General features: G+C 38.3%; 1 protein-coding gene across 1 annotated transcript; it reads left to right on the top strand.

Annotated features, from left to right (window-relative positions):
- Positions 1-18,854: 18,854 nt before the first annotated feature.
- Positions 18,855-33,130, top strand: LOC143885303 (glycosylinositol phosphorylceramide mannosyl transferase 1-like). Its single transcript, XM_077389410.1, has 5 exons — positions 18,855-19,344; positions 27,768-28,164; positions 32,025-32,188; positions 32,285-32,355; positions 32,640-33,130. Exons 1-5 carry the CDS (start codon positions 19,121-19,123, stop codon positions 32,798-32,800), a joined length of 1,017 nt encoding a protein of 338 aa, XP_077245525.1. The 5' UTR covers positions 18,855-19,120; the 3' UTR covers positions 32,801-33,130.
- The last annotated feature ends 38,959 nt before the right edge of the window (positions 33,131-72,089 follow it).

Here is a 72,089-nt window from a genome sequence, read left to right on the forward strand (position 1 = left end):
GAAATAACTCAAAAAAAAGAAATTTCTTAGGTAATCCTTCCCTCCTCTCTCTCTCACTCTCTCTCTCTCTCTCTCTCTCTCTCTCTCTCTCTAACTCTCTCTCTCCCTATTAACATGCATCAAAATAGAATAAAGCACTCGAATGGCTCTACCAAGGGTTTAATTGCATAGAAAATCCCACCCCCTCCATGGACTTTACTTGCTCAGAGAATGCTGAAGCATTTTTGGGAAAGCCTTAACGTAAAGCGTAGGAAGTATCGCTAAAGGGGTCAATTTATACTTTAGGGGGGACGATTTATCACCGTCCTTACATACATGCCTTGGGGTAGTGTTAGAAAGGTTGAAAAATCCCGAGCAAAATCGCTACACGTAGTGGAAGAATAAACCGTGTAGAACAAAAATTTTGCTCTAACCCAGGATTCCTAGGGACAATTGATTTTATTGTGATTTAATAAACACAAATATAAATACCTTTAGTTGATGTAGAAAATAACACGTCCACTTGATCTACTCCTCGAAAATCCGCCGGCGACCTAATCGAAGTAAAACCGCAAGTTGAATCGATGGATTCCTTTTGTTGCGCAAAGGATCTTGTGTACAACTCTTTGTTCACATTATAATATGATCTAAATCAGATTATAATATGAGAATATATGTTTAGATCAATGGAGCTTAGTTGGATGATTGTCTTTGACTTTCAAAAGATAAAACTAGTTGATGGAATTGAGAGAGAAGAAGAAGATAAAGACTTGAGTGTCTCTACCAATTTCTAGCACATGGAATTATGGAAGAGCTGTAGAAATATCTAGCAATATGCTTTATATTTATAGAGTTTTCAATTTCCATATGCACAATCCAAAGTTTCTAGAGAAATCCTAAAAAAGAAGGAAACTAGTCACGATTGGAAGCTCCAATTGGGGAAACAAGCCACCCCACAATTGGAAACCCACATGGGGCATCCCAAGGGGGATTGCTTGCTGCCCAAGTAACTTTGGGTTGCCTTCTGTGGTGTTCTTTGTTTCCAATTTTGTTTATTCAATGTTTCCTACTCTCTTTCATTCCTATTCCATCACATGTGTTGCTTTAATTAGTCAAAACAAATCAAGCAATAAGAATTTAAAGATTATTTGAATTCCAAATTGATAATGGCACACCACATGGGGCGTGTGGGCATGGGTCCCACCCAAATTGGTCTCATATGGTCCACTTATCCAATTCAATATTCCTATTGCATTCTTTATTTAATTCCCAATTAAATTAATGCAATCCAATCATATCCAATAGGATTAAAGCTCCAATATAATTTATGATATTCTCAAAATACCCCTTATGGTTAATACTTAACCATTTTGGTAATCCCAATGTATCCCATAGTTCATATACACTATATACATTGTGTATATCATTTCAATGCATTCAATGCCACGAAACTAATTCGTATAAGCAACTAAATAAATGCGGGACCTAATAGATTATAATAGGTCAATCGAGTAGTGAGTGGGATCGTAGCAGGGATTTAACGGTAGATCATGCAGAACTCACAAGAGGGCCCCACTACGATTATTGCTCCGTAGCTAATGCTACAATTGCATTGAGTTAGTGGCCTCCGTCGAGACGTAAACCTGAAGATAACTATCAAATCATCATACCCCTAATCACATCAAATGTGCAAGTCCTTTCTCCAAGTCCACATCTACCGAGTTGAGTCCTACAGGGGGTGGACATTAATTACCCCTGGGCTACTCATGGTGTACCTTTCAGTCAAGCAGTATTCGCAAATGCATTTGCTAAAACCATTTCAAAACTTATTTTGTGAAATCCTTTTGATTAACATCTTATCAAATCCACCTCGCTAGGTATTTTTCTAGGCCTACTGCTCTGACCAAAACCGTAGAGGTTATCCTATAAAATAGGCAGAGAATTCCATGTCGGGTATCACTATTGACCTCGTAGGTTTGTCCAACACTCCAGTACTACCCTCTGGTGACTCCAAGAGAATCAAGGTTAGATAGACAAAAAATGAGACTCGCCAATAGACCAATATGACCCCTCAGGTCAAATGACATGTAAAGGGCCCTGTCTGGTAGAATAGCTCAATTGTCTTCTGTCAACAAGCTATTCTAATGTGATCGTGTTCAGTACGCAATCTCATTGCCGTACTCATTCTATCTTGCTTAGGGTCCACTACCCAAGTGATTGAGATAAGTCACTCCACATCTCGTGCATGTAGGCAAGATAGATGCTGGTTGTGTATAAGAAGAGGAGGTGTCCAACCTCAACCCCAACTAGGAACTAAGGTCTGTAAAGAACCGGAATTCCATATCTCCTTGCTACCTAGGATCTGTGAATCCATAAGCATAGGTTTCCTACTTCGCTACCTAAGGACAAATACATGTCAGTAACAAGTAACATATCACACATATTTAACTTTTAGTACCCATTAATTGTCATAAAAAGAAACTTTTATTAATTAACATGCGAAATATACTCGGTTTTACGGCACCAACTCTAACAGGTAGGACCACATTGAGCAAACACTATGTGGGATAGTATTTTTGTCAGAAAAATGATAAAATAGCAATATCTCATGGGAAATGGTAAAAGTACCTACCCGTATCTTATCGAAAATGGCCACAGTATCCCCACAGCTCGTAGAAAATAGACAAAACACCCTTCTCATGGAAAATAACAAAAATACTCATTACAGAAAATGATAAAAATACCCCTATCTCATGATAAATGACCAAAATAGTCCTATCTGATAGAAAATAATAAAATATCTTTCATCACATGTTAAATGATAAAAATACTCGTCTATCATGAAAAATGACAAGCACCCACATCTCATGAAAAGTAAAATAAGTACCCATAGAAAATAACCAAAATTCTCCTATCTCATTATCATTTTCTATAAGGGTATTTTGTCCATTTTTATGAGATAAGGATACTTTTTTTCATTTTTATGAAGTATGAGTATTTTGGCATTTTCCATGAAAAATAATATTTTGGTCATTTTTTCATGAGATATGAGCATTTTTGTGCATTTTCTCATGATAGTGGTAATTTTGTCATTTTCATGGGACATAATTTGTCATTTTTTATGAAATACGGATATTTTGGTAATTTTCTATGAGATAGGTGTATTTTTATACTTTTCTATAAATAGGGATATTTTGATTATTTTCTATGAGATAAGAGCACTTTTCTTATTTTGAATGAATATATTATTTTTGTCATTTTTATGTGGTATGGGTACATAGGTCATTTTATTGAAATATTTATCATTTTACATGAGATATGGGTATTTTTATATTTTCTATAAAATATTGGCATTCGAGATACGGGTACTTTGATAATTTATTGAAATATGAGATTTTTGTTAGTTTTTATGAGATGCATGTATTTTTGGCTTTTTTCATGAGATATGGCTATTTTATTTTTTTCGTATTTTGGTGATTTTCTATGACATATGGGTACTTTTGTCATTTTTATGAGATAGTGGTACTTTGGTCATTTTTTTCCGATTGGGTACTTTTGCTATTTTTTATGAAATACGAGTATTCTTGACATTTTCTACCATGTGGAATATTTTTATCAAATCAAGCCCATCTTCTGTGAAATGGGGTATGAATTTCGTTGTTTGACTTAGGACTAGTTTGGATTACAAGAATTTTGTAGAAATGTTTGGAAAGGAAAACAAATTCTAAAATTTCCTACTTTTTTTAACACAAAAGGTAATTGAAACTAGTCCTATTCATATTTTTTTATGTATATATTGGGACGGAACCTAGAATTTACGATGGCATCCCTCTAAATTAACCTAATCATATCACTTCTCTCTAAATCATGAAAAGAAAAAATTCATAAGAAAATTTTTCATCAGAAATGTTTTTCTCTGAAAATTTTGAGATCAAATACATAAATCAATCTAGTTCTATTAAAAAATCTTCGTTCTAATTATTATTTATAATCTACTTCGATTAGATTTAAGATATTATTGATCTTAAACCCACATAAATTCTTGGATACAAACAATAGAAATTGAAATCTAAAACTAAAATCATTTGATCAGCCATTGCTCGAGACTTCTAATCTGCACCATCGTGTTAGTTCTTGCACTACCACTCTTCAAGATCTGATCTCCAATGATCACCTTCAATCAGTGGATAGTAGTAGGGACCAATCCATATCTATCTATATCTATAAACCTGAATGTCGTAATGTGGGGTGTCGCCACGTGGCATCCCCACTTCATCCCGAAATTTAAAAACGCTTGATAATTTAAAGGAAATGTGGGACTCTGAGGTTGTGCCACGTGGCAACCCCTCTCTCCACGGAATTTCAAAAGGTTTTTTTATTTTTGCGTGTATCTATTCTCTTCACTAAATAATCTCCATAAATCTAGCACCAAATGAGACGATATGAATTTCTATATCTGCCAATATCGTTTCATATTCTCATTTTTATTTGTGCCAAATCACATCTCTTCCCTAAATAAATGCGAGGAAATAAATAATCTCCATAAATATAGTAGAATTCCAAGAGTCAGTATTCTAAAAACTCTTCGTATGTAAGTAAAACGGAATGTCGCACAACGTGGTTGTGACATGTGGCACCCCTCTTATATACTCAACTTCTGTGTATAGCTCCTTTTAAGAGAAAATAAAATATACACGCAACTTTTGTGTATAGTATTTCAGAATTCTTTTTACTTTCGTATGCATCATATCCCTCTAATGCTTAGATGCTATTCCATGATTTATTGCCTATTTTTAATGGCACTAAATCCAATCAAATCGTTTCCTCTTCCAATTTAATTTCCTAAGTTATTGCAATCCTTATCATATATCTCTTCTCTCTAAAAACTCATCTTTCCTCAACCAATCACTTCCTAAAGATTAGGCAAAGACCCCATATAATCTCCCTAAAACCGCCTATCTCTCTCCATCTCTCTCTAATTTTAACGAATTTAGAAGGGGAAGATCCCACCAAAACTAATCAAGAACAAGGCTTTTCTATAATTTGCTCTAGGTATGTCTATTATATCTTTTCGTCTTTGCACATGATGTTGAGTGGCTCTTCGGTAAAATTTTAATGACCTCTTCCTCTTTTTGGAATTTTGTTTTTGAAAGTAGAACCAAGGAAAAGATAGTGAGAAGAAGATCAACTAGATAACAAACCATCGCAGCAGCCATAATTCTTCAAAGAGGTGAAATTGTGGATTTATCGGTGATCTTCTCATCCTAGCTGTTGTATTTTAATGGGGTGAGCTAATCGCTTGAAAAGCATGCTTAATCAATATTTTTATAGTTTAATTTATGTGATCTCTCCATTATTTAAATGCTCGCTACAGTTCTTTGCACAGGAGCAAATAAAAATCTTCTCTAATCAAGGTTCTAGGTTGTTATTTATGCTTCTTCTTTTTCTAATACCTAACCACAGTCTATTATAGTTTTGAATAGATTGCTTCTATTCTGTCTATGATTACCTATTGCTTTTCAGGAGCATTGATTTAAGTTTCAACGTGATTTGCTATCATTGGTATTCTTTGACGAGCCAATATTCCACTCGGAAACTTGGGTTTGATGCTGAACATCTCTCATTACTTTTTTCGGTTCTCAAATTTTTTTAATAGCCAATTGTACTCCTCTTTACTCAAGCACATGAAAAGCATGTTTAATCAAGGTTCTAAAAACTCTCATACTATCCCGTTTTCCTCCCTATCTAATCTTAAATGGGATTATCTTTATCCCAATTTTTATATTGTATTTATTTTTTCTCTGTTATCATCCAACGCCAAAACAATGTTCCAAGCATGGGATTAAATTGCAATAGGTGGGGGCAATGTTTTATTTTTGATGCACTATGACATTTTCAATTCCCTAAATTTACTGTCATATTTTATTCTTTCACATTTTATGCTCTCTTAGTAGGGGATGAGCTGACATGCATGAATCGACCCGATCACTATTGCTAAAATATGAGTTGGAATAAAAAAGAACGAAGCATGGTGCCGCAGTGCTCGCCCGATCGTATGAGGGAGTTCATGCTCCTTATGATAAAATGAAGAGGATGGTCATTTTGGCTACATTTGCTCCTTTATTTACGGCATTGATTGTTTGTTTCTCTACCTTTGCTTTTATTTTTAAATTTAGGATTATCTTCTTTTTCTTGCAATACAAGTTTTAGGTGTGTAATTTATTTATTTTTTATTTAATTTCTTTCTATTTTAGGCTTCAAGTTTGGTTGTATTTTTATTTATTTCATTTTGGCTTTATTTTTATTGTTTATTTTATTTCCTAATTTGGGTTTTCTTTATGTTTTTAATCTCTTGCTATTTTGGGCTTTAAGTTTTGGCTATATTTTTATTAATTTTATTTTGGCTTTATATTTATATTGTTAATTTTTTTCTAATTTGGGCTTTATTTTTTAATTTTAAATTTCTTTCTATTTTGGGCTTTAAGATTTTGCTTTATTCTTATTGATTTCATTTTGGCTTTATTTTTATTATTAATTTCTTCCTAATTTGGCTGTTATTTTTATGTTTATGATTTCTTTCTATTTTGGGCTTTAAGTTTTGGCTGCATTTTTTTTATTTTAGTTTGGCTTTATATTTATTGTTAATTGTTAATTTCTTCCTAATTTGGGCAGTATCTTCTACTGAACTATGTAATACTGATATAAACAAATATATCTTCCTTATGATTGTTTCTTCTTTCTTTCCTTTTTTTTTTTTTTTTAAAAAGAAGAAGTTATAAGGCATTTTTTGGGCTGCCCCGTGCATCGCATGGGTATGCAACTAGTATTTATAAATAATCCCATGTTAGAGTTCTTCCAATTGTAAAACTCAACGGTTAGACTATTTTGATCTAATCTCATCAAAACTAATCAACCACCTTATATTTCTTAATGTGATGGGGCTACATTAAGTCTTCTATATCCAATGAAATTACAGAGCCATACTAATTACGCAATTAGCTTTATAATCACATGTGGATAATGGATATTACAGATAATCTCACTTTCAATCATCTCCTTCAATCTGGACTGTTGATGTGTCTATGATTAATGATGGCCCAGGCTAGGTCTTACAGTCTCCCACTTGGACAATCATTAATCATGGGACTAAACTTTAGCAAAGAAGATTAATGTGAATAACATTTGGGAAATGATTCCCCCCCTCTCTCTCTCCTTTAACGTTATTGGTTAAGTTTTAAGGGCAAAGAAAACCGTTAAAAGGGGTGAATTTATCCTCAAGCAGTGAACTATTCTCACAGAAACCGTTAAGGGTGAGGGGGGCATATCATTTCCCTAGCATTTTAATATCATGATCCTGTCTAATAAGATTCTAGTAACGAATCATAGAAATCAATGCACCTTGGGAAACACACACCAGATAGTTTTATGATTTCAATAGCCAATCACAAAGATCAAATTCTCCCTCAACATAGAAATTATATGGTGGCCGGCTGCGCATGCATGTGCAGCCCAAAAATACAGTGGCCCCCATATTATTTGGGCGATCCAAACCGTTCATTTGTTGGGCCGTAATGGGGGTTGTGCCCCCAAAATCTTTTCCATAGGATGATCCTAACCTTCAATCTGTGGAGGTTTAAAATTGATGTTACACTATAGAAACCTCCACAGATCAGGTGGTTAGGATCATCCTATGGAGGAGATTTTGGGGGCCCACCCTATCCACGTCAAGGCACAGTTTGGATCTCCCAAAAAAAAATGTGGGGCCCACTTTTTTCTTTTTTTTTGGGCTGCACGTGCATTAATCTCTCCAACCAACCTACCACTCTTGATGGGTCCACTGTATGGTTGGCAAATGTTTTTGTTCTTCCGCTCTCAACACCATCAAACACCGAGAACATGGGTATTGTTCATTTTCTTGCCCGAGGATTTCAAAGGTTTGAAAACGTGAGTGATCGTGCATTAGATGATGAGAAGGACTTTAGACCATCATTTAAGTGTAGATTAAAACAAGAGCGCGCAGTTAAGTAGTAGAATTCCTTCAAGTAAAAATTAAAAACATTAGTAGAATACTAGAACACTCTCAAGGATTGAAACCATCGCTCGTATTTAAACTAGAAGACGCACATAGAAAGAAATTCACTATTCTGCACGAGCACATGCAAAACATAACCAGGAGTCCCATCCATACAGAATCCAAGATATACTTAATGCCACACAAAAGAAGCAGTTTCTAAGGGTTGGAATTAGTGTAGATGTAATCCCCCATGTCAAATACTCTCTCTTCAACGTCACCATTTCCTTTCTTTTTGCACTGCATCCCAGTCTTGTTGCAATCTAGTCCTCCCTTCTCAAAACCCATTAATCAAAGATCATCAAAACAAATATCAGTACTCACCCCATTTTGAAAAGTACTAGTACCCACTTGGCCCACCACAAGTTGGTTATTTTCTGCACAGTTACAAAAAGGAAAACGAGTTGAAGTCCATCTTTAATGGTGTTTTAATTATGAAGTATATGTAAAAACTAATGGAAAAGGCTGAGGTTAAAGACAACCCACCTTCTTGTATGGCTGGAGGCTCTGCCCATAAGAAGAAAAAACAGAGAAAAGAGATGAAGGGAAGTGAAGAGAAACGAGTCGTCATGTCTTGAATGGCCAAAAGGGTGGCCATAGAAAGGGGCTTATAGTTTAATAAATATAAGTCCCATGGGAAACTGTGTAGGAAAACAGCAAACACCAATCACATGGAGAGAGAGAGAGAGTGTGTGTGACGTTTCGAGACTTCATTGGAAAATAGAAATCTAATACAATAAGCTGGAATGAAAACAAGAGAGTTTTTTCCATTTTTTCACATGAGAATTACACGTCACAATTTTTGACTTTTTTGAACAAATGCACCCATTCAACTCATATAATTTCAATCCTACCCCCTTTATGCTTTTAACAAAGGCACCCATTAAATCATATAATTTCAATCCTACCCCCTCCTTTATGCTTTTAACAAAGGCACCCATTAAAGCAGTATAATTTTGATCTTACTCCCCTCCTTTATGGTCTTTTAATTAAAAAATTATAGGGTGATCTTGACCATCCGATTTAAGATAAGAGGAATTATGGAAACATCTATAGATTGGAGGGCTAGGATCGGCCTATGGAAATAATTTTTGGGGCACAACCTATTTATGTTGTGTTCCATCACATGAACGGTTTGGATCAACCTATGACGTGGTCCGTATAGTTCTTTGTCGGCCCGTGCATCGCACGGGTTTTTTACTAGTGTCAAATGAGTGAGAGAGAGTTTGGTTTTTCGATCTATCAATGTGAATGGTCTCCGTGGTTCTGCAACGGGCAGGGCACGTGTTTTGAGACAGTTGGTTGGCTATTTTGGTGTTTTCTCATTAAAATAAGCAACAAGTGGTCGTGCTGTCACTCGCACCTTCCTAACACGGGAGAAGGGAAATGATATATTCGCCCCCCTCTACATCCGCAGACCACCCCTTGTAGTGTACAGGTAGTGTTCATAATTCATTTATACACTTCCCTATCTTAAACACTCGGGTTTCCTTGTGGTCCCCGCGTCTCCACCTTTTTTTATAATTCTGAAACATGTGATGTGATCTGAATTGTTAAAAATGTGAACTTGTTGTGGATAGGACTCATTGTAGATGTTTTTAAGCCTAATAAACATCTTATAATGATCTTTAAGTTGTAACTATAAAAAATTATCCGTTTTGCATGGAAATTACATCTTGATTTTTCCATCACTTATCTACATTTTGGAAAACATTAGTATTAGTTTTCTAATAAAGTTGGGGACGACACTATCGTGTTATACTTGTAATCATGAGCGTCCCTCGAGGGGCCAGCCTCACGCAATTCGAGATCGAGAGAATCATCCGCGCAATACGCAGTGGGATTATGTCAGATAAAGGAAGTCGAAAATAACAAATATACATAAAAGTCAAAAGAGGTACAAATCGATAAAGATAAACCAAAAACAAACAAACAAGATATTTTGCCGTCGACTTATTGGGAAAAAGGAGGAAAATCACTTTGATCTCTGGTTTCGGAGAAATAAGTGGCTCTGATTGCCCCACTCGAGACCGTTGGATTAGCTGTTAGGTGGAGTGAGGTTCCTCGTTAGAGGAACCAAACGGAACGCTTCGTACCAACAAGCACCCTTACTAGTAAAGGGAGCGCACCTAGCGCGAAACTTGAGTTCTCAATAGCCCTGCTCATGTTTTTTGGCTTCCTGTTACAACTATAGCACTCCCAATTTTGTCTCGTTCTATAACCAGCTATCTATCTCGAGAATGCGGTTTGAAACCTCCTGTAATGTGTGGGTGGGGGTGTTCTTCAGAAGGAAAGAGGCCTCACCGTCAATTTAATAGCTGCGGTTTAGAACATGTAGTAATTACATTTGATTGCAAAAATGAGCCAACAATCGACAAGACTACTTGCCCTCTATTCTACTTGGCAGTTCCTTTTCTGTTGAGCTGCTACCCTTAAACTTTGCTACTACATTACTTTTAAAAATGTAATTTTTAGCAGTAGAGTTGTGGGACTCTCTCTCTCTCTCTCTCTCTCTCTCTCTAGAAGGAGGCTACTAGATACTGCTAATCCACCTTTAACAGTCAAGCACAACATGGGGTTCACCACTACTCCACTAGTTTGACTACTACTCTACTAGGACATGGTGGTGCATTCAAATCGATCCTAAGTGTATGGTTGTTTAAATCCTTGGATAGGTAGTTTTCAGGAAGGGGACAGGAATTGAAAAATCCCCGCCTCTTACCTAGGGTTTTCATTGTTTGTTTATGGGTAAGGGGAGGTGATAAGAGTAAAAAAAAGAAAAAAGACAACAGTAATTAAAACAAATTGTTAAATGACATTTCCCATTTATGATTTCCTACATTAATTACCACTCTTCATCTTCTTCGCACAGCGAGCATCTTCCACCTGAAGGGATGGCAGGGACGGTGGTAGTGGGTGAAAGGAATGATACGGAACGAAGAGGTGGCCTGGGCCGCAGGGTTTGCAACGACGGTGAGAGTGGGCGGAAGGGACGACAGGGACAGTGGGAGCGTACGGCCTGGGCTAGAGGGTTAGCAATGATGGTGGGAATGAAAGAGGGTTTGCAAGGACGGTGGAGAGTAAGTACTCTCTCTCTCTCTCTCTCTCTCTCTCTCTCTCTCTCTCTATTCAAAATTCACACTTCCAATTGTCACTTTTGAGAGTAAGTATTCTCAATAAGCTGTTTGGATCATACTGAGGCTTGTTTCCTTAGATTCAATGCTCCCAATCATACTTTGTAAACCTGCTTGATTGCCAATCGCCGAGGAGGAGATGATTAATATCATGCAGTTTTCCATGAGTAAAAAATGGGAGAATATATTAAGTGTTGGTGTAGTTTGTAACACAGTGTAAACTATAATGTGGGGATTCAATCCCACATCAAAAAGGAAAAGATTTTAGAACATGTTAGAAGAGTCATATCTTATTGTAGAGACATGACTCTTCAAATTAGAAACCAGTTAGAATAGTCATACCTTCTCGTAGAGACCCGACTCTTCAAATTAGAAACCCGTTAAAAGAGTTATATCTTCTTGTAGAGACACGACTCTTCAAATTAGAAACCGGTTAGAAGAGTCATATCTTTTTTTAGAGACATGACTCTTGAAATTAGAAACCGGTTAGAAGAGTCATGTCTATTGGATGATGACCATTGGTTTATTATAAATAGGAAACTGTTAAGTGTAAAAATATATCTTATCTTTTCCTTCCTTCTCCCTATTCTTGTAGTTTCATACAGAAGTTGAGAGTGCTTTGTTGTATCCTGGAGGAGAATTGCCCAAGCAATATCTTCTTTAGGATAGTGGTCAATCACGCCTGAAAGCCTTCATTTTGTTTCTATTTAATTTTATTCTAACAATTTGAAGAAGATATTCACATGGAAACAGAAACAAATTCGGGTTTGAAGGTGATGAACCAGGACTTCATCAAACTTGATAGTTTAGATGGAACCAGTTATTCAAGATGGAAGGACATGCAAGATGGTTTTCTTGCTTTTTGTGCTGAACATATACTATGTACTTGATCCTGATCTGCCACCAATACCAGCGCCAAAAACAGATGAAAGGAAGAAATGTGTTCAAGACGAACTAGTATGCCGAGGACATATCCTAAATGTTGTCACTGATCGATTGTATGATCTCCTCTCACCTATGCAATCACCAAGAGAGAAGTTTGGACTGCTTTGGCGACAAAATACAGAAATGGGAAAAAAGGTACGGACAAATTTTTGGTGTTGAAATATTTTGAGTTTAAAATGTTTGATAATCTGCTAGTACTTGATCAAGTTCAAGATTTACAAATTCTGGTAACAAAACTGAATGAACTTGAAATTAAGATTCCTGATGCTCTTCAAATAGGAGCGATTATGTCAAAGCTTCCTTCATCTTATAGTGATCATAGGAAGAAAATTTTACATTCTCCTCATAGTTTCACAATAGAACAGTTTCTGATGCATGTGCAAATAGAGGCTGATTCTCGTGCTCGTGATGCATTATTAATGAATCCTAAAATGAATGTAAACTATGTGAGTGAGAATGGTACTAGTAGTAATTCTGGCAAGAATAATAGCAATTTGAAAGTCAACAAAAAAAAGAAAATCTTGTAAGAAGTCTCAGAATAACATGAAAAAGAATAGGCCTTGCTTTCACCTTGGAAAGAAAGGGCATTATATTAAAGAATGCAGATTCAGAAATGCTACAAAGAAAGAAGGTTTCGCTTCTGGTGATAATGCAAACAAAGCGAACATGGTTGAAAGTGAAGTCAAGGAACTTGTTGCCATGGTATCAGAGATGCATATTGGCATGGTTATTGAATTGCACATGGCTACTGTCACAAAGTCAACAGAATGGTGGATTGACTCTGGTGCAACCATACATGTTTGCAACAATAAGACACAATTCAAGACCTATGAAGAATTGATAGAAAATAAAGAAGTTCTTATGGGAAACCACAATTCTGCCAAGGTTCTAGGAAAGGGTTCAATTGAACTCAATTTCACTTCTGGGCAGAAATTGACTTTGATAAATGTATTTCATGTTCGAGAGATTAGAAAAAATCTTGTATATGGTAGTTTGTTATGTAAGAAGGGCTTTAAGATTGTGTTAGAGGCAGATAAAATTATTGCCTCTAAGAATGGGATATTTGTGGGAAAGGGATACTCCTGTGATGGCATGTTTAACCTCAGTATTAATGAAATAAATTATCTATTTACTTATCTTGCTGAGTGTTCTTCTAATTTATGGCATGCTAGATTAGGACATTTAAATTTTAAGTCTTTAAAATATATGTCAAAGCATGGTTATATTTCATGTCACCAAGTTAACAATAATACATGTGAAATATGCATTCAAGCAAAAATGACAAAAAATGCCTTTTCCTAAAGCTGAACGAAATCCACTATTATTAGAACTTGTACATTCTGATATATGTGAATTAAACGGTATTTTGACCAAGGGAGGAAAAAGATATTTCATAACCTTCATTGATGATTATTCACGTTATACATATGTGTACTTGATAAGAACCAAAGATGAAGCGTTTGATAAATTTAAAGAATACAAATCTGTTGTGGAAAATCAAAAGGAAAGAAAAATTAAAATGCTTTGAAGTGATAGGGAAGGAGAGTACTTTCCAGATGAGTTCTCGCAATTTTGTGAAGAACATGGAATAATACATAAGAAATTTGCCCCCTATACTCCACAACAGAATGATTTAGCTAAAAGAAAAAATAGGACTTTAGTTGATATGGTGAATGCTATGATTTTAAATGCAAAATTACCTTTTAACTTATTGGGTGAGGCTTTATTAACAGCATGCCACATTCATAACAGAATTCCTCCTAAGAAAAACACATATTGCTCCATATGAACTATGGAACGGTAGGAAACCTAGTCTGAACTATTTCAAAGTGTGGGGGTGTATTGCATTTTATAAAGTTCCTGATCCACAGAAAACAAAATTGGGACCAAGAGGAATAAAAAGTGTATTTGCAGGTTATGCACAAAATTCTAAAGCATATAGGCTTTTGGATTTAGAATCAAATGTAATAGTTGAATCTATACATCTTGAATTTATTGAAAATACGTTCATTGCTGATTTATTTTGTATGAATCTGATAAAGAAAAACATGATGCAAATACATCAAGAAGAGAGAAAATAAAAGAGAATGATAGTTCCATTGAACCAAGAAGGGGTCAAAGAGCAAGGAAAGAAAAATTCTTAGATACTGATTTTATTTCCTCACAAGCAATAGCCTTCCTAGTTGATGGAAATAGAACTAATGTACTTCATAAAATACCTACTTTACTAAATGTGGAGGATGATCAAAAAACATTCGAATAAGCAATGTTATCTAGAGATGCAGTTTTTTGGAAAGAAGTCGTAAATGATGAAATGGACTCAATATTGTCTAACAATACTTGGGTTCTAATGGACTTACCTCCAGGATCTATACCTATAAGGTGTAAGTGGGTATTTAGGAGAAAGTACAATACAGATGGTTCAATACAAACTTTCAAGGCAAGATTAGTTGCCAAAGGATTTACACAAAAGGAAGGAATAGATTATTTTGATACATATTCTCCGGTAGCAAGAATAACATCCATTAGAGTTTTATTTGCATTAGCATCCATCTATCATTTACATGTGCATCAAATGGATGTTAAAATAACATTCTTAAATGGTGACCTCATTGAGGAAGTTTATATGGAACAACCTGAAGGTTTCATACTTCCTGGAAATGAAAGAAAGTGTGCAGACTGGTCAAATCATTGTATGGTTTAAAGTAAGATCCAAAGCAGTGGCATGAGAAATTTGATAATGCAATTTTATCAAATGGGTTCAAACATAATAGTGAGACAAGTGCATTTATTCTAAGTTTACTAAAGATTATGATGTAATAATATCTCTCTGTAGATGATCTGTTAATCTTTGGAACTAATATGCTTGGAGTAAATGAAGCCAAGAAGTATCTTACTTCACAGTTTAAGATGAAAGATCTTAATGAAGTAGATACTAACTTAGGTATTAAAGTTAAAAAACATAGTGGAGGTTATGTGTTGAACTAGTCTCATTGCATAGAGAAATTGATTCAGAAATTTAAACATCTTGGAATAAAGGAAGCAAATACTCCCTATGATTCTAGTGTGAAATTAACTAAAAATTCTGAGACGGCAATAGCGCAACTAGAATATGCTAGTGCTATAGGTAGCATAATTTATGCTATGCACTGTACAAGACCAAACATTGCATTTGTTGTGTGCAAACTTTCAAGATATACAAGTAAACCTGGTACAGATCATTAGAAAGTTATTGCCAGAATTTTGGGGTATCTTAAAAAGACTATTGGGCTAGGTTTGGTCTATTCCGATTACCCAAGTGTACTAGAAAGTTTTTCTGATGCAAGTTGGATAACAAGTGTTGGTAATAATAAATCCATAATAGGATGGATTTTTACACTTGGAGGTGGTGCAATATCTTGGGCTTCTAAAAAGCAAACTTGCATTGGTCATTCAACTATGGAATCAGAATTTATAGCCCTAGCAGCAGCAGGCAAGGAAGCAGAATGGCTGAGGAATTTATTATTGGATATAAAGTTGTGGCCACAACCAATGCCAGCTATTTCCTTGTACTGGATAGTGAGGCTACTATGTGTAGTGCATATAATAATGTCTATAATGGAAAATCTAGACATATTAGTTTGAGACATGATTATATTCGAGAATTAATCACTAGTGGAGTAATTACCATTGTTTATGTAAAATCCAGTAACATTTTGTCAGATCCTCTAACAAAATGATTATCAAGAGACATGGTTGAAGTAACTACTGGTGGAATGGGGTTGAAACCCAGATGAAAACACACCAGTAATGGTAACAAAACTTTGACTTAGCAAAACTATCTTCAAAGTTTAAAGGGTAACAACGAATTACTGATATGTGTCTTGTTGGCACTGAAAGTAAGAATAAGGTCCCTTTAAAAGAAGTTCAGTGCGTACTGTTATGAAAAGTAAAGGTTGAGTAAAAGACTCTTAATGGAGTTGTTTGATATTAAATATCTTAGTAACAAAGACATAAGGAAACTCCACCTATATGAATATAGAAGTGGTGGCGCTTCAATCAAGAGCTTTGGGTTACTCTTGTAAATATTCATGAAACCAGGATTAGCACATGGCCAAAATAGTGCTATGGCTGTTTTTAGAAAACCTTTGATGAAACTGGATAATTTTATGTGTGTAGTATTTTCAGTTTTAATAAAAAAAGGAGTCTTGGTTTAATCTAAGGACAACAATTACTTCATTAGAACTTTAAAGTACTTACACTAATTGAAGGTTTAAATCGAAAGATACCTTCTTATATGCATAATATTATCAGTTGAATAGACTATAACACTATGTCAAAATGTAGTGAGGGATTGTTGGTGTAGTTTGTAACATAGTGTAAACTATAATGTGGGAACCAATCCCACATCGAAAAGGAAAAGATTTTAGAACATGTTAGAAGAGTCATATCTTATTGTAGAGACATGACTCTTCAAATAATTAGAAACCAGTTCGAAGAGTCATATCTTCCCGTAGAGACACGAGGTTAGAAGAGTCATATCTTCTCGTAGAGACACGACTCTTCAAATTAGAAACTGTTAGAAGAGTCTTATCTTTTTGTAGAGACATGACTCTTGAAATTAGAAACCGGTTAGAAGACTCATGTCTGTTGGATTATGACCATTGGTTTATTATAAATAGGAAACTGTTAAGTGTAAGAATATATCTTTTCCTTTCTTCTCCCTTTTCTTGTAGTTTCATACAGAGAGTTGAGAGTGCTTTATTGTATCCTAGAGGAGAATTGCCCAAGCAATATCTTCTTTAAGATAGTGATCAATCACACCTCAAAGCATTTATTTTGTTTCTATTTAATTTTATTCTACCATTAAGGCTAGTGATATTCCCACTAGCCTTAATATATTCACCCACACTTTCAAGACGTGGCTCCAGTTGAGGCGCCATTGCTGTTGGTTTTTGGTAGGGCGCCCTTCGGTTTAGCATTACACTTTTGATTTATCCTCGAAGGGTATTTATAGTGGCACTGAAAATTGCAAAAGCAAAGGAATAATAAATGCAACTGGATGGGGCACCTTGTGGCTAGTTTTTTTAAGGGCACCCTTACTTTAGCATTTCCCATATAGAGAATGCTAAAAAGCAACACGTGTCACCTAAACTTGGTCAGATCTGTTGATCCGACTAAAGATCTGAAGTTCATCCAAATTCTATTGAGAATACCTTGATTGGATGAGCTTAGTGGTTTTTTGTAAGGGCAGCCTTCAGCTTAGCTTCTCCCATATAGAAAATGCTAAAAAGTCATACCTGTCACGTAAACTAGGTCAGATCCGTTGATCGGACTAAAGACCACAAGTTCATCCAAAATTCTATTGAGACCACCTTGATTGGATGATCTTAGGCCTTCGATATCAATGTCGGGAAAACTAACTTGTCGATTTTTAAGTCCTTTGACAGGTCTTGGTTGCACATATACATTCCCACCTGACCATCTGAATTTAATAAAATAATGGGAAACACTTCTAGAATTGAAGTCCATTTTGGTGAAGAAATACTGCCAGGAATGACATATGGAGAGATTATATGATGCCCGACTGTCAAGTCACGTGAAGATGGTACTTCAAAAGTACCACCCTTGATATTTGATCCAACAGCAACATCTTAAAAAGTGAGCTGCTGTTGGATCAAATATCAAGGTGGTACCGTTTTGACGGTACTTAATGGTTGGACCCCATATAAAAAATCTATGTACCTGGCTGATTTTTCAAACAAATGACATTGTCACTAAAGCCCTCTCCAACACTGAATATTACTGGTGGGCAGCGAAGTTAATCTATGGTGAAAGGTGCTTCACTAGTTGAGGAAAATGAAGGAAAATGCTAGGTAGCTAACCAATATGTCAAAAGTTCAGGGCTAATGGAATATATTAGGCTAGGCTCTTCATACCTGTCGAGATAAAGAGTCCAACTTTCTTTCCCTAGTAGATTAAAAAAAAACTCTATCTCTCAGGGCAGGCGTATATAAATCTTTTTTTTTAAGAGGAAATGGAGGATACAAAAAAGTAATAAGAGAGGCACACGATTTTTATTGACATTACTATAGTGGGATTTCAAAAAAATGGGCTTCATATTTTAAGCTTCTCATTATGTGCTGGAGTCCCACTGCCGTTAGCACCTTTGTAGTACTCCTTGAGGTAATCCCTCATTGTTTTTGCATATTAAGGGTCATCAAGACCATTGAGAGTTTCCACCAAAACAAGCACCATGGGGTTCTTCTCAGGCAGGGTCCTACCTAGTCCCGTACCTAGGCGGGCCTCTACTCGGGCGGTGACAGAAAAATCTGCTGAAAAGGATTTGCTCGGCAATTTCGCAGAAGGCCATTCCACAGCTGACTTTTGCATGACATAACAAAACCACCTTAGATGAATTAGATGAATAAGACAAACATCTGCTGAAAAGTGAGTATATGTGGTAGTTCTCTCCCAAAAGTTATACCCAAAATGGCTTTCTGCAAAATTGCCTTAGAAATAGGTAATTGAAAATTTACATCTAGTTTAAGGGTATTTTGGTCATTTCAAATGCGAGGTCGGCCCTTCTACCCATGTCCACCTCAGCTGTCCCTGTTTTTGTACGAAAAAACAGTGTATCTGGCGTGCGGGAAAAGCTCTATTGGATTTGGAGTCTTTCGTGACGGCACAAATCTTCTTTAGTCGTATTTCAACGGAAATAACCATTCTTCTTCCTCTCTCTTATTCAAAATTTCAAACCCAATAAAAGTCTATATTGACCGTCGATATTTTTCTGTTTCCATCTTAATCAAGCAGATTGTAGACTTTTCCTGCCTGAACAGTATGATTTGTCCCCACCATTCCAAACCCTACATGCAAACCCTCACGCGAAGAAGAATTCTGTTCAAGAGATCAGTCCCAAGGGTTTCGATTCTCTCAAAATCTCCCAATTCGGTTCATTTCTCTTTGTTTCATTTGGTTTGGTGTGAGATCAGATCTGCACCGTTGATTGATGGAGATGAGCATGAACAGTCTGTATTCTCCGGCGAAGGAGAAGGCTGCCGCGCGAGGATTGTACCGGTCGCCGGTGCTGATTCACAGGTGCCGGAAGGTTTTGAAGGTGAAGCTTTTATTAGCAATTTGTGTGATATTTGCTGTGTTTGTGATTGCGGGTAGGACGGGTTCTTTGATGGGATGGAACCCTCATCCCTCTTCCTCTGTTTCTTCTCCTTCTAGGTGCGAATTCTCTCCTTTAAACCTTCTCTTTTCTTTTCTCTTTTTTTGCTACTTCTTTGCATTTTTATTGTTTTGTAAAGTTGGATTCTAAAGTATTGAGATTGGACGGTTTTTCAGTAGATTTTTGTTGCTCCTAAAGGGTTATAGATTCTTATTTATCATTTTTGAGGTTTGAGTCGCGGTACAGCTTCTTAAATCTGTAGATGAAATCCTACTCCTTTGATTGAGCTAGAACTTGTGTATTATTGTTGTGGTCACTGAATGATGAGTCAAGTTTCCTAATTCAACTAGGATATCATAGTTGTGGTGGGGAAAAAAAAATCATAGTTGTCCCCTTGGTTTTAATGAAATTTATTCTTAATCAATTCGCCTTTAGGGTTTTACTTCAGAGTCAACCTTTGAAGAATTTTCATCAATGATCTTAAATCTGTCTAAGCATGAAATTTTCCGTAACAAGTCACACCGGAAGAGATCAATATAAATATAGGCAACAATAAATATAGGGAAATGATATCAGCACTGCAATGTTTTCATATCTTGCAGAACTTCTTGTCTTTTAGTATTTAAAGGGCAGTCAAAAGGCTTATTACAGTTTCCAAAAAGCTATCACAAGCCCTTTAAATACTAAAGACAAGAAGCTTCTGTGGAAATATCAAAACAATGCGGCGCTGATATCATTTCCCTAACTATCTGGCATGGATATAATCTCAAAATAAAGAAAAGGAGAAAACTAGGGCCCAATGTAATCACCAAAAGTAGAGAAAATAGGGCTCAAGGATAAGGAGTATGCAAAGATAATAGTCATAAGGGTATCAGTGGCTCAAAATGGGTCTAGTATGGCTCAAATGGTGGTTGGAAGGATCTCACCCTGAAAAATCAGTATATAGGCCTCAAGTCTTGTATGCTAGAAGTCCAAAAGGGTGGTGGAGAAGCCGAGAAGGTCCGAAAACAGTGCAAGATAACCGCAGCCCGCTATGGATTGAACCAGAGTGGAGAAAATGTCCTCGTGTGCAGCCCGAACAACGAAATCAATGGGGAAATATGTATAACGCATCAAGGAAAGAGATCAAGATCAAGATCAAGAAGAGGGACCTAGATCAAGAAGAGAGATCAAGATCAAGAAGAGGGATCTAGATCAAGATCCAGAAAAGACCAGTTAAGAGAATAAAGGGAAAGAAGATCAGGTAGAAGAAGAAGAGAATGGTTTATAAACCCAAACGAGAAGGGTGAAGAAGAAAGGAGGGAATAGAGATGTAGTATATAAGAAGGGAGAAGATGAGACATGAAATAATAAAAGATGGCAATGAGAAGGGGAAAGAAAAGAAAGAAGAAGACAGGAAAAGCAAGAAAAGATAGAAGGAGACAATGAAAGAGAAAGAAAGAGGAGGGATGAAGGGAAGAGGAGAAGAGAAAGGAGAAAGATAGGAGGGAGGAGGAAGAAACTCTAACCTTACGCTGCTATTCACATTTTTCTCTGATAATACTTCAATTAGGTATGCAAACAGACATATATAGGTGAGATTTGCCTTAAGTGAGGGGCCCTCTCAATAATCAATAGGATATAAGAGTTTTTAAGTCATAATTATTGATAAATGACTTAAATACCCTTACTTAAGTAAAAACTAAATACTACTCACTTAGGGTTAATATGGTCCATGTATGCAATGAAGTGGTGAAGTGAGGTGTGAGATGGTGTGGGCCCTAGGTGATGTGGACAACCCCCACATCTAGGCTCCAAAATCACAAAAATACCAAAATAGAAATCGTCTACCAAAGAAAATAGAAAATAGAAAATATAAATAAAATGTTCCTAAATATATGAAGTCATCAAGCCTGGATCGCATCACTAAAGATGGCTCTTTTTAGGTTTCTTTTAAGAGAAAAAAACCACATGTTCAGCTGTGGTGGGGCGAGAGAGAGAGAGAGAGAGAGAGAGAGAGAGAGAGAGAGAGAGAGAGAGAGAGAGAGAGAGAGAGAGAGAGAGAGAGTTTCCTCTCGGGCTTTTTCTTGGGTTTCTTCTCTTGTTGTGCTCTTGTTCTTAGTGAAAAGCAAGGGAAAGGGTTGCAGGTTTGTTGGTTTCGGATTAATCCATTGTATTCCTTGTAATTTTACTTTCTCATAGTGGAAGATTGTGTTTTCGCCCGTGGACGTAGGCATCTTGGTCGAACCACGTAAAATCTCAGTGTTCTTCTTGTGGCTTGTTTACTTTTTACTTTCTCATTTTTTTGTGCATGATCGGATCGGATTTTGCCAGACAGATTTTCTCAACAAGTGGTATCAAAACGATAGTTGTTAGGCCGTAGTTAGAGTGATCGTCTTTGCACCGTGGTTGGAGCGATCATGAGTGTCATTATTAGATCAGATTGATCGTCAGAGGTAGAAAGATTGTTCAAGAGATTCTCCTTTGAGGTAGATTTTCACATCGAAGGTAATCTGAGATTGCGGTAAGGTCAATTTGAAATCCCAATAGGCAACACAAGAGGGGGGGGGGGGGGGGTGAATTGAGTAATTAAAAATTTTGCCCTAAATGAGTGTGAAGTTAAAAGTAATTTTACAATTTAGTATTTATAAATCTAACTCTTGTTCAAATAACTATGATAATGAAAATACGCTTTAGTTTTTACCAATCACCACAAGAAGGAGGAAGAATATAGGAGACGACGCAATCATGTATAGTGGTTCGGTCACAACCGGACCTACTCCACTACGCAAGTACTTGGTCTTTCCTTGGGATTTTCTTTCACTATATAAGATTCCGCACGCTGAATCTCCGGGCTTTACAACTTGACTCATTCAAGGGACAAACCCCCTTGATACAAACCGCCTCCAAGGAATAATACCTCTTTTGCAAACCGCCACAAGGTGATTGCTCCTCTTCGCAAGACGCCTCCAAGAAGATGAACCATTTTTGCAAATCGCCTCAAAGGGAACTGCTTCTCTTCGCGAGTACAATGAAGATAAATAAGTTTTAAGCACTCTCAAGCCTCTAAATAGGCAAATAATATATCAAGCTCACTACAAACTCTCTCTCAAAGATATAAATAAAGATCATAAATCCAACACTTTGAATGTGATCAAAATCAAGGCATAAGTGTTTGGTGAGAGGTTTGAAAACCTAAAAAGATAAACCAATAGGTTAATGGGTGTTAGGCTATTTTAGAATGATTTCATCAAGTTAAAATGGAGCTAGGATCTCCTTTTTATAGCCATTGAAAGGATATAGCCATTGGAGGGCAAAAGAGTAACAACTGTCATTTGGAAAACAGTACACGAAGTCCCAACGGATCTATTTTCGTGTGGTCACGGTCGATCGGGGTGTGGCGGTCGCCCGCGGTCCATGCACTGGTCAGAATTTAAAAACGAGTTTCAAAGCGGCTCGGTTGACCGAGGTGTCGCGGACGACCCGGTCGGTCGCCCGTGAGAGGGTCGGTCACCCGCCGAATGCTTTCTGACCATTTTTAGTTCCACCTCTTTAAAAGGGCCAGTCGACAGGGGTGGTAGGGTCGGTTGACCGCCGATTGCAAAAATAGTGTTTTCCATTTATTTTTAAGGGTTTCTTTTGCAGTCCTTTTGGGCTCTCTTTTGGACATTAAAAACATAATTTTGGAGGGTCCAAGAGAGTGTGCCTTGATAGAGAAAACATCAAGAGTGTTAGAGATACAACCTATGATCGGATTTTGCATCTCTTGAGTCTTCTCTTAAACATGATCTTCAATGAGCTCCATTCGATGCTTGACTTGATTGAGATCTTCAAATCTGCACTCCATTTTGTAGGATCATCCATCAAATGTCATTTTAAGCTTGCTCCCATCAAGATTGAGTTGCTTCATGTATTATCCACATGGATCGCCAAGTCATGCATTGTGTTGTGCTATGTATGCTAGTCTTTTCCTATTTCAATATAACACTCAAGGCAACTTATTAGTCCTTAAAATCTAATCAATTTGTGTTTGTTAATCATCAAAACATGGGTGAAAGGTTGAGGAGCCCTTGGGAGAACCCTTGGGCTTACACAATTTCTACCCAAGTCAACAACTACAACTTTGACGGAAATGGCAGTTTCACCCTACGACAGATGAAGGTGAAGGAGATCTTTGTTCAACAGGGCTGTCTAAGGCGTTGAGGAGAAAGGATGAGAAGCCGGAGACGATGAGAGATGCCGAGTAGGTAGATATTGAGTCGAAGTCGACCAACACAATTTGACTAGGCTTGGCGGATAATGTTATGTTTAATATTACGAAAGAAGAATGTAATTACCAAATATTCCATTAAAAACGTTATGGAACGCCTAAATTATGAGAGAAGTTGGAAAAAACTTTACATGTCAAAAAGCTTAGCTAACCGACTGTATCTGGAACTGCAGTTGTACAAGAAGAAGATACAAGAGGGTGGGAATCTTTTGGAACACATGACTGTGTTCAATGGGCTTGCGGATCAACTCCACAAAGTTGATGAAAACTTAAAAGGAAGAAGACAAGACCCTTATACTTCTTACCTCGCTTCCAGGTTCATATGGAAACCTACTAACAAATTTATTGTATGGTAAAGTTAATGTGAAGTTAGAGGAGGTCACGACATCGCTCTTATCGAATGAGATGCAGAAGAAACCTGTTCTTGAGGAGAGTTAAGAGCATGAATTGGTTGTTCATAGGGAGAATCAACGAAGAAGGTCATTTGACAGAAAATTAGGAAAAGATAGGTCAAGATCTACGGTCAGCAGAAACAGCGTGCAATGTTATCATTGAAAGAAATGTGGTCACATCAAGCGGGGTTGTTCGAAGCGAGCTGACAAGTTGGACAATGATGCTATGAATATGGTGGATGAAGTAATAGATGAGCAAAACAAAAATGTTAGAGACGTTCTCATAGTCTCAACGAGTATTCACACTTCTCCTTATGATGAGTGGATTATAGATTTAGGGTCCTCTGTTCATGTATGCTCTAAGAGGGAATATTTTGATACCTTCCAGGGGATAATGGCAGGTGTAGTGTCATTGGGTGACGGGTCAACTTGTGATGTCACGGGAGTTTGGACAGGGAAGATCAAAATGTTTGACGGAGTGGTTCATACTTTGAGTGGTGTTGGCTTATGTCCCAAAGATATGAAAGAATCTAGTATTGCTTGGCAGGTTGGATTCCAGGGGTTGCAGGTATTCTGCTGCTAGGTGGGGCTATGAAAATCACACATGGCTGTATGGTTCTAATGAAAGGAGAGAAGTGTGGAGAATTGTATTGTTTGGTTGGGGGCACGATGACTTGTCCGTTTGTGCACGATTGGATCGGATTTTGCCCAGATTTTCTCAACACTGATTCTTCTTCTTTGTTGATGAATATGGAGGATTTATTATAGGGCCATACTTTTCTATCAGACCATCCTAGATAAATATCTGAGTAACATCGCAAGAATGAAACTCAAAGGAATTGACGGGGCCTGCACAAGCGGTGGAGCATGTGGTTTAATTCGATGCAAAGCGAAGAACCGCCACACCTTCGTAACTTCAAACACCCGGATTCGTTACAGTTCCTCCTGTGATACTCCAACCACCCCATGAATTGGTTATCCCTAAACTGGTATCTTAGCAATTCTTCCTGTTGCTTTTACAGAATTTCCCTCTTGTATCTTCAAACCGTCACCTATGCATTCTGTTATCATTTCCAATTGGACGATCCATTAATCCAATTGGAGGAGGATTATAAATGGATACATATTTTGGATTTCATTGGAGACTAACAGTTGGTCGTTAAAGTCATTGAGATCTACTTTGCTGTTGTTTCTTGTTGAATCTTTCTTCTGATATATGATGAGAACCTTATTATAAATGAAAAATCTTATAAGAGAAGGAAGAGAAGGATTAATGGTGGCTCAAAATTCATCGGGTTTTGTCGAAGTTCTGTTTTAACTTGTATTGCGAGCTTGTTGTAGCTTTGCCTTGACCGTCTCAGTCGAAGTTTATTGATCTCTGTTTTTGTTGTTTTCTTTGCTTCTTTTAATAAACTTTGATCCACCATTCGGATAAAAGATAGTGGGGAGGATGTCCATTTCCTAAGAAGCATTGATGTTGACGATGAGATGATAACTACCATCTAGCTTTTCTTTCCCTCTCTCTTTGAGTTTATTACTTGTTTTCTGGGCTGTGGACTATGTAATTAACTAAAAAGTGAGATTTAGTTATTGATAAACTAGAGCCATTCGAAAAAAAAGGAAAAAAGAAAAAAATAGTTGAATTGACAAAATTGTTGCCTATTACTTTTAGGAACTTTGGTAATACATGAACAGATTGCAGTTCAAACTTTATTCAATTAATTTTACATTTAGAGCCATAATTTGTCACAACAAAAGTATCATGTGTTATCTATAAGCTCAAACTGATAAAAATTAAGCAATGTAGCATTAGAATGCATTATTTAGTTTTTGGTACCAAATTGTCTTGTTTCTTCTGTAATATTTCCCCCTTTTTTCAAATATGTTTCATTTAATACAAAAAATAGTGCCATTTTTACAGTTGTTCCTAGTTTTTGCTTAATTTCATGTAGAGTAGTCATTCAGTATCTGCAACTATTTTTATAAGGAAAATACTGGTGGAATAGTATACTTGGGTCCAGTTGTTTGGTGATCCAAACCAGTCATATGCTAGGCCCCTAAATTGATGGGCCACATACAAAAAATCTCCGGTGCTAAACGATTGTTACTCTCTGATTTGTGGAGATTTTGGCCTGTTACCTTTTTTGGCTTTTGAACCATCCATATTACAAACCACAGGTTCAAGAGTTAGAATGATATACTTGGGAAGATATTCGTGGCATTCCTTATCCATGGTGCATACCAAGTACCAACAAATGAATGATTTAGATCATTCAACAAGTTGGCCTTACCTGTAGTTTTGTCAGCGCTTATGATTATTATTATTATTTTTTTAAAACTAGGGATGATCACCCTATTATTTCTTTTCCATTTTTAACAACAATGTCAGACATACAATTTCTAAACTGCACCCTTGTGCAGAAATCCTCTGATTGTGACAAATGCTTAACACTAGTAACACAAACAATACGAATAGACTAGTGCATCCATAGACTTGTTTGCATGTGTATGCACATATTACCATCAATGGATTCAAAATTGAAAATCCCATTTATGGGCTGTGTGAATGACTACCACTTGGTGAAATTTGTTTTTGATGGCTTTAAAATGTAAACTCCATGGATGCCAAATACTGGTAGAGAACTAACATTAACATTTCATCATTGAAGGATGGGAGCCCATAGTTGTGTATGTATGAGTCTCTTTGTGGGAATGGACTGTTGGAGTACTACTCTGCTAGGATAGTCTGTGTTCTTGTGACGTCACTGTCCTGGATTCACTGTATTATTTAGTTGATTTGTTTATTGTCTCCAGAGACACTAACAAAGCCATGGTTTAAAATTTCGGCCGAAATACCGAACTTTTGGATTTTTGCCAGGGCCGACATCGAAAGTACATGAATTCAGTGTCGGCCTAGATTTCGGCCGAAATTTCTGAAATTTTGGAACTTGGATGGTTTTTTTTATTATCAAATTTCGGAGGCACCAAAACCGAAATTTTAAACCTTGAACAAAGCTTGCACATCTGGTTCACAATGGGCTCTAAAAGAGCTATGGGGTCTTCTTGTTTAGTCTTTGAAAGGTCATATTTGATGCAGGAGCACAAGCTTGCATAACCAATATATGGATGGCGATGATGGGTCACCCAAAATGGACGGACCAGATGAATCCATAATGACACGATTTGCTTGAATTTCTCGCGTGAAGTCTTTGGGTGCTTGCATAGATAATTCTATCATTAGATAATCTCTCATTAGAAATTGCATTCACGTGAAGTCATCATTAGAAAGTCTAACAGTAGACATTTCCTTGTTTCTTCATAGTTAGGTACCAGTAAGTCTATTTCATATTTAGTTAGTGAATATTTCTCTTTTGGTAAATGCTATAGTGGAAGTAGATTTGGGATTTTATTGCATGGATGCTTCTAATTCCACCGTGTAGTTGTTTAAATAACAACTATACGAAAATATTGATTTCCTTTCTTAGATTAGGAATTCATGTCATTTGTTGCATGTTTCTTTTCTAGCATTCTTTACTTAGAATGTACTGACATTTTATAAAAGATGGTAATAGAAAAGAGAAGGGGGATTTTTGGCATTGAAAAAAAAGAATTGTTTTGTGAACAGAGTTCACTTCTCTTTAGTTATTGAAGTTCTCTCCAAAACGTGGCTTGGCTCTTAAGCCCAGCGATTGATTCTTCATATTCTTTTGCTCTGATTTTCTCTATTTGTTGGTTGTGCTCGTTTCCGACGCCAATATTAATTAATAAACATTGTCAAATACATTCTTGAAACTTAAATTGTATGGAACCATGATATTTGAGATTTCATTGTTTCTTACAGGGGTGGCTACACTGTGCTGATAAATACATGGAAGCGCAATTCTCTTCTCAAGCAAGCTGTGGCTCATTATTCATCATGTAGCAGAGCTGATGCAATACATGTAGTCTGGAGTGAACACGATCCCCCATCAGACCGTCTGAAAGCCTACCTTAGAAAGATTGTACTGTCAAAGTCTCAGAGTGCTCACAAACCTAACTTCAGGTTTGACCTAAACAAGGAGGACAATCTGAATAATAGATTTAAGCCAATTAAGGACCTCAGAACAGATGCAATATTTTCAGTTGATGATGATGTAGTGGTTCCTTGCCCTACTTTGGATTTCGCATTCACAGTATGGCAGAGTGCACCCGACACTATGGTGGGATTTGTTCCACGTATGCATTGGTTGGATGAGGAGGTGCGTTATTTCCTGCAAGCTAATGAGATATTATAATTGATGTTGTGATTGTTGATTGATCTGGTGGCTGGAATTTTCATTAAAAAAATTTACATTTTATTGTTAACGTGTTGCCTCATTCCAGTTCAAATATATTTTTGACAATTGAAAGCTGCGAGATATATTTATTCCTTTACTTTTAAATGGATATCTGCTGTGCTGTTATGCAATATATCCATTCCATCCACTTGACATGAGAGACATGTAGATCCCTAAAACTTCATTTGTTTGGCATTGTATTTTCTTAAAGACAGAATATCACTGTATGGCTTTACCGTGTGTCATCTTAAGGAAACCATAGTTTCAAATATGAACAACATTAATTATATTTCTGTTAAAGAGAAGGAAGAACAAAAGAGAAAGAAGAAAACACTAACCGTGTTGCTTGCATAATAGTCGCTAGCTATTCTGGTTAGTGAAAAATCGTTCAAGGGCATTGTTTTTTCAAATGTTTTTATTTAGCACCCTGATCTTAATTTGGCTTGGTAAGCTGGGATTGAATGCTTCACCTCACGGTTATGACATTGAGCACCTTTAGCTACGGTTTCAAACCCAAAGCCTACTGCTCATGAGTTTAAAAGCCCATGCTCCATATAATAATAGTTAATCCCAAGAGTATAATGCCATCCAACATGTATCAGTTTTTCAGAATGGAGACAAGAAACTACCATATCACCTTGCACAGTATCATTTGATATGAACCAGTATGAGTATAATGCCATCCAACATGTATCATTTTTCTTTTAACGGTTACACTCCTTCAACATTATAAAAAAGAGAAAACCACTATTAGGGAAAAAAAGGTTAGCTTAATAGGAATTGTACTCTTAATTAAGAGAAAACAAGTAGGATGCAGGTGGGAAGCGCATTTCCCCTGAATTTGGGAATCAAGAAGAACTTAGCTTCCACAGCGACGTTCCCATCCAACTAGGAAGTTTCATGTAACTATGGCATAACTGTACGAGTACTCTCCTATAATGACAGCTGGATAGATGGCACTCCTACCACATTAGAGCACATACCTCTTTTAAGAGAAGAGAATGGATGAAATAGTTACATAACTACCTAGGTGCTCTCCTTTAATGAGTGTTGGACACATGATACTCATACCACATTACAACACATTCTTTTAAGAGAAGAGGAGAGATGGGTATAACTACCTGGGTACTCTCCTTTAATTAAAGTGTCTACGAGAGAAGATGAGAGATGGGTATAACTCCTCGGTACTCTCTTTTAATGAGTTGGACACATGACACTCTTACCACATTACAACAAATAATTACAAGATTACATACACAATAAAATTAAAATACACAAGATTAGAGAAAAAAAAAAGCTATCTTTCTCCCTTTCGTTTTTCATGAACGTTGTTCCCCATAGTCTATATTCCTGTATCAATTTTTAGGGAGAGATAGAGAAATGCGTGGAGAGAGAGTGACGACTCTGAGAGAGAGAGAGAGAGAGAGAGAGAGAGAGAGAGAGAGAGAGAGAGAGAGAGAGAGAGAGAGAGAGAGAGAGAGAACCTCCTCTCTTCTGGCGGACGGCTGATCTAACCGTCCACCGGGCCTCCATCTGTCTTGAAATTCTGCTTTCACTCCTCCTTTTTCACGTGTTTCTTCCTTCTAGGGTTCTTCTCTTCTAACCCCACAAACCCTAAATCGGATTTTCCTTTTGCAAACCTTTAGATCCCAAGAGGAAAACCTCCTCTCTCTTGCACAGAGATTAAGCGTAGGGGGTGGAGGCTGGGTGGGTGAGTGGGTGGATAATGGGTAAAAAGAACAGATCCGGTTCTGAGTGAAAAGCAGAGAAGAATGTTGGGGTCTTGGATGCGTGGTGGTTGCAGAGAGGGTTGCGGCGGCAGCTAAGGAGACCGCGGCTTGCGAAGGTCACCTGACTATGGCCAAATGTCGGATCTTCCCTTGCTTCTTTCATTCTTTCTCTGTTTTTCTCCTCTTGAAACCCTCCTTAAAACTTTTTAAGCTCTAAACCCTAATAGATCTTCCTCGGATAGATCTGGGTTTAATGGTGGAGGTTAGGCCGGCCGGTGGTTATGGGGGGTTATCGGATTCTAGTGGACATATTTGGCCGTCGGGAGGCTGGATCTGACTGGAGGCCGGATCTGGTAGGAGGTCATGTTTGGTCCAAAGCCATGACTCAAAATCTTTGGCTTTTGGCCGAAGGACGGACCTGGAGGTCGTGGGGCCGTCGGGAGGCCGTAGCTGGAAGGACGTTGAAGCCGTAGAGGCTGGGGGAGACCGTGGGAGGCCCGTGGGTTGCCAAATGTGGAGGTCGTGGAAGGCCGGGGGAGGCCGTGAGAGGCCAGTCGGATGCCAAATGAGGAGGTCGTGGGAGGCCGTGGGTTGCTAGATATAACAACGGAGAGGAGGGTGGAAGAAACAGATTTGGTGCCGGATTTAATGGGGGTCCGCCGGAGCTTGGCGGTGGTGCAAGATGGAGGCCGCCGGAGATCGGGTGGTGAAGATGGCTATCCTGCACGATTAGGGGCATACAATAGCTCTAGGTCTTCGAGCAGGATTCTTGAAAATCAAAATCTCCAGTTGGATTGAGGTGGAGAAGTCTGTGTGGCATGGTGGACATGTATCATGACTTGGTGGGGCCCACACTTTTTGTTGGATTCGATATAAGTAGCCTATTGGCTAATGTAATGGGTATGGGTATGGATAGCATATAATGGATATGTAAGCTACTTGTACTGTATGTAGGGGGTGATATTATTGTAAACCAAGTCCTAGACGGTGCGTTTGTGCTACAACCAAAACCCTAACTAATGTCGACAACTCCGTTGTTAGATGTTTGGAGGATAATAGCACTGTTATTTATCAATTACTTGTCCTTCAATAATTTAGTATATATAAGCATTTTAATCTGTTTCTCTGTAAAGCCATTTCGACTGATCTATAGGAAACGCGGGCTTTTTATATTGTGCTTGCTAGTGTTGACTGAATTGTCAAACCTGATCTTTTCTGTTTCCTTGTTTTGGTAACCACAGAGAGACAATGGAGAATCTACCATTTAACTTATTTATTCTCTCACTTATGAACTGTGAAACTGCTTGCATATAAAATTTGTGTAACCTCTCTGTGTTGTGCCATTTCATTCTCTTGCTCAGATTACCTTGTGAATGTCAGAATTGAGTTCCTGATTTGAGTAATAGTGAATTAAGAAGACTCTTGTCAATATCTTCTTTTGTATCAATTCAATAACATTGGCTAAACTCAGTGAGCGAGGCCCAGGAGTTTAGCACTACTGATGATATTTATCTATATCTAGCTATCCGCTCAGATTGATTAGTTATGCAGTGCTCAATTTTTTTTTTTTTTTTTTTGAAAGATAATGATTTCATTCCTTTTGAAAGATAATGATTTCATTCCAATAAATCACAAAAGTACAAGGGGACGAGACGCCCCCAATACAAAGGATAATCAGAACAAACCACTGTAACCAAAATCTAAGATATTTACATATCTTATGAATTGATATCCTCCTCAGCGGGCAAAATAAGGAGACAGGCGTGGTGACGAGGCTTGTCCCATCTTCAGCCAATCCATCCGCCAACACATTAGCCGAGTGTCTCCTATGGCATATCTGCAGATTAGTTATGCAGTGTTAATTTTTCTTGTGTATGAATATAAAATGAGTATCTAAGTGGAATCATTTAAAAGTTCTTCATCCCTAACCATTATCTGAATCCATGAATTCAAGGTTGTAAAGCGCTCTCACAATATGGTTTCTCGCAAGGAACTCTGGGTGTTCCCAAATGTAGATGCTATCTTTTTAATTAGTTTCTTCATTTTCTACAGAACGATGCTGTGACATATTACAACTATGGAGGTTGGTGGTCGGTTTGGTGGATGGGTACTTACAGTATGGTTCTCTCTAAAGCAGCATTTTTTCACAGAAAGTACTTGGATTTGTACACTTACCAGATGCCTTCATCTATTCATGATTATGTAAACAAAGAAAGGTATGTTCTGAACATCATTTCCATAGATATTTTTGTTTGACATGTTATTGTGTAATGTTGTTTATATATGTGAATTTCTTCCCTGTTTTCTTACAGAAACTGTGAAGATATTGCAATGTCTCTGCTTGTTGCTAATGCCACTGGTGCTCCTCCAATCTGGGTAAAAGGTAAATGATGCTATTGATGTATACTCTTGAAGGCTTATCTGAATGATTGAATTCTTAACTTGGGTTATATTCCCCATTAAGTGGCACTAAGAATATCATCTACTAAAGGAATATGAATCAAAGTATCAACAATCATACCTTGTGAAAATCTTAGTACGATAATCAGAATGGCAAAACTAAATTCATATCTTTGTTATTTAAGTTATATATTTTTGTGTGTGCACTTTGGAGAAGTTAAGGTATCTATTAGTGGATAAATAATTATCATTACACGTTTATAACAGGAAAGATTTATGAGATTGGAGCCACTGGAATCAGTAGTTTGGAAGGGCATAGCAATAGAAGGAATAAATGCCTCAATGATTTCGTTTCCCTCTATGGGTCCATGCCTCTAGTTTCAACCAACCTGAAAGCGGTAGATGCGCAGCATGAATGGTTCTGGTAGTCTACTAGTCTTGAAATTCATCTGTTTTTACCATTTGTCCGTGATTTCGGAGCACACATGGGAACACTTAGAACTTGATATTAGCCGTGACTGAACGACCGTCACTTAGTTCAGAATGGTGCCAGTGCTCAGAATCATAGCGTCTCAAGGAAAAGCTCTGCATCTGTAGCTAACTTCATCATCAACTGCTTTTGCAATCCCAGGTAATACTATTCCTAGGAGAGCTTGTATCTGTTTAATTCTCCTATTTGTTGAAATGTTGGATATGGATACAATATTATTTTTTTATGTGTTTTTATATTATTTTTATATAGGGGTTTCTATTTACTATCAGAATCTTGTTAAATAGTGGCAAATAAGTGAAGAAACATAAAATGGGAGGAGTTCAAGGCCATGTTTGGCTGCCATGAAAATTTTAGTTTATCAAGTGGTAAGAGAGGGCTAGGGAGGGTGGGAGGAGGAGAGACTAGAGAGGGCATGTGTGAGGAGTGGGTGAGAAAAGGGCTGAAAAACAAGGAAAATAAGAGCTCTAATCGAATATAATTTATTTTCCCTGATTTTTAGCCACTTCTTACCTCAGTAAAGGGATCTCAAAGTCTCTTCATCTCCCACCCTCCGTGGTCCTCAATCGCCACCTGATAAACTAATATTTCATGGGGAAAAATTCATGGCTGCCAAACATGGCCTAAATGTACAAACATTGCCTTGAAAAAAAATTCTCAAAATTGTACACGCTTAACTGATTGAAAACTTCTAATGGTCCTATTCACCTTAGAAGAACTTTAAAAATTGGCAATGGTAATCCCCCAGTACATAGCTGGTACAACACTACTCCAACCACTCTCTCTCTCTCTCTCTCTCTCTCCAACATGAACGGTTGGTTGGCCCGATAATTAATTTGTTTAAATCTTTTAGCAAGGTGGGCTCCACCCATATTTTTCAAAACGAACCGTACGACCCACATCATAGGATGATCCAAACTGTCTCCACACCATAGGGTGATCCACTCTCCATTTGATGGGCCACATCGTAAATAGGTTGTGTCCCAAAAAATCATTTCCACATGATGATCCTGAGGAAAACACCAAAGAAGGTCAGTTTATTTTCTGAACTCCCATAGGTGGCGATTTTTCAACTTTACGCTCTGACACGTTCAAAGTACATGTGTCAGACCAAAATAAGACCATTTTACTATTCATTATTCTGCAAGTGGTACACATCACAATCAACATTTTTCCTACTGATTGCGTCTCTTTTTCTACCTGCATTAAATATACCTCGAAATCCGCAAAATGGAATTCATGTCATGTGATTTGAAAAATCCTACTTAAAATCGGGAATAATCTTTGCCGTAGAGGCGGAGGTCGACGGCTACCAGGTAAGGTGCGATCGGAATGCAGCTAGGTGCGATCGGAAAATACATGGGTGCGAGTGCATTAAAGAAATCCGATTAATATTTTGTGATCTCGAGGCCCACACATTCGAAGTTGGGAAAGGAAAGTTTAATCTACGCCGTTGAACGTTTCGAAATAACTGTGGTTCGATATAGTTTCGAAAGGTTCATTCTCAACGTCACCGTAGCTACTAGCTTCTCCCTCCATCTTCCTGAGAAATCTCTTTTTTCTCTGCCTCTCCTTGTTGTTCTTTCGGCTTCTGCATCTTCTCCCTTGCTTTTCCTACGTCTTCTGCATCTTCAGCCACTGCCCGGTTTACAATCCTTGTACAACTATTAACTTTGACATTAATGTTGAAGTTAACAATCCTCGTACAACTGTTAACTTTGACATTAACGTCGAACCACAATTAATTCGAAACGAACCCTATCATTCAACAGTGTAGATTAAAACTTTTCTTTCCCAACTTCGGAAGCGCGGGCCTCGAGATCACAAAATATTAATCAGATTTCTCTAATGCACTCTCACCCATTTATTTTCCGATCACACCCATCTGCATTTCAGTCGCACCATACCTTGTAGTCGTCGACGTCCGCCTCTACGGCAAAGATTATTCCTAATTTTAAATAGAGACGTAGGTAGAAAAAGAGATGTCGAGATATATTTAATGCGGATAGAAAAAGAGACACACGGAAGGGCAACATGGTCTTAATTCTGTCTGAGACATGTACTTTGAGCGTGTTATGTGTAAAGTTGAAAACTCACCGCCTATGGGAGTTCAGAAAATAAACTAGCATTCTTTGGTATTTTCCTCAGAGAAACTGCATATTATGGAAACCTCTATAGATTGAAGGTTGCGATCACCCTATGGAATTGATCTTGGAGGCACAACCTATTTACATTGTGGCCTATCAAATGGATGGCTTGGATCATATATCCTATGGTGTGGACCGTATACTTGATTTTGAAAAATATGGGTGGGGCCTACAATTTGGGCCCGGCTTGGGTTTGGTTAGGGTTGAGGGAATGCTATCTCGGGTTGGGCTAAGGTTGCCTCAACCCGGCCCTAATTGCACCCCTATGAAGGATCCCAAGTTATCATATTAGTATTTACAAACAAATCTTTATTTGATAAAATCTCTTGTATTTTTTAGATCGTAAAGTTGGGTTCAAACACACGACATAAACGATGTCCAAACGGCTGATCTAAATGTTTCTTATGGACAGCTCAAGTGGGGCCCAACACTTGAGACTTTCCTAGCTTAGAAAAAGAACAAAAAGAGGGGTCTCTTTGAGGCCTACACTTCTAGATTTTGGCATGCAACTCACGTGGTCGAACCTACTCGACATGTATTTAATATTACGTTCTTAATTAGCATGTGAGAATGCAAATGCATCTAGTACATATTTTGGGGTGGTTGGACATTGGTTGAACCAGAAAATGAACCTTTACCTTCAAATCGTTGAGATAGAAAGAACATACGACATCCGTATCAATTGGGCCCTAGGGGTGTAAGCCGAGCCAAGCTTGGCCAGGCTCGGCTCGGCTCGTTAAGCTCTCAGGCTCGGCTCGGGCTCGAACCAGGCTCGGGCTCAGCTCGGCTCGGTCAGGCTCGCGAGCCTTAACGAGCTTTTGTTGTATTAAGTTCACACCCCTCATCTTCCCTGGACAGCCCTATCTAGTGTAATTCGACTACTCTTTTTACACTACAGAGGGTGGTCCAAGTAACAAATGGGGTTCCAAAAAAGAAGTGACATATTTTGCCTCTCCCTTTCACTCCCTGGACAACCCTTTTAGTGTATATATTAATATATAACATATATATTAAATGCTTAACGAGCCTTAACGAGCCGAGCCGAGCCGAGCCGAGCCTGGCCTATCTTGGGCTCGGCTCGTTAAGCTTAACGAGCCTGGACAGCCGGCTCGGCTTGGCTCGTTAAGGATTCGAGCCGAGCTCGAGCCGAGCTTTTTCCGAGCCGAGTTCGAGCGAGCTTCCGAGCCCGAGCCAAAATTGACACCCTTATTGGGCCCTGTTGAGTCGCGTTCAGATGTGTCCAAAAAAAGCCTTTGGAAAAATATTGCCCAGAAGAAAAGGAAAAATTTGAGAGCTGATATCTTCTCCCCTTTCCATTTCATCGGACACCCCAGTTTATCTCCTTGAACCGGCTAAGGTAGATAGCCCGTAGTACCTTTTGAAATTACAAATATAGCCACGTAAGACGGCCCCTATCCATCTCCCTTTACCATAGAACCTCTTGTTCTCTACCCCTGACATTCTACAAGCAGAAAAACCCTAAAAACCGTAAAATAGAACAATGAAAGAAATGGGCTTCGGAAACAACGGTTTTAGATTATTATCTAGAAAAAAATAAGAAAACCCTAGTACGAGAGAAGGAGATTTTGGGTAAAAAGATGCCGGAAAAGACCATTTTCTTCTCCATTTTCATTCTCCACCAGCCCTTTACTTTCCAAAACATTAGGAAAAAGATGGTTTCCTTCTCAATTTTCATTATCGACCGACACTTGATTCTTCCTTATTGAAGATCCAACAAGAACACAAAGAGAAGAAGAGGGGGAGAGAGCGAGAGAGATGGATTTGGACGTTTGAAGAACAACAAATATAGCAGCTGTCTTACATGGCTATTTTCGTAATTTCAGAGTAGCAACTTTTGTAATTTCAGAAAATACTACTGTCTACCTGCCTTGGCCGGTTCAAGGACCCCCCCAGTTTACCTCTTTGAACTGGCTAAGGTAGCTAGCCCGTAGTACCTTTTGAAATTACAAAGATAGCCACACAAGACGCCCCCCTACCCATCTCCCTTTACGCTAGAAGCTCTTGTTCTCTACCCCAGACATTTTACAAGCCCTGATCTAGAAAAACCGTAAAACAGAATAATGAAAGAAACAGGCTTCGGAAAAAAGGGTTTTAGATTATTATCTACAAGAAATAAGAAAACCCAAATACGAGAGAAGGGGGTTCTGGGTAAAAACATGTCGGAAAAGACGAATATCTTCTCAATTTCCATTTTCCACTAACCCTTTACATTGGGAAAAGATGGTTTCCTTCTCAGTTTCCATTATCGACCAGCACTTTATTCTTCTTTTAGAAAGGGGGGGGGGGGGGGGGGCGCTAATTTTGTGTTAGGGGTATTTCATGTAGAACAAGAGAGAAAGAGAGGGAGTGGAAAAAAAATTTATGCCTCCATTTCAGGCATAATTGAGTAGCCTATCACCGTGTTATAGGATACTCAATTATGCCGAAAGGTCACCGATCGGTCGTCCATATTACCAGCAGTGGCCGAAATTCTGCACTGCCCGGAAAACACCTTAAAACCTAAAAATTTCACAACTTGTAATGTCTCTTCGCTGGAAACCATAGTGTAGACACCTAATTTTGTCTAGGCGGTACTAATGATAGGTGTCACGAGGAAAAACCTTATGACGAGTCCTAGAGCACCAGTTCGGTTTCTCTCAATCTCTCTTTAGAGTATTTGCAGAAGAAAATGATTTTCAAAAACCATTTTTACAACCAGAAAGCATGTTTTTACACAACACTTGCCTTTTCAGTAAACTAAAAGCCTGTTTTTACACAGCACCCGCCTTTTACGGCATAAACCGGTAAGCCCGTTTTCACACGGTATTTGAATTGGTAAGTTAACTGAGTTAAAAAGTTCCATTTTTACCCAAAGGACACTTCCTTTTCCGAAAGCAAGCGATATTAGATTTATTGGAATGTGAGAATGCAAATGCATCTAGTACATATTTTGGGGTGGTTGGACATTGGTTGAACCAGAAAATGCCACGCTGTGGGTCAACCTTTACCTTCAAATCGTTGAGATAGAAAGAACATACGACATCCGTATCAATTGGGCCCTAGGGGTGTAAGCCGAGCCAAGCTTGGCCAGGCTCGGCTCGGCTCGTTAAGCTCTCAGGCTCGGCTCGGGCTCGAACCAGGCTCGGGCTCAGCTCGGCTCGGTCAGGCTCGGCCAGGCTCGCGAGCCTTAACGAGCTTTTGTTGTATTAAGTTCACACCCCTCATCTTCCCTGGACAGCCCTATCTAGTGTAATTCGACTACTCTTTTTACACTACAGAGGGTGGTCCAAGTAACAAATGGGGTTCCAAAAAAGAAGTGACATATTTTGCCTCTCCCTTTCACTCCCTGGACAACCCTTTTAGTGTATATATTAATATATAACATATATATTAAATGCTTAACGAGCCTTAACGAGCCGAGCCGAGCCGAGCCGAGCCTGGCCTATCTTGGGCTCGGCTCGTTAAGCTTAACGAGCCTGGACAGCCGGCTCGGCTTGGCTCGTTAAGGATTCGAGCCGAGCTCGAGCCGAGCTTTTTCCGAGCCGAGTTCGAGCGAGCTTCCGAGCCCGAGCCAAAATTGACACCCTTATTGGGCCCTGTTGAGTCGCGTTCAGATGTGTCCAAAAAAAGCCTTTGGAAAAATATTGCCCAGAAGAAAAGGAAAAATTTGAGAGCTGATATCTTCTCCCCTTTCCATTTCATCGGACACCCCAGTTTATCTCCTTGAACCGGCTAAGGTAGATAGCCCGTAGTACCTTTTGAAATTACAAATATAGCCACGTAAGACGGCCCCTATCCATCTCCCTTTACCATAGAACCTCTTGTTCTCTACCCCTGACATTCTACAAGCAGAAAAACCCTAAAAACCGTAAAATAGAACAATGAAAGAAATGGGCTTCGGAAACAACGGTTTTAGATTATTATCTAGAAAAAAATAAGAAAACCCTAGTACGAGAGAAGGAGATTTTGGGTAAAAAGATGCCAGAAAAGACCATTTTCTTCTCCATTTTCATTCTCCACCAGCCCTTTACTTTCCAAAACATTAGGAAAAAGATGGTTTCCTTCTCAATTTTCATTATCGACCGACACTTGATTCTTCCTTATTGAAGATCCAACAAGAACACAAAGAGAAGAAGAGGGGGAGAGAGCGAGAGAGATGGATTTGGACGTTTGAAGAACAACAAATATAGCAGCTGTCTTACATGGCTATTTTCGTAATTTCAGAGTAGCAACTTTTGTAATTTCAGAAAATACTACTGTCTACCTGCCTTGGCCGGTTCAAGGACCCCCCCAGTTTACCTCTTTGAACTGGCTAAGGTAGCTAGCCCGTAGTACCTTTTGAAATTACAAAGATAGCCACACAAGACGGCCCCCTACCCATCTCCCTTTACGCTAGAAGCTCTTGTTCTCTACCCCAGACATTTTACAAGCCCTGATCTAGAAAAACTGCAAAACAGAATAATGAAAGAAACAGGCTTCGGAAAAAAGGGTTTTAGATTATTATCTACAAGAAATAAGAAAACCCAAATACGAGAGAAGGGGGTTCTGGGTAAAAACATGTCCGAAAAGACGAATATCTTCTCAATTTCCATTTTCCACTAACCCTTTACATTGGGAAAAGATGGTTTCCTTCTCAGTTTCCATTATCGACCAGCACTTTATTCTTCTTTTAGAAAGGGGGGGGGGGCGCTAATTTTGTGTTAGGGGTATTTCATGTAGAACAAGAGAGAAAGAGAGGGAGTGGAAAAAAAATTTATGCCTCCATTTCAGGCATAATTGAGTAGCCTATCACCGTGTTATAGGATACTCAATTATGCCGAAAGGTCACCGATCGGTCGTCCATATTACCAGCAGTGGCCGAAATTCTGCACTGCCCGGAAAACACCTTAAAACCTAAAAATTTCACAACTTGTAATGTCTCTTCGCTGGAAACCATAGTGTAGACACCTAATTTTGTCTAGGCGGTACTAATGATAGGTGTCACGAGGAAAAACCTTATGACGAGTCCTAGAGCACCAGTTCGGTTTCTCTCAATCGCTCTTTAGAGTATTTGCAGAAGAAAATGATTTTCAAAAACCATTTTTACAACCAGAAAGCATGTTTTTACACAACACTTGCCTTTTCAGTAAACTAAAAGCCTGTTTTTACACAGCACCCGCCTTTTACGGCATAAACCGGTAAGCCCGTTTTCACACGGTATTTGAATTGGTAAGTTAACTGAGTTAAAAAGTTCCATTTTTACCCAAAGGACACTTCCTTTTCCGAAAGCAAGCGATATTAGATTTATTGGAATGTGAGAATGCAAATGCATCTAGTACATATTTTGGGGTGGTTGGACATTGGTTGAACCAGAAAATGCCACGCTGTGGGTCAACCTTTACCTTCAAATCGTTGAGATAGAAAGAACATACGACATCCGTATCAATTGGGCCCTAGGGGTGTAAGCCGAGCCAAGCTTGGCCAGGCTCGGCTCGGCTCGTTAAGCTCTCAGGCTCGGCTCGGGCTCGAACCAGGCTCGGGCTCAGCTCGGCTCGGTCAGGCTCGGCCAGGCTCGCGAGCCTTAACGAGCTTTTGTTGTATTAAGTTCACACCCCTCATCTTCCCTGGACAGCCCTATCTAGTGTAATTCGACTACTCTTTTTACACTACAGAGGGTGGTCCAAGTAACAAATGGGGTTCCAAAAAAGAAGTGACATATTTTGCCTCTCCCTTTCACTCCCTGGACAACCCTTTTAGTGTATATATTAATATATAACATATATATTAAATGCTTAACGAGCCTTAACGAGCCGAGCCGAGCCGAGCCGAGCCTGGCCTATCTTGGGCTCGGCTCGTTAAGCTTAACGAGCCTGGACAGCCGGCTCGGCTTGGCTCGTTAAGGATTCGAGCCGAGCTCGAGCCGAGCTTTTTCCGAGCCGAGTTCGAGCGAGCTTCCGAGCCCGAGCCAAAATTGACACCCTTATTGGGCCCTGTTGAGTCGCGTTCAGATGTGTCCAAAAAAAGCCTTTGGAAAAATATTGCCCAGAAGAAAAGGAAAAATTTGAGAGCTGATATCTTCTCCCCTTTCCATTTCATCGGACACCCCAGTTTATCTCCTTGAACCGGCTAAGGTAGATAGCCCGTAGTACCTTTTGAAATTACAAATATAGCCACGTAAGACGGCCCCTATCCATCTCCCTTTACCATAGAACCTCTTGTTCTCTACCCCTGACATTCTACAAGCAGAAAAACCCTAAAAACCGTAAAATAGAACAATGAAAGAAATGGGCTTCGGAAACAACGGTTTTAGATTATTATCTAGAAAAAAATAAGAAAACCCTAGTACGAGAGAAGGAGATTTTGGGTAAAAAGATGCCGGAAAAGACCATTTTCTTCTCCATTTTCATTCTCCACCAGCCCTTTACTTTCCAAAACATTAGGAAAAAGATGGTTTCCTTCTCAATTTTCATTATCGACCGACACTTGATTCTTCCTTATTGAAGATCCAACAAGAACACAAAGAGAAGAAGAGGGGGAGAGAGCGAGAGAGATGGATTTGGACGTTTGAAGAACAACAAATATAGCAGCTGTCTTACATGGCTATTTTCGTAATTTCAGAGTAGCAACTTTTGTAATTTCAGAAAATACTACTGTCTACCTGCCTTGGCCGGTTCAAGGACCCCCCCAGTTTACCTCTTTGAACTGGCTAAGGTAGCTAGCCCGTAGTACCTTTTGAAATTACAAAGATAGCCACACAAGACGGCCCCCTACCCATCTCCCTTTACGCTAGAAGCTCTTGTTCTCTACCCCAGACATTTTACAAGCCCTGATCTAGAAAAACTGCAAAACAGAATAATGAAAGAAACAGGCTTCGGAAAAAAGGGTTTTAGATTATTATCTACAAGAAATAAGAAAACCCAAATACGAGAGAAGGGGGTTCTGGGTAAAAACATGTCGGAAAAGACGAATATCTTCTCAATTTCCATTTTCCACTAACCCTTTACATTGGGAAAAGATGGTTTCCTTCTCAGTTTCCATTATCGACCAGCACTTTATTCTTCTTTTAGAAAGGGGGTGGGGGGGGGCGCTAATTTTGTGTTAGGGGTATTTCATGTAGAACAAGAGAGAAAGAGAGGGAGTGGAAAAAAAATTTATGCCTCCATTTCAGGCATAATTGAGTAGCCTATCACCGTGTTATAGGATACTCAATTATGCCGAAAGGTCACCGATCGGTCGTCCATATTACCGGCAGTGGCCGAAATTCCGCACTGCCCGGAAAACACCTTAAAACCTAAAAATTTCACCACTTGTAATGTCTCTTCGCTGGAAACCATAGTGTAGACACCTAATTTTGTCTAGGCGGTACTAATGATAGGTGTCACGAGGAAGAACCTTATGACGAGTCCTAGAGCACCAGTTCGGTTTCTCTCAATCTCTCTTTAGAGTATTTGCAGAAGAAAATGATTTTCAAAAACCATTTTTACAACCAGAAAGCATGTTTTTACACAACACTTGCCTTTTCAGTAAACTAAAAGCCTGTTTTTACACAGCACCCGCCTTTTACGGCATAAACCGGTAAGCCCGTTTTCACACGGTATTTGAATTGGTAAGTTAACTGAGTTAAAAACTTCCATTTTTACCCAAAGGACACTTCCTTTTCCGAAAGCAAGCGATATTAGATTTATTGGAAAGTCCCCAGAATGAAGAATCCAATGGATCTGACCTCGCGTGATTCAGAATTCAATCAGAGAAGTTACGGACGTTCAAAATTCGTCGATAAAGGACGAAAAATCACATTTTTCGAGAAACGACTAAGGACAAAGCTTTGCGCGCCTTCGAAATATGATGTCACCTAGATGATATCATCTGGGTGACACCAAATTTTGAATTTCGCCCCCAGTTAAATTTGATCGAAATTACCAAAATATACCCCCAAACCTATAAATAGGGGGTAAGGGTGAAGGATAGAGTTTTGTGGTGATTTTCCACTTCTCTCTCCTCTTTTTTGAGTTAAAACCCTGGGTTTTCTCCCCCCTCTGGCCATTTCCAGTCCAAGCACCCCTCTTATTTTCAGAAAGTCCTAGTTTCTTTGTTTCTAGAAGAGAGAAAGTTGAGAAACTCTAGGTAGCTCACACCGGGCGTCGGCATTTTGCCGAAATTCCGAAGGTCGGAGCGACATCCTCCAAATAGTGTTGTTGTTATGTCGAATTTTGTAGAACCACGAGCTATTTTTTGATAATAGTGCCGTTGTTCTGCCGAAATCTCGACAAACCCGAAACCCCTTTGTCAGAATAGCGTCGTTACGCCGCCGATTTTTCGACAAACCCTAAACCTCTTCATCAACACACCGCCGTTGCGTTGTCGAATTTCAGAGAACGCAAAACCCTATTATTTAAACAGCGCCGTTGTTCTGCCGAAAACTCGGCAAAACCCGAAGCTCATTTGTCAACACAGCGCCGTTACATTGCCGAAATCTCGGTAATTTCGGATTCCCCTTTTCAGAATAGCGCAGTTACTCTGCCTATTTCTCCTCAGATTCTGGTAAATTTACATTTATTTATCAGCTTTATGTATTTCCTTTACAAAGTAAGGTACGAGGTGGTGACATCATAAGATCTCAGGCTCACATTGCCCTCAGAACTTATGATATAAATCCCTCTACCTTTTTTTTACTTTATGCACTGTCTTTTCCGTTAGATTTAAGTTAACCTGTGATCAGTTGTGAGATCTTCCGGGACTCGTACAACAACATATGATCTTAATCAGGATAACTACCGCTTATTTTTAATTTTTTTGTAAATTCACTTTATTTACATCATGGAACTAAGCATAATCTGAATAAAGGATAAAAAGATAAGTTATCCTGATTAAATTCTTCGAAAAATGCCTAATTAAGTCAAGAGACCGGATTCATCCGGGAAAGAGGGGTGCTTATCACCTTCCCCGATTGTAACCATAACCCTTACTGTAAGCCCAATGGTTCCCACCTTGGCATTCCCATCTTATTTTGATGATTCCAATACACAAGTGATTTTATATCACTAATGTGTTTGATTGTCTAAGTTGTAGATCATGATTGCATTAAAGACAAGATTGCTTGGATTGAGGCCAAGAAGCTCTCATTGGACCACATTATGAAGGCCAAAGATATCGGAGATCCAAGACGAATGAAGACTTGAAGAATCGCAATTGAAGATCGAAGTCATTTTAGAATGTAAAGATCCAATCCTAGTTTAGGTGTTTAGAGGCATAAATAAAGTAATCTCACACACCCTAAATGTTTAAATGATTGTCCTTGTGGTGTTCCAACACTTTGGAACCCTCATAACAATCCCAACTTGGTGTAGTGTAGGTAGCCCAAAAACAAGAATTGAAAATCTGCTTGACATAGGCTTCTCGGAACTCCGAGAACACTATAACGGGAAGAAATTTGTGACCGTTGGGAACTTTGCCAGAATTACGACTATGCCCCTCAAACGGTCATATTTGGTTTTTCTATATATATGGGCATTCTCTACTTCCCAATCATCAATCCTAACACTCTAAAAACCTATTGGAATATCCTAAGAGTGAATCAAGCTTGTTTATGCCTCTCATCCTCTAGATTTAGGATTTGGATTATAGGCTCAAATTTGTACATCTTCTACAAAGTTTGTAAACCCTTGTGAGGGGTTTTTTGTTCTTTCTTTCTTATTCTAAAGATTGTATTCGGGCGAGTGTTCGGAGAAGCGGAGCCCACTCTCCGTGGTGAAGATTACCACCAAGGTTAAAGGCGATTGGAATTGTAATCGGCATTGATCTTCGCCGAAGTTAAGAAGATCAAATAGTGAAGCCATCAACGGGTTTGGTTGGTGGAGTGGAGTAGGCCTCGTGTTTTGAGGACCGAACCACTTTAAATCTCGGGTGCACTCTCTCTTATCTCTTGCTCTTTATTTGCATTGCACTTAGGATTTAACTTGTGTGCTTAATTTTCATTCTTGATCTCTTAATCTTCAAAATTGGGTTAGAAGTTTTCAAAAGGTTAAAACTTGTTAGTAACCTAATTTTACCTCCTCATTAGTTTCCATTAGAGTAAGTACTCGGGACCACCCTTGGAATTTCACTTGGTATCAGAGCCTTGGCTCTTAAAAGATTTTCTTTTCTTAAAATCTTTGGTAAATTTTTTAAAAATTTTTTAACAAGGGAAAGATCATAAGATCTTTGGCAACTTTCTAATTGTGAAATGGCAAATATAAATGGAACCGGACTTCTGGAAGGCCATTCCACAACTAGACCTCCTTTCTTTGATGGGTCCAACTATGGACATTGGAAGACAAGGATGCGCATATATCTTCTTTCGATAGATGTAGAGCTTTGGCATATTGTGGAAAATAGATACACTTTGCCTTCCGAACCATTTGAAGAATGGAATGTTGTAGAGAAAAGGCATACAAATTTAAATTACAAAGCTATAAACTCTTTGTTTTGTGCCTTATCTACGGAGGAGTTTAATAGAGTAGCTCTTTTTTATTCCGCCAAGGTTATTTGGGATACTCTTGCCGTTACCCATGAGGGAACATCACAAGTCAAGGATTCCAAAATAAACTTGTTAAAGAGCAAATATGAAATGTTTAGAATGGGTCAAAATGAAAGTATTTCCGATATGTATACCCGATTTTCTAAAATATCTAATGAATTAGCTAATCTTGGTAAATCTTATCCTACTGATGAGCTTGTGAGTAAGTTGCTTAGGTCACTTCCTCCTTATTGGGATCCAAAGGTCACCGCCATCCAAGAATCAAAAGATCTCAAGACGCTAACTATGGAGGAGCTTGTAGGATCTCTTATCACTCATGAGATGCTCCTCACTAGCCGTCAAGAAGAGAAGAAGCCGAAAGAGAAAGAAAAAGAAAGTCGATCTCTAGCTCTAAAGGCCTCCAAGACGTACTCATCATCCTCAAGTGAAGCGAATAGTGATGAGGAAGAAGCGTTAAGAAAATTTAAAAGCTTATGGAGAAATAAGCACAAAAAGGATAAAAAGAAGAAGAAAGAAGAAAATGAAGTTGAAGGAGGATTAAGGTGTTACAATTGCAAGAAGACGGGACACAAGAGACCGGAGTGTCCACTTCTCAAGTCATCCTCCTCGAAGTACAAGGGAAAGAAGGATTGGAAGAAGAATAAGGGTCTCGTCGCCGCTTGGGATGCTTCAAGCACGTCGGGCAAAAGTTCAAGCGAAGGGGAAGATAAAAAAGATGATCTTTGCTTCATGGCACTCACCCATGAAGATGAGGTAAATTCTAACCCCTCTTGTAATTCATCAAGTAGTGATAGTGGAAACATATCTTATGATGAATTGTGTATAACCTTGCATTCTCAAATTTCAAAAAATAAAGTTCTTAAAAAATATATTTCAAAATTAGAAAATGTACTTGATAATTTGAAAATGAGTCATCTTCTTCCATATCTAAATCTCAAGCACAACTTGAAAATTTTAAACTTGAGATTGAAACCCTTAAGGGTAGTTTGGATGAGAAAACTTGCCAAATTGTCAAACTTCAAGATGTGGCAAGCTCTTCCAAATCTTATGAAGATGACACTAATGATTTTCTAAATCAAATAACCCATCTTCATAATGAAAATGAAAGGTTAAGATTATGTCTCCATGGATTCCTAAATGGTGATAAAATCATTAACATAATCTTGAAGAAGACTAGTCATAGACCTAATCATGGATTTTATGATAAGACTAGTCTATCTAACCCTCATGTTAGATGCCATTATTGTGGAATCAATGGTCACTACCAATTCCAATGTGCATCTAAGATTAGGGATTGTGGTGGAATCAAGAAATCTTGGGTTCCCAAAGCCCCCATATGATTCTCTTCATATGTGCTTAGATTAGGGGCTTACTCTTAAAATTGAATATCTTTTTATGGTTTTTTTTAAATATCCCCTCTAGTTTTGAATAAAAATTCTAAATAGGGGGAGTTCTATGTTTGTCTTTTTCCTTGAAAAAGGGGGAGCTTAAAATTGAAAATTTTATCCCTTTGATTTTCTTTTACCCCATCTTTTTTATAGATGTCAAAGGGGAGAGAAATCTAGGTTAAGAAAATATATGTGTACTTTTATTGGAAAATCTCTTGTGCTTGTCATCATAAAAAATGGGGAGATTGTAAACCCAATGGTTCCCACCTTGGCATTCCCATCTTATTTTGATGATTCCAATACACAAGTGATTTTATATCACTAATGTGTTTGATTGTCTAAGTTGTAGATCATGATTGCATTAAAGACAAGATTGCTTGGATTGAGGCCAAGAAGCTCTCATTGGACCACATTATGAAGGCCAAAGATATCGGAGATCCAAGACGAATGAAGACTTGAAGAATCGCAATTGAAGATCGAAGTCATTTTAGAATGTAAAGATTCAATCCTAGTTTAGGTGTTTAGAGGCATAAATAAAGTAATCTCACACACCCTAAATGTTTAAATGATTGTCCTTGTGGTGTTCCAACACTTTGGAACCCTCATAACAATCCCAACTTGGTGTAGTGTAGGTAGCTCAAAAACAAGAATTGAAAATCTGCTTGACATAGGCTTCTCGGAACTCCGAGAACACTATAACGGGAAGAAATTTGTGACCGTTGGGAACTTTGCCAGAATTACGACTATGCCCCTCAAACGGTCATATTTGGTTTTTCTATATATATGGGCATTCTCTACTTCCCAATCATCAATCCTAACACTCTAAAAACCTATTGGAATATCCTAAGAGTGAATCAAGCTTGTTTATGCCTCTCATCCTCTAGATTTAGGATTTGGATCATAGGCTCAAATTTGTACATCTTCTACAAAGTTTGTAAACCCTTGTGAGGGATTTTTTATTCTTTCTTTCTTATTCTAAAGATTGTATTCGGGCGAGTGTTCGGAGAAGCGGAGCCCACTCTCCGTGGTGAAGATTGCCACCAAGGTTAAAGGCGATTGGAATTGTGATCGGCATTGATCTTCGCCGAAGTTAAGAAGATCAAATAGTGAAGCCATCAATGGGTTTGGTTGGTGGAGTGGAGTAGGCCTCGCGTTTTAAGGACCGAACCACTTTAAATCTCGGGTGCACTCTCTCTTATCTCTTGCTCTTTATTTGCATTGCACTTAGATTTAACTTGTGTGCTTAATTTTCATTCTTGATCTCTTAATCTTCAAAATTGGGTTAGAAGTTTTCAAAAGGTTAAAACTTGTTAGTAACCTAATTTTACCTCCTCATTAGTTTCCATTAGAGTAAGTACTCGGGACCACTCTTAGAATTTCACCTTACCTAGATATCTTTAAGGACCATGCCTTAATCAAACAGAGCAAAATTACAAGGTTCTAGGCCCAGAGCAAAAGAACCTCTTTGGTTACTGTTCTTCCAATGAAAGTTGAGTACCACTACTCATTTCATTGGAAGAACAGGCAAGGGTCCTAGGCCCTAGCCTAGGTGGCGACTCTGAGTTTCTCTTTCTTGCGAAGTTATGACTCCTATCCCGAGTCCGTAAGAAATGCAGATCAACTGAACACTCACAGAGAACCCGATGTGGTGATCCCCTGCCGCCTTACTCGCGCGGGAAAAATTGGCTCCCACACATGGCTCTGATAACAAATGTTAGCATTCTAATCCAAAGTAACACAGAGAAGATCATTGGGGAGAAACATTGAAGAATCCATGAGTTTAATTAGTTTTCAACAAGACAAATATAAACCCACTTACCAGATGCCATTGCCGTTTTATTACTGTTGCACATGAGATGTTAGGAGATGGTACTGAATAGCGGAAGCTTGAAGAGATGAATCCTCTCCTATTTCTCCTTGTTTCACGACCCTCGGTGATGGGAACTGTCTTTCCTCTCTCATTACCGTGGATTACAAAAGGAGAAGAAGCTCTCTCTTAGTCGTGCACAAGCAGAGACCCTATATATATATATATATATATATATATATATATATATATATATATATATATATATATATATATAGGATTGAGAGTGGGAGAAGTGCCCCTCATCATGCCACCTTCTCACCTCAATCTCCTCCTTTATTTTCACTCACGTTTTTCTTTATGACAGACATTATGTAGTTCATTTCTATCAAAGACTTTAGGATTTAAATACCAAGGGACCAATGATCTCAACCATCGATCTATGAAAAGGCCACTTAACGGTTATGATCACTCCTAACACCATCCCCATCAAGATAGCCATAGATTGTTTTTCTGTTTCCCTTGCATGTCAGTCGTAAATTGCATGTCCGTTGTCAATTCATTATAGTCATAGATTACGTAGCCGATTTCAGCTCATGAGAGTATAGTTTTCACATCCGTTTCCCACTCATTCTCAGTTGTGGGATTGTTTTCTAGTCACACACAAAGTCGTTCCGAATTTGCACCCAATACCGATTTCAAATTGGCAACGAATCCCACAATCTGGCTCACTGTGCCAATTCACATAGATTCATAGCAAATTCACATCAATTCAAACAAATTCAAGCGAATTCACATCAATTCACGATGATTTGCATCACACATGAAAGACTTATATTAGTATTTGTTGGAGGTAAAAATTGGCACCCAATCAAGAGCCGACACATAGATTTGTAAGGATCAAAGGTTGCAGAGGATACAAGGGTAATTTTACATCTCTTCTAGAAACCCTAAAGCTACAGCCACCAAAGTGATCATCTTAGAAACTGAAATCCTTGGAAACTAACCAATCAAGAGAGACCAAACTCAAGTACGCATCTCATTCAATCATTTCCAATTCACTAAGCCCTCAGAGAGCTCAACTCGTACCGTTGCTCATTCTGACTTGGTCATATAAGAGTTCCCCCTGAGTCCAAACTTTGGCAACTTTCTAACGCTTCTCTATGTTCACAGGTCGCAGATCACCTCTTTCGGGGAGTCAGCTTAGCGAAGTTCGTTGTCCGAGAGCCTAGCCAAGATTTCAGAGGCAATAATATTTATTTTGAGTTGTAATTTTGAATTCATACTTTTATTATTTTCCTTCCTAGTGTTAGTAATTAAAGGGGAACAAATGCATTGTAAAGGGGGCTTTATTTGATTTTATAAACTACCACAAAGAAGGAAAAAAAGGTCTAAGGTTTTCCTTTTATCTTCTCCAATTTTCCTACCAAGTGTGATTGTCGTTCAACCCTAGTAAAATTCCCATCCACGCATAGTCATGGAACATCAATCTGGCGTCTAAGCTTGGGCTACACAATCAAGACGATTGTCGATGGTAGCAAGAATGAGGCAGATGGAGGAACTCAAAGAACAATTCATACCGGTTCAAACTTCCTCTCAAATGAGGGATAGCGGATCAGACGTAGACATTGTGAGCCAGTGATAGGATTAACCATTGTGACGACCATTGTGAGTTGAGACTACTGGAGGTGATTCCAATCATTGAGAATCATGCCTCAAGATTGAAATCCCTATTTTCCATGGAGGGTTAATGCCTGGAGATTTCATGGTATGGGTTTTTATGCTGGAAAAGATACTTGAGTTTAAGGATATTCCAAATGATCGAGTGGTTCCTTTGATCGCTACTCAACTTTGTGGGAGAGTCGTTACATGGTGTTAATTACAAAAGTAAACAGGCATAGTCAGGGCAGGAAAAGATCGCCACATGCAAGAAATTGAAGAGATGATGTTCCAATTTCTTCCTTATAATCACACTCGTTTGTGAATCCAACACTTCCAAAATCTAAAGCAATGGGTTAAATTCATTGATGAATACAGAGAAGAAATTTCACCAATTAATTATTTAGAACAATTTATCCAAATCTGAAGAATATTAAGCTTTGTTTGATTGAGACAAAATCTATTAGGAGTTTGAGACAAAATATACAATATTTATTAGTTTTGTTTGATTGTTGGAGTCTATCATGTTAGAATATGTGAGATTTCACCATTGGATTAGGTGTGTGGTAGATTAGGCAATTTGAATAGATTAGCAATTAAACTAGATTTAGTAGGTAGGATTTCCATCTTTATCTCTTTACTTGGTTATGTTTATCTCGTACAATCTTTATCCCTCTAAGTGCTCTATATAAACAGTCAGATGGATTAGTGGAATTTTCCAAGTTTATCATGGTATCATAGATTTTGACCTTGGCATGGCCACAATAGTAACAATTTCATTCTCTGACGGATGACAGATCTAGCCGTCCGCTTAGCCACCAGCTTATCCCCACAACCACTGCAAACCCTAATCACCCTTTTTGTTTCCATAATTTTCCTCCATTCTTGTTTTGGCTCTTCATTGCCTTTATTTTTGTGCCGTTCTTCATTCCAAACCCAAAACCTTTATCAGTATCTCTTCTTATATGTTTGATGCATCCCACCGCTTTCATATTGCCCAACTTCTCATCAAATCTACAAGAAAAATCATTTTCCAAAAGGAGCCGATCAATGAGGCCCCATCAAGTAGCCTTCTCGCCCACTCTGGTTCAATCTTCATCATGCCTACTACCCTTTTTCTTCTGCACACCAGCTCTCACAACAATGGAGATCCCCTGTTCCTCTGTGGTCGCCACGGAATCAATGCCCTTCTCCATGGTGTAATGGCGAAATAAGATATAGGCAGATTCTTTTGTTCTCAGGGTTCAAAATGATTTTATCGACCGATTGTTTTTTTTTTTTTTAAATCATTAGCCGATCAAGACATTAACCAAGCTTTCATATGCCATGGCATGTTCCACAATTGATCCAAGGATCATCACAGTCGCTTCCATCATCATCTCTGCCATTGCTACAATTGCTCCTTTTTTGTCCTAGACCTTGAATGAGGTTATCTAAACATAGAGGAGAAAGAAAGATGAACGGCGTTAAACTCATTACTCTACCCTCTCCTCCCAATTCTAATCAACTCTTGAAGAGAGAATTGAAGGCATTATTCTTGGAAACAAGGAAAGGAAAAAAAAAGGCACCCTCGTTCCAATTTCCAAAGTCTGGTTTTCCCAGATTTGCACCCCTCTCTTCTAAATGAAACAACAATTCCCTTCTTTACATTAACATGCCCCCTATGGAATTTTCCAAATTATAATCAGCCAAGATTAGTGGAATTTCTCAACTTGATCATATCGGAAGCACACAAGTGTGCGGTTGATTGAAAGATGGTTTGAGCGCATTAGGCAATATAGGAATATCCTTATTAGTGAGATGAAACCCCTTGCAAGAGGTGCGCAAGTTGGTGGTTTTTCTTTAGAGGCCGGCTTGACCCCAACCAACCCAAGTTGTGCAGCCCACCCAAGGAGGATCTTTCAGCCCAAGATGCTTTCAGTGTGAGATGAATGCCGGAAAGGTGTCTGTGAAGGGAAACAATTGCTTATTAAAGATGAAGGTTATGAAGAGGATGAGCGTGCCTTTGTTGATTGCTCAACTCCAGTTGTATTTAGTAAAAAGAAACACAAGCCACAAGGTGAACACCGAGATTTTACATGGTTTGGCCAAGATGCCTGCATCATGAATGACTACAATAGATTGAACCATAAATGCACAAACCCACAACCACCTAGATCGTACAAAGTAACCCGAGAAAAAAAATCTAAGAGAAAACTCTCTCTCACTCATATTTACTCTCTTCCTCTTCCTTTCTCTTTCTCAAGCCTTGATCAGGTAGCCGACACAATTCATGCCCAGGCCACCTCCCACTAAGAGAGAAGACATCGCTTGTTCACTTTCTTTTCCACTAAGTGATTGCTTAGGGACCTTAGCGTACAATATGGGTTGTTTCCCTCTCGACTTTGGATCTTAGCACCCAAAACGTTTGTCTGTACAAACGATCTAGGCCTGTATTCAGAGTTTCCCTGGGGTTGGTAAGGCAAATGCGGGCCACCCTAGCCCATTGAGTGCTCTACCTCGGGCCATTGACATCATACACCCACTCCAGAGAGATGCATGAGGGATGTTGGTCAGCAGTCTCCCCGGCCAGAGGCAGACTTTGGTAGGGCAAATCATCGGAATTTCATAGTCGATGGGGGTTCATCGCCAGCAGAAGACACACCATACTTTAGTTTTCCTAAAACCTAAAGTTGTTTCTTTTTTGCGTCCCACTGCATGTGGTAGGAAACAAGGCAACTTTTCCAACAAATTCAATTATCAAAATCCAAAACATATGAAGCCAACTATGAAGCCAAGGTACACTTTGGGTTGCGAATAGCATATATGTGGAAATAGAAGAGATTTATGTGAACGTTATCTTTGCAAACGTTATCTCTGCAAACATTATCACCACCAACTCTCTTGAGAGTCCTTTTCTTTTGGTTTTGTTTTACAATAAGATAAATATTAGAAAAAGTCATTTTTGTTCAGGTGTCTAGTTTCTAGAAGATCAAGCTATAATAGGATTATCTTTAAACAGTTGAATATTTCTTAGAATGAGTTTGTGTTTATCTACAGTTCTTGGTTGATAAGATTAGAGGAGTTTTGTTTTTGTAGGACTCTAGTTGATTAGGTTGAAGGAGTTTGCTTTTATCATAACATCTTGATGTATATATAGTTGAATGTATGGAATAAAAGAATTGAACTTCCACGTTCTTTTGACAGTGCTTGTACGATTTTGCAATTTGTTTGTGTGTCACGTATTTCGCAAAGCCATATGTTATCTCTCTTGTTAATTTCGATAGTGTATTTTCTTCTCCAAAGATACCAAAGAAGTTCACAAGTGGTATTAGAGCAAGGGTGTTCAATCAGAATACCAATTTGTTCTTGGATTTGCTTCGAGGGGATATGAAGGTGGAAATACCAGTTTGTTCTTTGGTTGTTTCGAGGTGATACGAGGTTAGACAAAGAGATGGTAGAAAGTATTAGTATGTTGGCGGGGATCAAAAGCTCAACCATACCAATTGAATCTATTAGAAATCGTGCTTGGACTCGTATCTTCAAGGCCGAGATCTAAGGGTGATAGTGCATGGCAACGATATAGAGGCACCAGAAGAGAGAGTGGATACACTGCGGAAGTGGAAGATCCGTGCTTGAAAAGCGTTGTACGTATTGAAGGCTTCAATAGAGAAGGAGTTGATTAAGCATATTAGAGATGAAAAAACACTGAAGGAAGCGTGGGAGGCACTCTCATCGCTCTTTTCATGAGCGAACAATGCACGGTTGCAGAAGTTGGAGAACAAGATCAGTTCATTAACATAAGGTAATTTATCCGTCTCTAATTATTTCATGAAAGTTAAGAACATGTGTAATGAGATCACATAATTAGATTAGGGTTCTAAGATTAGTGAAAGCCGAATGCGGAGATTGATTATCCATGGCTTGACTCCCGAGTTTAGCAGTCTTATCACTACTATTCGTAGTTGGCCAATGTGACTATCTCTCCTAGGATTGGAGAATCTCTTGATTAATCAAGAGATGTTGGCAAAGAAGATGGTCGGATTATGAGAAGGCAATGTTAGGCCCAACTATGACGGTGGCAACCCAAGATGGGGTGAATTGGGTTTATAAAAGCAAGTTTTAACCTTTTGAAACTTTAACCCAATTTTAAACTCTCCAATTAAAGATAAGAGATCAAAACATTCAAACACACAAGTTAAATCTAAAGTACAATGCAATGTAAAGAGCATGAGATAATAAAGAGAGCACCCGAGATTTAAAGTGGTTCGGTCCTCAAATCCACGAGGCCTACTCTACTCCACAAACCAAACACGTTGATGGCTTCACTACGTTGATCTTCTTAACTTCGGCGAAGACCGGTGCCAATTACAATCTCCAATTGCTTTAACCTTGGTGGCAATCCTCACCAGGGAGAGAGGGCTCTGCTTCTCCGAACACTCGCCCAAAAACAATGTTTGATGAAGAAAGAAAGAAAACAAAAATCCCTTCCAAAGGGTTACAATCTTGATGTAGAAGATGTACAAATAAATCCTAGCTCCAATGCTTTGCAAATAGACCAAGTGAAATTCCACTTAGCAACCCAAGAGGGGGTGAATTGGGTTTCTTTTCAAATTTTAAGGATTTTAAAAACTTAGATTACACTAGTTTTAAATTGAATAGGAAATCAAGAATAGTATTTAAAGCAATAGTAAAAAGCTTACCACAAGAGAAGAGGGGAAGAGACAAGGAAGCTTTGACACAAGGATTTTTATAGTGGTTCGGTCTTAGCTCAAGACCTACTCCACTCTTCTCAAGTTACTCTCCTTGAGGATTCCACTATCTTCTCCAAGGAACTTAAATACGGCGTTCCTTCCGCCTTGTACAAATCGAGCTTCACGCTCCAAGGGTCTTCTACGGCGCCCTTTGTGCCAAATACAAAGAAGATGAAATGAAAAAGCTTGCTTGCCTCTAGATAGGCTAATTTAAAGTAAAGCTCACTCACTCTCACAAGAAAAAGATGAACAAATGAAAGTCCTAAAGTCTCTCAAGAATAATCTAAGGAAAATGGCACAAGAGAGAGATTAAGAGTGAAGATCTTAAGGAGAAGGAGATTGAATGCCTTTTAGTGCTCTTGAGATCTTTGTAAACTCCTTAGGTGATGTTCCAAGAGTCCCATGGTTCCTATTTATAGAGGAGAAAAAAATACACAATTTTTAAGCTCCCCAATGCTCTTCTCGGACTCCGGGCTCGGAGCTCCGAGCGCTATTTTTTTTGAACCTGGAACCATTCTCGGATACGACACCAGATTATTTTCTTATATTTTGGCTGTTTTCGATTGGGCTTTTGGAACTTTGATTTATCAAGATAATTAGAATGTCATGAGGGTCCAACAATGTTGGGACACCACTATGATCATTCACAAACCCATTAAGTTCTAATTAGATTGATTTTAAATCTCCTTTGTGCCATAGACCCAGATTAAACATGAAGGACCATTTACATTCTAAATTTACTTGGTCTTCAATCTTGTTGGCACCTTGTAGAGGCTTTGACATGTCTTCACGTAGCTCCACTGATGCTTGAGCCAAGCTTGAACTTTTGAGTTGATTGCCATTCATGTGCTTGAGTTCAATCTTGTCTTTGAATGCCTTTGAGATGGTGATGCCTTCTTCATGCCTTTGATATTACTTTGAGCTTGAATGATTTGCCATTTGTCATGCACTCTTGAGGATGTTATGCTGTGAACATTATAACTTTGCCAATGGAAATCATTAGTGTATAAAGCCTTTATTTTATAACAAATTGAGTTTGTTAATCATCAAAACATTTTAATAGGAGTACTTGTTGAACCCTTGGGCTAACAATCTTTCCCTTTTTTATGATGACAAACATAATTTGTTTTAGGGTAAGAGCTCCCCCTTTAGGGATGAATAAAACAATTTGGGCTCCCCCTAAGAGTTTGATTTAATTGAACATTTAAGGCATTACTTTTAATGATTGAAATTTGATTGCAAAATTATAAGCATAGAGCTTTGCTCCCCCTTAATATATGCATGTTATTATGACTTGGGAGCTCAAATATTCTCCCCCTTTTGTCATCACCAAAAAGGTGGAACAAAAGGAAAGAGTGTAGGTGAGAGCCAATGAGACAAGTAAAGTGCAATGCAACAGAGAAAGCAGGCATAATACAAGGTATGCAAGCAAAGAAATAAAACAGAGAAGCACACCACACAGTAAACCAAAGAGATATTTATGTATAGATGAGGTGAAATGGCATACATAAGAGTGCATACAATCAGTCAAAAGAGATAGCATCCACGACACATCATAACAGTGACAGAAGTAGATAAACTGAATGCATCCCAAAAAGAGCCAACTGACGTGAGAAACATCTAGCTAAAGAGGATCCATACAACCAACTTATAATTCAAGGACGAGGCAAATAGAAACATATAGATAAGCCTAAATCAGAGCAAAATGGGATCCATCATCAGAGAACGAGAGCGATCTAATGCTCCGGAGGAGGCGGTGGCTGATGAGAAAAACTGCCCGGCGCCTGGCCCCACTGGTCACCGGAGAGGTGGCGATAATAGGCGGCCCACTGGTCATCAACGTGGGTAGTCATGGTCTGGAAGCGAGCAGAAATCTCAGAGTCGACATGGGTAGACAGCTGCACGAACTGTGAGGCCATGGATCGCTCAATAGCCTCCTGCATGTGAGCCAAATCCTGGGAGTGCAGAACTGAGATGTATCCTGTGACGGCTGGGGTGCCTGCAGCCTGAGCCTCGGCTTCGTAGCCGCCTCCATCGTCAGAATCAACGTCAATCGCTGCTTGATTCAGAGCCATGCGGTTAAAGGTCTGATCATCAAACGGGGCAGTCGGAGTCATGGTCATTTCTCCATCCAAGGTGATGCCAAAGTGGCGGAAGACATGGGTGAGAATCATGCCATATGGCAACGAAGAGCGGTAGTGGCCAGGGGTCTGAAACATGTAGCGAAACATGATATACGGCGGACAAAGCTGGCAGCCCTCTAGGATGATGTAGATAATGTAGGCCTCCAAGGGTCTTAGGGCTTCACGCATTCCACCACGAGGGATGAAGATGTGGTACATGAAGTTATGGAGCATGCGCGCAGCCGGAATGAGGTTGGCTGATTGTACGGGCATATTAGAGTGGTGGCGCCGCGTAATCCGACCATAGACAGTGTCATGATCAATATCATCAAGTGAATGTGTCCCATCTTCTGGCCAGAAATAGTGTGAGAGGCCCTCAGAGCTAATCCCAAGAAGTGTGGCAAAAGTGTGATAGTTGAGTTTGATGACTATTTTCTTGATTTTGGATTCGATTTTGAAGAAGGAAGGGGAAATGGTGAGATTGGTATAGAAGAGACGCACCAATCGAGGGTAAACAGGTTCGTTGAGGTGAAGGATGGGTGTCCAATGAAGGGCATCAAATTTGGCCTGTAAATCAAAATTTTGAAGGACAGGGGGATCAATGTACCTGCCGGTGAGGATGCCCCTAGTGCCGACGTCGGCCCAGAGTTTCTTGGCTTTATCCCTAGTGAAAAATGAGTTGGGCACAACCTCAGCCGCCATAGCCTTGGCCTTCGCCTTCTTCCGTGAAGGCCCTTCTTCCTCGGGAATTTCGTCAGGAACGTATTCGAGGTCTGCAGCTTGGGAGGAGCCTCCAATGTTGAGATTTTTGGTTTTATGAGGCATGGTGAGAGGAAATGGGGGTGTAGAGAAGGATAAGGTGTTTAAAAAAAAGAAAAGAGCCCTAAAATGGAGGAAAAATAGGAGAAATAGAGAGAAATAGAGAAGGATAATGGTGAAGAAAAAGAGAATAGCCCTAGAATGGAAGAAAATAGGAGAAATGGAGAAAGGAAGAAGGAAAAAATGAAAAAGGGGTGAAATCCTAGGGTTTGAAAGAGAAAAAAAAGGTTTTTAGGAAGAAGAGAGGGATTTTGAAGGGAGAAGAGGGTTGTGGAGGAAGATGTAGGGAGAAAAGGAAGAAAAACAACGAAAATGGAGGTAGGGTTTGAGGAGAAATGGAAGGAAGAGGAAAGGAAGAGAGAAAAATAAGAAAAAAACGAACCGGGTCCAGGGTTTTTAACGCGCTTAGCCCGATTCTCGGAGCTCCGAGAAAAATCTCGGAGTTCTGAGAACACACTATTTTTTTTATTTTCTACTGTCCCGATTCTCAGAGTTCCGAGACATTTTCTCGGAGCTCCGAGACCACCTGGACGAAATCTCAGAGTTCCGAGAATCTTTCCAGGAGCCCTCTGCCCATATTCTCGGAGTTCCGAGACCAAATCTCGGAGTTCCGAGAATTTATTTATTTATTTATTATTATTATTTTTTTGAATGTATGGAGGACATGATGGCACATGGCCAAAGTTTTAGGTATCTTAATTAAGGGTGATGGTACCGACTCCCCTTGACATGAAGTGGGCTATGGGTACCAATTGAGTGAGTTTTAGAGTTAGGGTTTGATCATCTAAAACCATGTAGTCACTATCAAAACAAGATATATATATATATATATATATATATATATATAAATAAATACATGGAGAATTGTGTCTTCTATTCATGCTTAATGTTCAAACTCTTTGACTTGATTCAAGCTCCAAATGTTGAGTTCACTCCTAAGGTCACAAAATCGATCCTCATTAAGGAGTTTTGTGAAGATATCCGCCAATTGTTCATTTGTGTGGATGTACTTAATTTCAATATCCCCTTTTTGAGAATGATCTCTTAACAAATGATGCCTTACCTCTATGTGCTTAGTCCTAGAATGTTGAATTGGATTTTTTGTCAAGTTGATGGCACTTGTATTATCACAATGGATTGGAACATTACTAAATGCAAGATTGTAGTCCATAAGAGTGTTCTTCATCCATAGGATTTGTGCACAACAAACGCCGGCCGCAATGTATTCTGCTTCGGTTGTAGACAAGGCTACCGAGTTTTATTTTTTGCTAAACCAAGACACTAGAGACCTTCCTAGAAATTGACAAGTGCCACTTGTGCTTTTTCTATCAATTCTACAACCGGCAAAGTCGGCATCCGAAAATCCTACTAGGTTGAATTCATTCGATCGTTCATACCATAAACCTAAAGAAGGGGTTCCTTTGAGATATTTGAATATCCTCTTAACGGCACTCAAATGAGACTCTTTAGGACCCGATTGAAACCTAGCACATATACACACGCTAAACATTATATCCGGCCGACTAGCGGTCAAATATAATAGACTACCTATCATTCCTCTAAACTTTTTCTCATCAACCGGTTTACCACTTTCATCCTTTTCTAATTTGGTGGAAGTGCTCATAGGGGTTGGCTTGATTTGTGAGCTATCCATGCCAAATTTCTTAAGGAGTTCCCTAGTATACTTCTCTTGGTTGATGAAAATTCCATTTTACATTGTTTGATTTGAAGTCCTAGGAAATAGGTAAGCTCTCCCATTATACTCATCTCAAACTCTTTTTGCATGAATTGTGCGAATTCTTCACACATCTTATCATTAGTACCACCAAATATTGTATCATCTACATAGACTTGAACAATAAGCATATCTTTTCCTTTTCTTTTAATGAACAAGGTTTTGTCAACCGTGCCCATTTGAAAGCCACTCTCTAATAGGAAGGAGCTAAGCCTCTCATACCAAGCTCTAGGAGCTTGCTTTAGACCATACAAGGCTTTGTCCAACCTATATACGTGATTAGGGTATTTGAAATCCTCAAAACCGGGAGGTTGTTCAACATAAACTTCCTCCATAATATACCCATTTAGGAATGCACTCTTCACATCCATTTGATACAACTTAAAGTTTTTATGGGATGCAAATGCAAGTAGCATCCTTATGGCTTCCAATCTAGCAACCGGAGTAAAGGTCTCATCATAATCGATACCTTCCTCTTGGTTGTATCCTTGGGCTACCAATCTAGCTTTATTCCTTTGAATATCTCCATGCTCATCGAGTTTGTTTCTAAACACCCATTTAGTCCCAATAACCGGGTGATCACTAAACCTAGGAACTAACCTCCATACTTGGTTTCTCTCAAATTGGTTTAGTTCCTCATTCATAGCAATCATCCAAAATTCATCCTTTTCAGCTTCTTTTATGGACTTGGGTTCTATTTGGGAGATAAAGGCCTGTTGGCACAAACATTTTTATAGTGAGATCTTGTCTTAACTCCTTGTGAGGTTTCACCTATGATTTGAGTAGAAGGGTGACTAGACATGATTATACTATGTTTAGGAAGACCTTCTACTTCAAGTTCTTCTATAGGTTGACCTTCTAAATCAAGATTTTCTAAGGGTTGAACAATGGACTCTACTTGGCTATGAGGCTCTAGAAGATTGATACCGTCATCATCTTCATTAATGACTTTATGAGGTTCAAATGACTCATCAAATTTGACATGCACGGATTCTTCCACAATTTGAGTTCTTTTGTTATAGACTCTATAAGCTTTACTATGGGTTGAATAGCCTAAGAAGATACCTTCATCGGATTTTGAATCAAACTTGTGCAAGGTGTCTTTCATGTTTAATATAAAACATTTACAACCAAAAACTTTGAAATAGCTAACTTTGGGGGGTGTTCCACTCCATAGTTCATAAGGTGTTTTGTTAAGGTGAGGTCTAATGAGCACTCTATTTAAAATATAGCAAACCGTGTGAACGGCTTCCGCCCAAAAGTTTCTTGGAACATTGTGCTCGTTTAATATGTTCTAGCCATTTCAATAAGTGATCTATTTTTCCTTTCAACTATTCCATTTTGTTGGGGAGTTCTTGGAGCCGAGAAATTGTGCTTGATTCCATTTTCATTACAAAAGGTATCAAACACAATATTCTCAAACTCAGTTCCATGATCACTTCTAATTTCATTTATGAAAACCCCTCGTTCATTTTGAATTCGCTTGCATAAGTTGACAAATTTCTTGAAGGTTTCATCTTTACTAGTTAAGAACAACACCCAAGTGAACCTAGAGTAGTCATCAACAATCACATATACATATCTACTGCCTCCTCTACTACGAGTCTTCATGGGACCAAATAGGTCTATGTGAAGGAGTTGTAGTGGACAAGAGGTAGATAATACACCTATGAGTTTAAAAGAGTCTTTAGCATGTTTTCCTTGAATGCAAGCACTACAAACTTTATCTCTAATGTATTTGAGTTTAGGTAACTCTCTCACAAGATTTTTTGAAGATAATCTTGAAATCAAATCCATATGAGCATGACCAAGTCTCCTATGCCATAACCAAGGGTTATCATCCATGGCGGAGAGACATTGGATGTTTGGATTTTCAAGGTCTTCTAATGCTAATGAATACATATTGCCATCTCTATATGCAACAAATTCAACTTCATTATTTTTAGCCTTCAAAATCTTACATCGATCTTTTTCAAAAAAAACTTTGTGACCAAGATCACATAGTTGACTAATGCTTATCAAATTAAATGAAAGACCATCAACGAGCAAAACATGTTCAACTATAATGTCCTTAATTTTAATGGTACATTCACCGATGATTTTGCTTCTTGTATCATCCCCAAAGGTGACATTTCCTTGATGACTCACGGTGACACATGCGAACTTGGTTACGTCTCCCGTCATGTGCCTTGAGCAACCGCTATCCAAGAACCACTTGTCCTTTAAGGGTTTTCCTTTCAAGCACACCTACAAAAATCAAAACTCATGTTGAAGTTTTGGGTACCCACTTTTTCTTGGGTCCTTCAAGGTTAGCAACATCATAAAGCTCATCCTTTTTAACCCACATAAATTTAGATGCTTTTGATTTCTTAATATTGCATGCAAACCTTAAGTATCCTATTCTACCACAATAGTGACAAGTATGAATAAAAGCACTAGTGTTAGCATGGATGTGGGAGGAATTCATCATAAACTTATTTTTGAATGTGGCTTTTCCTTTATAAAGGGGTTTGGTAACCAAGACCATTTTTTTCTAGAGAGACAAGCTTATTTTCAAGAATTTCATCTAGTTTGTTTTTGCCACATGAGAATTTTTTAAATGTTAAATCAAGTTCTTTGCATTTCAAAACAAGTTTCTCATTTTCCTCTTTCAAGCTTTTGTTTTCAAAGATTAAATTGTTTACTTCTTCATTCAAGGCTTTGTTTTCCAAAAATAATTTTTTACTTGTATTGGTTTGCAAATCGAATTCCTTTTTCAAGAACCCAAAATCCCTAGTGATATCTTGTAAGGACTTTTTCATTGTTTTATTTTTGGCAAGTTGTAAATTCAAATTTTCATGAAGTTTTTCACAAGCAAATATTAGTTCATCATTAGAGAATTCATGAGACATATCATCAACATCATTTACCTCGGGTACAGAGATATCTTGTGTCACATCGGCGAGTCCCATGAAGCAAAGGTCATCTTCATCATTTCCGTTGGATTCATTTCCAGATGAAGCACTCCCTTCATCCCAAGCCGCCGCACACAAGGCCTTTTTGCCATTTCTTCTATTCGTCCTATCCTTGTCATTGTTGTTGATGAGTGGGCAATTTGGCCTTAGATGACCAACCTTGTTGCACTTATAGCATCTCATCTCCTCTTTGCTTGAAGGCCTATTTCTTCGTTGGCTAGAGTTGCCTCCTTTCTTGAACTTGAGAAATTTCTTGAATCTCTTGGTGAAGAGAGCAAGATCATCTTGTGTGTCTTCTTCACTCTCTTCCTCTTCACTCTCAATTCTTGCTTTAAAAGCTATTCCTTTCCTTTTTGTATATTCCTTTTGTTTGTTTAAGGTTTCTCTTCCTTTTAAAACCATTTCAAAAGTTATTAAGGAACCTATTAAGTCTTCTAAGCCCATTTTTGATATGTCTTTTGCTTCTTCAATGGCGGTGACCTTGGGATCCCAATCTTTAGGTAATGACCTAAGTATTTTGGTAACTAAGTCCTTGCTAGACAATTGTTTACCTAATGATCTTAACCCATTTGTTATGTTTGTGAACCTAGTATGCATTTCGGCAATGGTTTCATTAGGATCCATCATGAATAGTTCATACTCTCTAAAGAGAAGATTCATCTTGGACTCTTTCACTTGATTTGTCCCTTCATGAGCTATCTCTAGCATATCCCAAATCTCCTTAGCGGTTTCAAGAGTAGAAACTCGATTGAACTCCTCGGGAGATAAGGCACAAATCAAGGCGTTCAATGCTTTTGCATTGATAGTTGACTCTTTTCTTTCATTTTCATCCCATAGTTCCATATAAACACTAGGTTCATTATATCCACTTTGGATACTTCTCCAAACATCAAAATTTAAAGATTTCAAAAACACTTTCATTCTAGCTTTCCAATATGGATAGTTTGAGCCATTGAAGAAGGGAGGTCTAGTAGTGGATTGCCCCTCATTGCTATGAGAAAAGGTTGCCATTTGGATCTTTCCCTTGTAGGTTTTCAACGAGAAATCCTATGTAAGAGCCTATGCTCTGATACCAAGTGAAATTCCACTTAGCAACCCAAGAGGGGGTGAATTGGGTTTCTTTTCAAATTTTAAGGATTTTGAAAACTTAGATTACACTAGTTTTAAATTGAATAAGAAATCAAGAATAGTATTTAAAGCAATAGTAAAAAGCTTACCACAAGAGAAGAGGGGAAGACACAAGGAAGCTTTGACACAAGGATTTTTATAGTGGTTCGGTCTTAGCTCAAGACCTACTCCACTCTTCTCAAGTTACTCTCCTTGAGGATTTCACTATCTTCTCCAAGGAACTTAAATATGGCGTTCCTTCCGCCTTGTACAAATCGAGCTTCACGCTCCAAGGGTCTTCTACGGCGCCCTTTGTGCCAAATACAAAGAAGATGAAATGAAAAAGCTTGCTTGCCTCTAGATAAGCTAATTTAAAGTAAAGCTCACTCACTCTCACAAGAACAAGATGAACAAATGAAAGTCCTAAAGTCTCTCAAGAATAATCTAAGGAAAATGGCACAAGAGAAAGATTGAGAGTGAAGATCTTAAGGAGAAGGAGATTGAATGCCTTTTAGTGCTCTTGAGATCTTTGTAAACTCCTTAGGTGATGTTCCAAGAGTCCCATGGTTCCTATTTATAGAGGAGAAAAAAATACACAATTTTTTAAGCTCCCCAACGCTCTTCTCGGACTCCGGGCTCGGAGCTCCGAGCGCTATTTTTTTTGAACCTGGAACCATTCTCGGAGCTCCGAGAATATTCTCGGATACGACACCAGATTATTTTCTTATATTTTGGCTGTTTTCGATTGGGCTTTTGGAACTTTGATTTATCAAGATAATTAGAATGTCATGAGGGTCCAACAATGTTGGGACACCACTATGATCATTCACAAACCCATTAAGTTCTAATTAGATTGATTTTAAATCTCCTTTGTGCCATAGACCTAGATTAAACATGAAGGACCATTTACATTCTAAATTTACTTGGTCTTCAATCTTGTTGGCACCTTGTAGAGGCTTTGACATGTCTTCACTTAGCTCCACTGATGCTTGAGCCAAGCTTGAACTTTTGAGTTGATTGTCATTCATGTGCTTGAGTTCAATCTTTTCTTTGAATGCCTTTGAGATGGTGATGCCTTCTTCATGCCTTTGATATTACTTTGAGCTTGAATGATTTGCCATTTGTCATGCACTCTTGAGGATGCTATGCTGTGAACATTATAACTTTGCCAATGGAAATCATTAGTGTATAAAGCCTTTATTTTATAACAAATTGAGTTTGTTAATCATCAAAACATTTTAATAGGAGTACTTGTTGAACCCTTGGGCTAACACCAAGAGAGACTCAAAGGTTTTTTTCCAACTCTAAATATGTTCAAATGAGGCTTAGGAGTGTTAGAATAAAGTTTAGAAAGGTTAGAGACCTTTATATAGGCAAGGGAGACCAAAACTAGCCATTATAGGGCTCCCAACGGCTAGTACGGAGGTTACGCACGGAGTTCCGTGCTAGCCGTTAGCCATTTTTTATTTTGGTCCAAGTACCTCCACGTAGCTTCGTGACATCCCACGGAGTTCCGTAACGGAGCTCCGAGGGATCCCACGGAGGTCCGTAACTGGTTTTCCAAGTTACATCAGTGAACTTGTAAAATTCATATCTCCTTTGTTTCTCATCGGATTTCGACATTCTTGTGCTCGACTTGAACAGAAACAATGATATCTTTCTATTAAAAATATTGTTAAAAATATTTGAAATGTTTTGAACAGATTATTATAGGTTTTAGGTGCTGATCTCAGTTTGGCCTTCAGTACTTGATTATTTTCAATTCTAAGTTATCTATGGCACTATGGCACTAGGGCTTTGGTCCATGGGTCTTTTTCTTATATTCTAATGTTCTTTGGGACCTTATTAATGCCTCCTTTGAGCCTCAAATAAATCCTAAGCTAAGGGTTGGATTTTTACATTCTAAGACTTGACAACTACTAGATTTCTTCACTTTGTCTCAACCTTCAAGTCTTTATCTTCATGGATCATTCCTTCATTCTATTGGCTTCACACTGCTTTCATGGCATGCTTCAAGCCTTCTGCATGTTTTAGCTCATCTTGATCTTTATGATAGGTTTAAGCCACGATCCATGCCATTTTCCGTGACTTTGGTGTTTGATTTATCGATTTCTAATACATGCACTTTGAAACATCAAACACATTAGATAAACAACACAAATCAACTTGTGTTTGGAATCATCAAAACATAGAAGATTGCCAAGATGAGAACCATTGAGCTTACAATCTCCTCCTTTTTTATGATGACAACACACAAGATGATTTCCACATATAAGCACATAATTTCAAAACTTCTCCCCCTTTGTCATCAACAGAAAGAAGGGGTGAGAGTTAAACATAAGGGAGTAAAAATATGCAAGATAAACTCCCCCTTTGTCAAGACATAAAACAATACAAAACTTCATCTTTTTAAAATCAAAATTCAAAACAAGGAGGGTTTAGGAACACAAATGGGATTTTGAAAGATAAATACTTTTTCAAGCTCCCCCTCAATCAAATCTCTCCCTATTTAAAGTATAAAATGAATAGATGGAGACAATAATCAAAACATACATTGCCAAGGTATTAGATACATCAATTCAAAGATGTTCAAATTAAAGCACAAGCCCCTAATTTAATGCAAATGCATAGAAAGCTAGGTTGGGGCTTTTGGAACCCAAAACCATTTGGTTCCAAGGAGATTAGACTTGCCTAAAATACTCTTTTCAATCCAAACAAGTTTGGTGTTAGGCAAAGTCCTAAACAAACAATTACTTTTAAAATATCCTACTCTACCACAAAAATGACATTTTGCACAACAAGTAGATGGACATGTAAAGTTACAAGAAGATTTAGGATTTTCAAAATTTCTCCTCTTCATGTAGTTTGTAGTTTTTTATTTTCTTTTTCAAATGATTTACATCTTTGAATCAAATCTTTGTTTACATTAATCAAATCATTGTTAATTTGATTTAAAGCATCATTTGAGGATGAGAGATTATCAATTTCATTTGTCAAAGATTCCACTTGATTTGTCAATATTGACATTGATAAATTGAGTTTCTTATTTTCCTTTACAAGATTTTCACATTTTATACTCAAATCCTTATAAGAAACATCACTTTTAATATGTGTTTGAGATGCATTTACATCCTCTGATTTAAAATTACAAACAAGATTTGAAAAGATACTATCAAGTTTTGTCCAAGTCTCATTCGCATTTGTTCAACTAGCCTATTTTCCCCCTTTTAGAAACACCATTTTCTATAAGATTCAAAATCTCTAAATCCAAGGATCCTAGTTGGTTCCATCAAAGGATGAAGGGATAGAGATGGCATGACCAACTTCAAAATCCTTGGGTTTTACCAAAAATGATCTTTAACTCTTACCGATTAAGGCTTTGAAAACAAGAGCACTATCTCTGATACCAATTGAGAATGCAATATTAGGCCTAACTATGACGGTCGCAACCCAAGAGGGGGTGAATTGGGTTTATAAAAGCAAGTTTCAACCTTTTGAAACTTTAACCCAATTTTAAACTCTCCAATTAAAGATAAGAGATCAAAACATTCAAGCACACAAGTTAAATCTAAAGTGCAATGCAAATGTAAAGAGCAAGAGATAATAAAGAGTGCACCCGAGATTTAAAGTGGTTCGGTCCTCAAACCCACGAGGCCTACTCCACTCCACCAACCAAACACGTTGATGGCTTCACTATGTTGATCTTCCTAACTTCGGCGAAGACCGGTGCCAATTACAATCTCCAATTGTTTTAACCTTGGTGGCAATCCTCACCACGAAGAGAGGGCTCTGCTTCTTCGAACACTCGCCCAAATACAATGTTTGATGAAGAAAGAAAGAAAACAAAAATCCCTTCTAAAGGGTTACAATCTTGATGTAGAAGATGTACAAATAAATCCTAGCTCCAATCCTTTGCAAATTGACCAAGAGAGGCTCAAAGGTGTTTTTCCAACTCTAAATATGTTCAAATGAGGCTTAGGAGTGTTAGATTACAGTTTAGAAAGGTTAAAGACCTTTATATAAGCAAGGGAGACCAAAACTAGCAGTTATATGGCTCCCAACGGCTAGTACGGAGGCTACGCATGGAGTTCCGTGCTAGCTGTTAGCCATTTTTTATTTTGGTCCAAGTGCCTCCACGGAGCTCCATGACATCCCACGGAGTTCCGCAACGGAGCTCCGTGGGGTTTCACGGAGGTTCGTAACTGGTTTTCCAGGTTACATCGGCGAACTTGTAAATTTCATATCTCCTTCATTTCGCATCGGATTTCCACCTTCTTGTGCTTGATTTGAATGGAAACAATGATATATTTCTGTTAAAAATATTTGAAAATGTTTTGAACTAATTATTATAGATTTTAGGTGCTGGTCTTAGTTTGGCCTTCGGTACTAGATTATTTTCAATTCTAAGTTATCTATGGCACTAGGGCTTTGGTCCATGGGTCTTTTCCTTATATTCTAATGTTTTTTGGGACCTTATTGATGCCTCCTTTGAGCCTCAAATAAATCCTAAGCTAAGGATTGGATTTTTACATTCTAAGACTTGACAACTACTAGATTACTTCACTTTGTCTTCAACCTTCAAGTCTTTATCTTCATGGATCATTCGTTGATTCTATTGGCTTTACATTGCTTTCATGACATGCTCCAAGCCTTCTTCATCCTTTGGCTCATCTTGATCATTATGATAGGTTCAAGCCACGATCCATGCCATTTTCCTTGACTTTGGTGTTTGATTCCTCGATTTCCAATACATGCACTTTGAAACATCAAACACATTAGATAAACAACACAAATCAACTTGTGTTTGGAATCATCAAAACATAGAAGATTGCCAAGGTGGGAACCATTGGGCTTACAGATTATCTGTGAAAGAGAGTAAGGAAGCGCTTGCAGTGAATAGCAAGCGGAAGTGACAGAAAAATAAAAAGCCGAAGGATGGCTAAAGGAAAGGTGATCGGGCTAATAACAATGAAAAATCACAAAAAATGTGATTTTTATTGTTATCGATGTGGTAAGCTGGGTCACATTAAAAGAAATTGTCGGGTTAAGCTTTAGAACGATGATGGGAATATTGTTATCGGATCCTAAGACAAAGAGGAGGATGATCGTGAAGGGGATATGCAAGCTTCTTTTGCTTGTGATGTGGCAGTGGAAGAGACTGCTACGGAATATGACTTTGAGGGGGAGGTGTCTTTTGCACTGAACGCTGCAAATCCCCTATCACGAAGAGTCATTATTTTGAAATAAATTCGGTCTGTGATAAAGAGACACTTACAGTAGAGTGTAATGTCTTAGATCGTAAAGTGGAGGAGATAACTTCTTTTGAAGAGACAAAAGACATCGAGGAGTGGAATGCTTTTCTCTACATCGAAAAATAGTAGGATGATTTTTGTGAAGTAGCTCTTACAATTACAGAGAAAGTGGTTGTTGCCAGTTTGGAGGACACAAACAATGGTGACCAAACAGTTGGATCAGAATGTTCGAATCATGTGATTGATGCTCCGTTTGACAGTGATTCTAGTATAGGCGATGCTGAATCAGAAAAACCTCAAGAGGAGGTGATGCCAAGAGAAGAAAATTCAAAAAAGACCAAAGTCTGTAGATGTGGCGTATGTAGCGACATCAGTTGAAGAAGTTTGTATTGCAGAACTGAATTTTTTTTATGAAGCCCAAGGTGTTCCTGAATTGAAGGAAACAATGGAAGAGGATATCCTAGACTTGAAGGATAATGAAACGTGGGATCTAGTTCCACTATTTGTTGAAGTGTCACCTGTTTTGTGTAAGTGAGTGTACAGGGTAAAGACGAAAGCGGATGGATCGGTAGAGATGTTCAAGGCGTTTGATGGTTCATTAGCCAAAGTTCTAATGGTTCGTGTGTTCGTAGCCTTTGTTTCTTTTGCAGGGCTGAGCTACAAGAAGTTTGTGAAAGTTTAGAAAGGAGCTTGGAGTGATCGGAAGAGAGTCAATGTTGTAGGGAAGTGTTAGAGTCATTGATGTTTCGTGCACAGTGTTGGAGGGGCTGGGCCGACGGGTTTGAGTCGTAGTTAGTTTGACGAGTCGGTGTTGAGGGGGAGAATTGTGAACATCATCTCTGCAAACGATATCACCACCAACTCTCTTGAGAGTCCTTTTCTTTTGGTTTTGTTTTAGCATTTTTCCATAGGGGTGCAAATTTGGATCAAGCTATAATAAGCTATCTTTAAACGGTTGGATATTTCTTAGAAAGAGTTTGTGTCTATCTACAGTTCTTAGTTGATAAGATTAGATGAGTTTCTTTTTTTTGTATGACACTAAATCACGTCCACATCACACATGTGAAGCCCAAAAAGTGACAGTTACCAAAGTGCCTAACAATCGCCTGTTGTTTTAGCATTTTTTATGGGGGTACAAATTAATTTGGATCATGTTGGGTTGAGCTTTTGCTAAAAAATGAATTAAAATCAACTCGAATCCAACCCAATTTTATAATAAAGGCTCAACCCGTATTCTAAAAAATGGGCCTGAGTTGCACCCTAATCTTTTATAGGGACTAGCTAGGAAATTTTGCGAAAAGTCATTTCACAGTTCACTTTTCAATCCGAATCTCTCTTTTCATCGAGAGAGAGAGAGTAGGAGATCGTCCTAAATTCAGGTTTTAGAAATCTCAAGATGGGGGAGATATTTCTTACTTAAAATCTAGGACACTGATCGAGTCGTTATCAAATCAAAAATAAATTTTATAAACCTCATTATTACTCCTAGAATAGCGGTAAAATCAGGATCGTATCCACAGGGAACTAAAAGGCTAAGATGCAATGCTATTTAGAGTTTCAAAAATTAAATTAAAAGAAAGCAAGTAATTGGAAAATAATTATGGAGTAAAATTTGCAGGAAAGAGTTGTCTTCAGGTTTCGAATCCACATTGATCTAGTAATTAATGTCTGGCGCATACACTTCGATTCATTACTGCTACAAGCCTAATAACACCACAGAAAAATAATTGTAATTTATCCTAAGTATAATCTATCTTGTCGATCACTATCGTCTTTCGCTACGCTTAGCACGCTTAGCTCGGTCAATTATAGATTATTACCGGTTCAATCACAATCACCATATAAACCATTGCTTGAATAGAGGATTTGAATCACAGAAACAAATTCTCTAAACTAAATTTAACAATAAAATTCATTCAACAAAATGGAGTCTAAACATCAAGCAATCAAGTATAACAAATCAGAAATTTATTTAAAGGATCAATGTTTCATCTACACCTAAAGACAATAAGAACTTAGTCACTCATGGTGTTAATCAATGCGACGTAGCAAAGACGACGATCTCCCATGAAGTGGGGAGATACTTCTTACTCTAGGACACTGATCGAGTCGTTATCAAATCAAAAGTAAATTTTATAAACCTAATTATTACTCCTAAAATAGCGGTAAAATCAGGATCGTAACCACAGGGAACTAGAAGGCTAACATGCGATGCTATTTAGAGTTTCAAAAATTAAATTAAAAGAAAGCAAGTAATTGGAAAATATGGAAAATAATTATGGAATAAAATTTGCAGGAAAGAGTTGTCTTCAGGTTTCGAATCCACATTGATCTAGTAATTAATGTCTTGTGCGTACACTTCGGTTCATTACTGCTACAAGCCTAATGACACCACAGAAAAATAATCGTAATTTATCCTAAGTATAATCTATCTTGCCGATCACTATCGTCTTTCGCTACGCTTAGTTCGGTCAGTTATAACTGGTTCAATCACAATTACCATATAAATCATTGATTGAATAGAGGATCTGAATCACAGAAACAAATTCTCTAAACTAAATTTAACAATAAAAATTCATTCAACAAAATGGAGTCTAAACATCAAGCAATCAAGTGTAACAAATCAGAAATTTATTTAAAGGATCAATGTTTCATCTACACCTAAAGACAATAAGAACTTAGTTACTCATGCTGTTAATCAATGCGACGCAGCAAAGATGACGATCTCCCATGAAGTACGGTGCGTCGGTGGATGACAGATGGAAACAAATGGCAACGGTGGTCAGCGAGCAATGGACGAGCAATGGTGGAGTGGTTGTGGCTTGCGAAGCAATCCAAAGTTCAATCAGAGAGCCCCAGAAGGTTGGCCCATCCTATTTTTATCTTTGCAGAGAGAAAGTTCTTATTCTATATGTAAAGACCCAATACAAAAGGAAAATATCCTTGAATTAGCAAGCTAGAATTAGAAAAAGATCTCCCCACATGCAGTCATGTTCTCCAATTGGCAA

The sequence above is a fragment of the Tasmannia lanceolata genome, unplaced genomic scaffold (genome assembly GCF_043159265.1).
Source record: "Tasmannia lanceolata isolate RefF3 unplaced genomic scaffold, GAP_Taslan_0.1 ptg000008l, whole genome shotgun sequence".
Classification (NCBI taxonomy): Eukaryota; Viridiplantae; Streptophyta; class Magnoliopsida; order Canellales; family Winteraceae; genus Tasmannia; species Tasmannia lanceolata.

Excerpts from the sequence above, each read along its gene's own strand:
- LOC143885303 (XM_077389410.1), top strand. The coding sequence starts at position 19,121 with ATGGAGATGAGCATGAACAGTCTGTATTCTCCGGCGAAGGAGAAGGCT. Across the intron at positions 19,345-27,767 it reads TCTGTTTCTTCTCCTTCTAG|GGGTGGCTACACTGTGCTGA; the intron begins GTGCGAATTCTC and ends TGTTTCTTACAG. Across the intron at positions 32,356-32,639 it reads TCCTCCAATCTGGGTAAAAG|GAAAGATTTATGAGATTGGA; the intron begins GTAAATGATGCT and ends CGTTTATAACAG.